The sequence below is a fragment of the Magnolia sinica genome, chromosome 1 (genome assembly GCF_029962835.1).
Source record: "Magnolia sinica isolate HGM2019 chromosome 1, MsV1, whole genome shotgun sequence".
In the NCBI taxonomy this organism is placed as follows: domain Eukaryota; kingdom Viridiplantae; phylum Streptophyta; class Magnoliopsida; order Magnoliales; family Magnoliaceae; genus Magnolia; species Magnolia sinica.
The window spans coordinates 84,842,233-84,914,321 of NC_080573.1; the positions used below are offsets into that span (position 1 = coordinate 84,842,233).

General features: G+C 40.5%; 1 protein-coding gene across 3 annotated transcripts; it reads left to right on the plus strand.

The window, feature by feature from the left end:
• The first annotated feature begins 4,406 nt into the window (after nucleotides 1-4,406).
• On the plus strand, nucleotides 4,407-22,529 carry LOC131251329 (oxysterol-binding protein-related protein 1B-like). Of its 3 annotated transcripts, none has more exons than XR_009173749.1 (5): nucleotides 4,407-4,508; nucleotides 6,517-6,740; nucleotides 9,035-9,106; nucleotides 21,840-22,171; nucleotides 22,334-22,529. XR_009173749.1 is itself a non-coding variant. In XM_058252007.1 (3 exons), exons 1-3 carry the CDS (start codon nucleotides 21,855-21,857, stop codon nucleotides 22,412-22,414), a joined length of 309 nt encoding a protein of 102 aa, XP_058107990.1. In that variant the 5' UTR covers nucleotides 21,624-21,854; the 3' UTR covers nucleotides 22,415-22,529. The 3 variants fall into 3 exon arrangements, 1 of the variants encoding a protein (XP_058107990.1); XR_009173751.1 differs by lacking the exon at nucleotides 22,334-22,529 and having other exon boundaries at nucleotides 21,840-22,007; nucleotides 22,097-22,193; XM_058252007.1 differs by lacking the exons at nucleotides 4,407-4,508; nucleotides 6,517-6,740; nucleotides 9,035-9,106 and having other exon boundaries at nucleotides 21,624-22,007; nucleotides 22,097-22,171.
• The last annotated feature ends 49,560 nt before the right edge of the window (nucleotides 22,530-72,089 follow it).

Consider the following 72,089-nt stretch of genomic DNA (forward strand, 5'->3'; position numbering starts at 1 on the left):
GTAACTCGACAAACATCCTCTTCGCCGAAGCATTCGACAAGATGGGGCTCAGAAGGTCTCACCTCTGACCTATTAGAACACCTCTACTCGGGTTTGCAGGGGACAAAATCACCTTAGAAAGTTTGATTTAGCTTCTGGTCTTTGCAGGAGAAGGGCAAAACCAAATGACGACTATGATTGACTTCCAGGTGGTCGACTGCCCCTTTGTCTATAACGTTATCCTCGAGTGGCCTTCCCTCAACATTCTCTAAGCAGTTGTGTCAACATATCACCTAGGGATAAAGTTCCCAACTAAGCACAACACCGGGCATATTAAAGGTGATCAACATGAACCTTGACAATGCTACTCCTTGGCGTTGGGATCGTAAAACTGAACAATGACCATCACTTCCTTCAATCACCGAGAAGATTATGTCGAGAGAGGGTGCTCAATGGAAGAACTCATACCCATTCCACTCAACGAATTCGACCCAACCTGTACTGTCCAGGTCGGGTCATCACTAACACCAACATTAAAAGATGAGATGATGAACCTCCTCCAATGACATTCTGATGCGTTTGCCTGGTCACATTAGAACATGCCCGGAATCGACCTAAAGGTGATGGTTCATAGATTAAATGTCTATCCCAATCACTGACCGGTTTGGTAAAAATCAAGAGCATTCAAAGCCGAATGATATGCCATCTTTGGGGAAGAGGTTGGGAAACTCCTCGAAGCAGGTTTCATGGAAGAAATATATAACCCGGACTGGATAGCTAACGTCGTCCTGGTGAAAAAATCTAATGAAAAGTGGCAAGTTTGTGTAGACTACATCGACTTGAACAAAGCCTACTCCAAGGATAGCTTCCCTCTCCCTAGGATCGACCAGCACATCGACAACACGGCCGAGCATTAGCTCTTAAGCTTCATAGATGCCTATTCAGGCTACAATCAAATCGCAATGCACCCTCATGACTAACAGAAGATGACCTTCATCATCGATAAAGGCCTCTACTGTTATAAAGTCATGCCCTTTAGGTTGAAAAATGCTAAGTCATGCCCTTTAGGTTGAAAAATGCTAGCGCCACATACTAGTGACTTGTCAATAAGATGTTTGCCCAGCAGATTGGGTGCTTCATGGAAGTCTACGTCGACTATATGCTAGTTAAGAGCATCAGAGCTACGAACCACCTCTCCGACCTTGAGGAGATGTTCGTGATCCTTAGGAAATATCAGATGAAATTAAATCCAAGCAAATGTTCTTTTGGCGTCAGTTCGAGAAAATTACTTAGGTTCTTGGTCAGCCATAGGGGGATAGAGGTGAATCGCGATAAGATCTATGCCCTGCTCGACATGAGCTCACCAAGGGCGATGATAGAGATCCAGTGCCTCATAGAAGAATAGTCGCGCTTAGTCATTTTGTCTCCCGAGCTACGTACAAATGCCTTCCCTTCTTCAAACAATTGAAAGGAAATAGAAAAGTAGAGTGGACAGAAGAATGCAAGCTTGCCTTACAAAAGCTCAAGCAATACATGGGGTCTCCACGATTGCTTTCGAAGCCTGAGCAGGGTGAGTCACTTCTACCATATCTAGTAGTCTCATCAGCCATAGTTAGCTCAGCCCTCATCAAGGTGCAGGAAGGGAAACAATTACCCATGTACTGCATCATTAAGATCTTGGTCCTAGCAGAAACCAAGTACCTAAACATCGGGAAGCTCGCCCTAGCCTTATTTATTTCAGCATAGCATCTGCGACCATACTTCCAAGCCCACATCATCGTGGTCCCAACAGACCAACCCCTCCGCCATGTGCTTCAGAAACCTAAAGTATCAAGAAGATTCATGAAATGAGTGGTCAAACTTAGCAAGTTCGATATCAACTACAGACTCTGAACAGCCATTAAAGGCCAAGCAATGGTTAACTTTATTGTCGAACTCATGTCCAAAGATGATCTGAAAGCTAGCTCCAACATACAGAACAACCAATCTGAAGATCAGACTCCCAAATTGGATTTACAGGCATAAACGTTGCACGTTGATGGTGTCACGCCCCAGACTCAAAAATCGGGCTCAAAAAATTCCTGATCGTCGAATCCGGTGCTGACAGCCTCCTTAGTACCCCATTCTCGGCTCTTGGCACCGATATACCAGGTTCTGATCCTGAGATCCTACAAGGAGGATTTTCAATCATAAATTTATTTCATAAGAAGCATAACCCACATGCCATAACTAAAAAATCACTAAATATCCACTATGATAAAAAAACTTTTGAGTACAAGGTACAAAAGGAAATACAATATATAGATATCAAAAGGAAACTCTGTAAGCTCAACCGCACACTCCTGCCTCTACTCAGCTATGACTGCATTCTGGTGTCACCTGCATGTATCTATTATGCATAAGCTTATAGAAAGCTTAAAGGGTGGTGTAAGTGTGTGCGCAATATAAGCGTGCTCAGAATGCAATATCAGAGTAATGCGGAAACATACTGGTAAATCCATGAATGCTATGCGAAAATGCTGGTAAGTGCATGAATGCGATCAGCCATACTAAGGTTATGTGATGCAAGGCCTACCTAGCCAAATATCAATGCAAGATGCAACACAAGCATGCCAATCCTCATCTGAATCCACATAACAATTCAGCTTATCTGTGGAATATCATATATCAGTATAGTTCTCCCTCTGAATAATTACCAGGGTCTAGTACACTCTACACTAGCTTGCCACCCCATCTAACCGCGCAACTGGGTAAGTGAAAAAGACCTCATTATCCAGCTGCCAATATTGGGCCCGACTCAACGATAGTAGACCCATTCCTCCAGCTGGTCAAACTCAACCTAACATTGCCCCCTCACTCAGGCGGGTAAGGTCACACCCCCTTCCAACCAACCACAACACAGTGGGAGACATGGCCTACTGGTATACCGCCCTCGTACGCTCGTGTATCCACTTAGTCTCGGCGTTGGAGCATCCTCCTGGTACCATAAGTGTTCAGGGACTTTCAACCAAAGACATCATTGCGCCCTAGTGCTTAGAACCAAGTATTTTCAGTTTCTAATCCTGCCATCCATGATATGCCTATGGAGGTCATAACCCTAATGTCACTAGGGTACTCGGTAACCATATCTCACAATGCAACATGCATGAGTCATACAATCCAGTCATGCATTAATCTTGTGAGTACCGTGCGCTCATGTGGGACAACTTTGCCTATCAGGGAGTCTCATAAACAACCTGCCCAATGGCATAATGTTATGATCAATCACTCCTCATAACAAGCATACAGATGATGAGTATGGGCATGTATCATGATGCTATGTTAACACATACTCATAGTCGCAATCGATAATCGGCCTGTATATAAGGCGGGGTCTATAGAAGGACAGCGGATCTGATCTATAACATGAAGATCAGTCCTCAACAGTGGATATACCAAATCTGATACTACGAATTCTCTCATCTATGGTAAGGGGTGATGATGTATCCTTCCCCTATCATGGATGGGCCTAAATGGCCTACCTATATCATGAATGGGCCTAAGAATGAAGAGTGGGCTTCCTCGCCCGCTCCATCATGTAGTAAACTAGGCTTCCTAAGGGGCCCAATAAACATAACATGAACTCAATAGCTAGGACAATCTATAAGGCGTGATGGAAGCATAAGAATAATGGGGGCCCAATGGTTTGGGGTAAGCCCAAAGAGGTAGATCATGCTAATGTCAATGGGGGCCTAAAGAATTAGGATAACCCAACTAGGTGAGATGGATCATACTAATAATAGTGGGGGCCCATCAATTTGGGTTAGCCCACTAACGGGGGAATGAGAATGGGCCTAATCAATGGGCCCTAGGGAGGATCATAAGGTGGACATTTACACTACCAAAAAAATGAGCAAAGGCTACGAACTATAGAGGCATATGGCTATGGCTTTAATCTCTAGCTATATAGCTACGAATTTAATCCGTAGCTAAAACATACCTCCCCATACGACCTTATTAAAGACTGACAATACTTAAGGGGCTCCATGGGGCCCATTGCAATATATTTGTTTTATCTAATCGGTCCATCAATTTTGAAATATTATTTCAGTGCATGAGCCCAAAAATTAGAATGATCAAAAGTCTAAGTGGACCACACCATGAGAAAGAATGAAAAATAAATTTATATCGTTAATATGTGGTGTGGTCCGCCTAAATCTTAGATCTGACTCATTTTTTAGATAAACCCAAAAAATGAGCCGTTAAAATAAATGGACGGAGTGGATAATTAACATACACAATGGTGGGCCCCACAAGTCCTAAAATAAATCACTCCTAAAATCCCGTCCGCACACCTCTCCCGCGGACCCTATTTCACAAAAGCAAATCCTTCTCTCTCTCTCTCTCACTCAGCCCTCTCTCAATCTCTCGTGCTCCCTCACCCTCTCTCTGTCTCTCAGCTCCATTTCCTTCTCTGTTTCCCAACCTCTCTATCTCTCTCGCTAGGGTTTTCAAAACCCCCTTTCACTGCAAGAAGGAGAAGAAGAACGGTTAGTCTCTCTCTCTCTCTCTCTCTCTCTCTCTCTCTGTTTAGGATCTTTTGACGGATGGTTGATACTGATGGATAAGATAACTAATGGGTGTTTTCTATTGAATATAACATCCAATGAATGTATCAGTCTCCCCTGTCAAGCTTATGTTTGGAACTCGAACAATCATTGAGATTTTGTTTGGAACATTTTTGGGAGAGCCACCTCAGAATAGATGCTAAAGCCATTTTATCTTCTGACCCTACTTCAGGTGATTGTATGATTGTGATTACCTGTTCAAGGAATACATTTTCCTTTTGTAAAGTGGGAGATGCAGCATGGACAGCCTTGGAAAGAAATCCTAAAAGAAATCTCGATGAATTTCACTACATATCTGATATCACATTCTGTAATGGGCGCTTACTTATAACAAGATATATCTCTGTACTCAGTATTTATGAATTGGATCTCGGTCCTAACTCTACAAAATGGAAGCCGCTTCTCCTCCCTGAAATAGAATTTCCTCGCAATGTTGTTTTGAGGCATGTGCATGGAATCTATCTAGTGGAATCATGCAGGGACTTGTTAATGGTTTTAAGGTTATACTACTATTTTCTTGAATATATGCATCATACTAGATATATGACAACATTCCGCCTTTTTAAGATGGACACAAATGTTCTGTTTGGATCGAGGTAGAAAGTTTGGGTGATCAAATGCTTTTCTTAGGCTACACTAACTCTATTCCAACTACAGGATTGTCGGGCTTCGAATGGAATTGTATTTATTTTATGAAGGATATTTTTATTTGTAATCATGAATTGGGTGTGTTTGACTTAGAGGATGGTAGTATCTGGCCATTTCCTTCAAGCATTCCTTCAGGCATTTACTACCCAACTCGGTTTAAGCCAATTTAGGTAACACCATATCCACCAATGGAATAGTTTTTATGTATATTTTTACTTTTTCTTTTAATGATAGTTGTTTTTGCATTTAAATAATTTATTTATATATTAGATAAACATAACAGATTATATTCAATTGTTAATAGCTTGATTTGAAGATTTTCATTAATCAAGGTTCTCATAATATATTATTATGTTAGGGAACGAGCATAAGCATTTGAATGTATGTGAGTTCTATACATGTTCATTGTATGGGACCCACCATTATATGCCTATGTCATCACCTGTTAAACTCACAGCAAATGATAGTGAGGAGATCCTGCACAAGAGGAATTATATGATACATGGGCCACATATTTTCATCAACTCTTCAATTCTCATACTGTCATACATCAATTGTTTGGTAGTTAGGACCATTGGTCCTAGTGTGGATGGAGTGCCCCAAAAAGGAAAAAAATGTCATGAATTGGAAGATCCCAAGCAATCAATATTGGGAAGCTTTTCAAGTTGAATGCAGACCATTGTTGTGTTTCTCTTCCGAACTACATGTCTTAATACCATAAATAAAAGATGTTAAGATGTTCTATTTAGGAGATATTTGATGCATGATCAATACATGGTGGGACACAATATATCAATGGCCTGCATTATCAAAGTGGGCATCCCTGACCTGATATCTAAATTGATAATAGTTTGGATAATCTCAATCAAAGCAGTTTCAATTTGGATAATCTCAATTAGAGCTCTCTCTCTCTCTCTCTCTCTCTCTCTCTCTCTCTGAGATGGATCAAAATATGGTTTCAATCTTTTCTATAGATTTGTTGTCTCTTGTTCTGAGTTAAATTTTCTGCTTTTCACCTTTCTTTCGACGACATTGTATTGTCACGGGATTCAACGCATATGGCACGGGGCCAGTAAATTCTGAATCCTTGTCGGGTTAGGATGCTTGCACAATGTGAATCTAATGGCTTATAGACACCATCTTTTATGTGTATTCTTCGTCTCTCAAGTTCCAATATGCTCATGAGCAGGACATGTATAATTCTTCATCTGAAAATGCACATCATTTTAAGTTGGTTTGGTTACATTTCGTTTCCATATGTGAATCCATCCATGTTTTATAGGTGAAGAGCGATTTGTAAAAAGAACCTCGGCTGCAAGGATAGTGAAGTTGTCCGTCACCACTTATATCATTTTTGTTATCTTTATGTTTCTCCATCTTTTGCTTGTTTTTTGGCGTATTTTAGTTGAATGTCTTTCTTCCTTTAGAGAATGTTGGATCAGGTTGAAGTTGTGGAGAAATCTTCAACATTAACACTACACAAATCTGTCACTGGAGATCCAATATGTACATTATGTCTATGTCTTTTCTTTAATGCTAGTCCAAATCCCCTTCAAAATCAATTGTTCTTAATGGAACTTTTGTTTTTGTTTCTCTATCCTCAAGCCTTTACTTATCTAGGTCAGGTTGTTTTACAATGGTTGTGCTGTGAAGCGTACCTTGCTTGTCAATAAAAAGGTACAAGTATTTTCATTTTCATTTTTAATTTTTTTCCATTAATTTTTATGTGAAACTTCTAAAGATAATGTGAGATTTTGGTTAAGACCATTATTAACACTTGCCTGATTGGTGTGGTGCTTCTCATTTAGTAGTACTAACTTTGTTTACAAATGTGTTATGGAGATTTTAGATTTTTATTTATTTGACTTTCAACATGAGTCCATGCCTGTTTGATTGGTGGGGAAAAAAAGGAAATAGAAAATAGAATGTAAAAGTTATCCAATAATGATTTCCATGACTACAATTGAAAATGTATTCCCATGGATTCCATTAATGCCACCGCATTTATGGGCACCTTAACATGCACCATATGTATGGCCATTGCTTCTTTTTTTTTTTTGTTTTTTTTCCTTCTCAGCATGCACCTCATTTCAAGTGATTTCTCACACCATGTATATTTTCAAGTTTGTCGCTTAATTTATGGCTCATTCTCTGGTGGTAGACACTAGTGTGTTCAAGTCAGAATTCACAATGATATGCATCTAATGGTCCAGTAAACAAGTCATACTTTGTATGCTATTAAGAAAATGAGTTATATGATTGATTTTCATGAAGGCAGACACTTGTGCATTCAAGTCGTAATTCACAATGATATGCATTTAATGGTCCACCGAACATGTCATGCTTATGTTGTGCTTTGTATGCTATTAATAATGTGGCAAGAGGAAAATTTAGGCGACTACTCTCGTCAATCACCTGAGAAAATAAATAATTCACAAAAAGACAGACTGCAGAAGTCTAACTTCTGTCATTCCACACCCAATCAATAACCCAAATTCCACCACCACTGGTCTCCACCATCCATGTCACCATCATGAATAATCATCATCATACATCATCAAGCACATTCTTGGTATGAACACATCACCATCTATGTCATGCCTCATGAAACAACATCAACATCTCAATGCTCCCTTACCTCTTACTCCCCTACAAACAACAAAATCACCCTTCTCACCATCCCTCATTCCATTCCATTAGCTTACATCCAACCATTCAATTCATGTGGCTAACCTAAAACCCATTTTTCATTGATTTCTCGTAGCAGTCCAACTCACCCAAATCTCTCTTCTTCAAATGAAATTGTGAAAATTCCTAAGGTGGGTAGAAGACTAGTTCTCCCTTCCATGTGAACTCCTTTCCCTCATTACTTTCCATTAATGCTTTGCACTTTCAGCTTCTCATTCTTTCTTCTTTTCTTTTTTACTTCTTGATTAACTTTTTGTATGAATGCTTGAAAAGGAAGGGTTGTGGGTTTATATTCCTCTGTCTGATTCTTTTTATTTTTGATTTTTTAAACTACTTCTGAAGGATTCCTCATGTCTCCTAATCAACCTGGTTTTGCACTTTGCTATCTAGGAATTTGATCTATCTTGCCACTGTTACCATTATGTAAAGGCTGTTATGGCACACCATGCCTGTAGCTAAAGCTAATGTGGTTGTCATTAGCTGAAGGATAACTGGGTTTCTACCTACCAATAATTTGTATGTTGGAATCAACTACCCTTGGTAAGGTACCTAACAATAGAGGCTGCTCTATGCAGTGGCCTTTTGGAGTGGTTACATAAACTCATAGGTAACCAATTAATTGAAGAGAAAATGTTCATCACTGGTGTTGTACTTCTGAAATAAGCTTACTGAGATTGGTCGAAGTAGCAGCAACCTTTGTGGAGGGATTGTGGGTTTTGTGTATTTTCCAAAAAGCTTGCATTTTGTTAGTCTATTATCTTTCCTTGAGGTGAAGGTAGATGTAGGGAAGAGAGAGATGTTCTCGACTGAACAAGGAATTACAGGCATCATGTTGAATACAGTTGCGCACGTTAAGAGTTCTAGTTTGCAGCTATATCTACCTCATTCTTCATTAAGCTGTTAAAATTCTGTGGGAATGTAAGAAGAGAAAGAGGGTTTCTTTCCTTTTTATTTTTCCAAAGGAAGGGAAGACTCTCTCATTCTCTCTCTCCCTTAAATCATAGCTAAAGGAAATGAAAGGTGGGGCTTTAAATCCTTATCCCATATCAGAGATTTTATTTTTATCTTTTGCTTCTTGATGGAACTTCTGTTTTTGTTTCTCTATCCTCTAGCCTTTACTTATCCAGGTCAGGTTGTTCTACAATGGTTGTGCTGTGAATGGTACCTTGCTTGTCAATAAAAAGGTACAAGTATTTTCATTTTCATTTTCATTTTTTTCCATCGATTTTTTTCCATATTGCTAAATCCGGCGCGACCTCCGTAGAACCCCATTCTCGGACCCGGCACCCATTCACCAGGTTCCGATCCTGTGAGACTACAAGGAGGGTTTCAAATCATCGGTCGATTCATAATGAGCATAACAAAAGCATAACCCACCAACAATAACCACAGAACACCACCACAAAATCCACTATGATCAAAAACATTTTGAGTACAATGCGATGAAAGGGAAAATACAATGTAACAAAAGAAACAAAACTCCGAAGCTCGCCGCACGCTCCAACTACGAGACTATGGCCGCAATGCGTCTGGTGTCACCGCACGCATCAATCGTGCATAAGCTTATAAAAAGCTTAGAGGGAGGTGTAAGTATGTGCGCAATATAAGCGTGCTCACAATGCAAGGTCGAGTAATGCGGAATCATAGTGATGAGCACATGAATGCAATCAGCGTACTAAGGCTATGCGGTGCAAGATATGAATGCTATCGGCCATAACACGCCATACGATGTGAGATGCAACTCAAGCATGCCAAACCTCATCATATATCGGTACAGTTCTCATTCTGGATAATCACCAGGGTTCAATACACTCCAAATGGCACTGTCGCTCTCCTAGCCGCAGTCCAAGTGAGCGTAAGAAACCTCACTATCCGCCTGGCCAATAGTACGCCAATACCTATCCAGCACGTCGATAGTGGACCCATTCGCGAGCTGGTCAAACTCGGCCTAGTATTGCCCCCACCCTAGGGTGAGTAAGGCCACACTCCTTTTCAACCGACCACGACACGGTGGGAGACGCGGTCTCCTGGTATTCGACCCTCATGCCCTCATATATCCACTCGGTCTCGATGTTGGAGTCATCCTCTGGTACCATCGGGTTTAAGGATTTTCACCCAGGGACGTCTATGGCGCCCGTATGATAGAACCAAATATTTTCGGTTTCCAATCCTGCCATCCACGATGTGTCTGTGGAGGACATGGCCCTGATGTGGCTAGGGCATACAGTAACTACAATCACACAAATGCAAGTGCATGAATCACACTATCAGTCATGCAATGGTCATGCGTGTGCCATGCACTTATATGGGGCGACTCTGCCTATCAGGGAGCCCATAAACAGTCTATCCAAAGGTATATGCTATGATCGGTCACTCCTCACATCAGGCATACATATGGTGCGAATGATCATGAATCATGGATCTATACTAAACATGTATAAAGAGATGGGCTCTAGGTATAATGGAGATGGCCCTAGACAGCCTACTTACCACAATTATGGGCCTATCAGTGGGCCTTAGGGAGAGTTATAATGCGGACATTTAACCAACATTATCCATTCAATGTGGACATCAAACCAACATTGCTCCCAAGGGATGGCCTTCCATGAATTACACATTGTAATGGGCCTTTTGTACATCTAATTGGGCCTTGACCCAAGGACCCAAATACATCAAATGGGCTACATAACATGAGCCCCATATCTATATCAAGGTGGGCCTCAATGGGCCTCATAATATGGGCCTAATACAAATCAAGGTGGGCCTCAACAAGGACCACTAATGCATGAAGATGGGCCTCCATAATGGGCCTTAAATTATCTCCAAAACAGTTGGACAGTTGGATGAAACACATACATTATGATGGAGCCCACACTAATAGAGGGTGTGGTTTACAATACTTACATAAGTGGGGCCCACCAAAGTGCTCATTTTCTACCCAGCTTAAAGCCCAATATAATGTTTATTTTCCAAACAATCTATTCATTTTCCATACTTATATATATATATATATTTATTTATTTTAAAAAATGCATTGGGCCATCCAAACAATGGATGGTGTGGATCATCACCTGCAATAGAGTGGGCCACACCGTCTGATGTAGATGGACGGGATAGATGTAACACATATTGGTGGGATCCACACTATTACAAAGGAAGAGAGAGAGATAGAGAGAGATATACGGTGAGATAGAGGGACCCCGCCACTATGGGCCCTCTTGATTAAATCACATACATCCAAATGGGTCCCACCAACAAGTGGGCCCTAAAATTTGAAATAATGGCAAATCACCCACCTTATCTTCCTTCTTCTTGGTCCCTTAGACTCCAATGCTCCTTAGCTTCAACTTTGATGGAGGTTGATGGGGTTTAGATGGTTGAGATGGAAGATGAGAAGGTGTAGATGGAAGATGGAAGGTGGGCCACACTTGAGAGGGAGAGGAAGCTTGGACGTTTGAGGCTTGGGGTTGCTTGGAGATTTTGAGAAATGAGGGAGAGAAAGAAGATATGGATGGGTGAGGTGAGGTGATGGAGTGATGGGTTGGGTTGAAAAATTGTAAAAGGTGTATGGTTGTTGTTGAAATTTGGAAAAGAGGAGTGGTGAGGTGGAAAGAAGGTGGACTTTTGAAAAAAAGAGGGAATGGGTTGATGTACTTGAGGTATGGTTGCATTTATGGTTGATTGATGGGACTAATTGTGTAGAGATTCCCTCGAAATCCACAACGCGCTGTGTTTATTTGGAATAAACGCTGATCGGCATCTTCTTGCCTGGGTATCGGTTCAGTGCGCAAGTCATGGCGTTGGAACCACGGCGACGACGCGATCGCCAAGACATAAGTTTTGGATCGAGCCGACGTCGGTGTGTGGGACCTGGCTTAGGATCGTGCGCAAATGCCAAATACGGTGTGAAGGTTGCCGGAATTTGACCGGAAGGACTGCGGAAGCCAACGGAATAGAATGGATTAGGACACGGGTCTTACAGCTCTCCCCTCCAAATAAAAATTTCGTCCTCGAAATTTACACAATCAAAGCAAGGAATCATAACTCATAATAAAGAGAAAACAAGGCATCATCGAATAAATATTAGAGACAACATGCAACATATAACATACAATCAATCATCAAAGAGATGAGGATAGCGCTCTCGAATCTCAGCCTCGCGCTCCCAAGACGCCTCATCAACAGAATGGTGACCCCACTGAACCTTCACCAAGGGAATGACCTTGGTTCGGAGGACCTGCTCCTTCCGATCAAGGATACGTACTGGCTGCTCAATGTAAGAAGCATCCTCACGAACCTCCAACGGCCGCCAGTCGATAATGGAATGATGTTCGACCCACACTTCCTTAACATAGAGACGTGAAAACGTTGTGGACGCTCTAAACAACCGAGATGGTAAGGCAAGCCGATAGGCCACGCCAATGTGCTCGGTGATCTCGAAAGGTCCTATGAATCTCGGGGCAAGCTTGCCCTTCGCTCCAAATCTAACTACGCTCTTCATGGGCGAGACCTTGAGATACACATGGTCCCCTACATCAAACTCCAAGGGACGACGCAGACGATCAGCAAAACTTCCGGCTCTGAGTTATGCGCATCCTCTGCTGATGATATCAATAACCTCGATGTCTCCTGCACAAGCTCGGGACCCAGGAGACGCCGCTCTCCAACCTCCGGTCCAACAACTCGGAGATCTCCACGGTCTGCAATATAATGCCTCAAAAGGAGCCATGCTAATGGTCCCCTACTTGTTGTTGTATGCGAACTCGGCTAATCGCAAATGCTCATCCCAGCTACCACCGAAGTCAATCGTGCAAGCCCGAAGCATATCCTCAAGGATCGGTCTGGCCATCTCGGTCTGGCCATCGATCTGCGAATGATATGCGGTGCTGCAAATCGGTGCCCATAGCTCTCTGAAAGCTTCCAGAACCGAGACGTGAACCTTGGGTCTCGGTCGAAATGATCGAGACAGGAACGCCGTGCCGTCTCACAATCTCCTCAATGAACAACCTCGCAAGCCGGTCCAAGGGCCAAGTCGCACGAATCGTAAGAAAATGTGCCGACTTCGTCGACGGTCCACGACAACCCAAATGGCGTCATGACCGCGCCGAGTCCTCGGCAAACCCATAATGAAATCGTAGATATGTGCTCCCACTTCCACATCGGGACGCTCAACGGCTGTAATAGACAGGGGGTCTCCGATGATCGGCCTTGACACGCCGGCATGTGTCACACTCGGCCACAAAACGGCGATTCTGGCGCTTCATTCTCGCCCAAAAATACTGTCGCCTCATATCACAGTACATCTTTCGTCGAGCCGGGGTGGATAGAAAACCGCGATCGATGCGCCTCGGTCATAAGATCTCTATGCAACTCGGGAATATCCGGGACACACAATCGGCCTCTAAAGCAAAGTCCACCATCGGAACCAATCTGCCAGCCTGACTCTCAGATGCTGCGTCTGCTCGGTAATCCTGTAACGACTCATCTACCTGCCGAGCCTTGATCACCCTTGCGACAAGAGAGGGTTGAATCGGCAGACTTGATAACTGCATATTTTAAGACTGAGACCAAAATTAAAGTCATACTCTGCTATATCCTCGAGCATCTTCCACTCTGAATCATCATATGTGCCACCAGCCTCGTGCTGACGGCTAAGAGCATCCGCCACTACATTCGCCTTACTTGGGTGGTTGGAGGTCAAAATCATAATCCTTGAAGCTCCATCCAGTGTCTCTATCTCATGTTCAGCTCAGTTGAGAAAATAGATACTTCAAGCTCTTATGGTCGGAGAAGAGCTCGAACCTAACCCCATAAAGATAGTGTCTCCACACCTTCGGTGCGAAGACACTGCTGCCAACTCTAAGTCATGCGTGGGGTAGTTCGGCTCATGAACCTTGAACTAACGAAACACAAATGCTACAGTCGCCATGCTTGCATCGGACAACACCCAATCTAATACGCGAAGCATCAATAAATACCACGAATCCATCACTCCCGGAGGAAGAGTGAGGATAGGAGCGGACGTCAGACGGTCCTTTCACTCCATAAATGCTCGCTCACAGTGTCACTCCAAATAAACTCTGCGCCCTTCCGAGTCAACCTGGTTAACGGGGATGCAATACGGAGAAGCCCTCAATGAAACGTCGATAATATCCCTCTAAACCAAGGAAACTACGGATCTCGAATGTAGTCGTGGGTTGGCCCCACCGACGCACTCGCCTCAACCTTCGAGGGGTCCATGCGACACCCTCCTCGTCACCACGTGACCGAGGAATCTCACCTCCTCTTGCCAGAACTCACACTTCTCCAGCTTCGCATATAGGTGGTGGGCACGGAGGGTCTGCAAGCGATCTCCAAATGCCGCATATGGTCCTCATGGGTCCTCGAATATATCGGATGTCGTCGATAAAAACCACAACAAACCTGATCGAGATATGGACGAAAGACCTCGTTCATCAATGGCGCATGAAGACCGCGGGTGCATTGGTCGGTCCGAAAGGACATGACCCGAAACTCAAAATGACCATAATGCGTCATGAAAGCTGTCTTCGGATGTCCTCCTCTTGACACGAATCGATGATAACCGACGCAGTTAATCTTCGAAAAGAAGCTGTGCACCCTGCGTGATCAAATAAATCATCTATCCTTGGGAGCGGGTACTTGTTCTTAATCGTGACCGGTTGAGCTCGGATAATCCACGCAGAGCCTCAACAAGCCATCCTTCTTCTGACGAAAATCGGCGCTCCCAAGGTGAAGCTGCTCGGACAAATAAATCCCAACTCACGTAACTCGTCCAAGTGCTTTGTGGCTCACGCAACTCCATCGGTGCCATACGATACGGGGCCTTCGAGATAGGCGCGTCGGGCATAAGATCAATCTGAAACTCAATATGACGGCGCGGCGGCAATCCAGAATCTCCTGGAACACGTCGGGAAGTCGCAGACACCGGCAACCGATCAATACACATGGCAATAGGCTCCTCGACTACAGGACATCAAGCAAGACAACGGCTCTCCTCAGGGCTCGGCGATAACTGGAACTGCGGCAAGCCTGGTATGCAGAATGTGATTGTCCGAGCAGTTCAAGATAGCGTGGTACTTGGCAAGCCAATCCATGTCCAAGATAATGTCAAAATCTGTCATCGGCAGCACAAACAAGATCAGGAGGCAAAAAGATATCACCAACAAGAATCGGGCAAGATGGACAGAAACGCCAATACTGTGGTCCTTCCCAAGGGCGTCGATACGGTCAATCCCTCACTACTAGACTCTGTCGGAATCCAGTCGATCGGCAAAAACCCTCGGACGTGAATGAGTGAGAAGCGCTAGAATCAAATAATACTCGGGCGATGCATGAAGAGACAGGAAGTATACCCTCGACAACTCCTCCGGATGATGCGGGTCATCTGAGCGCGTAGAACCTAGCTTTGAGTGGTGGGAGGTGCTGTCCCCTCGAGGTCCTTGGTCTGCTGCTGCCTCTGCGGCGGCCTATCCTGCTGCTGCTGCTGCTGAGGTCTCGGGTGAGGTGGCGTGTCTTCGATGGGGTCTCTTGTGCTTGGAGTCTGTCTTGAGGTCTTTCTTGTGGTGCTCTCGGTGGATGTAAGTGAGGCTGTTGTGATCCTCTCGATTGCTGCAGATGAGGGCGAGGCACTCAGACAAGCGATGCCCTGTCCCACCACATCCAAAACAAGTCCTTGCAAATGGTGCCTGGGTGATGGGTGCTGCTGGGGCTGGTGCTCTAGCAGGTGGGTGGCTCTGTACCTCTGTGGTCGTCGCTGCTTTGGGAGCTCGGAGAGGTCTGCATCTTCTGTCCCCTCCTCTGATCTTTGTCGGCCTGCGCGTCAGCCCACTGTCTCATAAATCTAAGCCCTCCGCACTACAGCCTGAAAGGTCGGAAGCTCGTGCCCAACCACACGGCCTCGAAGCCCGTAACGTAAGCAGCTCTCGAAACGGCGGGCCTTCCGCCCCTCATCATCAACCATATAAGGCGCAAACCTCGATAGCGCCACGAAACGAGCCGCGTACTGTGCCACGGTCATATCCCCCTGCACCAGAGTCTCGAACTCCAGTGCCCTCTGGCGTCGAATATGGTCAGGGAAATACTGCTCCTCGAATCGATCTATAAAATCATCCCATGTCCAGACGTAGTCAGGCCCTGCGACGCGGGTAACCGAGGTCCACCAGTGCTCGGCCTCGCCCTGAAAAAGAAACACTGCCAACCGAACTCGCTGCTCGGTCGTGCATGACATGGTATCAAAAATCTTCTCCACATCGGAGCGCCACCTCTCAGCTGCTGTCGGATCTGGCTCACCCTGGAAACGTGGAGGATCAAACTGTCGGAACTCTCGAAGTAGGGCACTCGCGCGCTCCTGCTCTGCCTGGGCCGGTGAAACAACCGGGTGTCTGCTCTGCCCCTGAAGTGCGGCCGTCACAGCCTGCAGCATCTGCTGTAACTGGGAAGCACTCACGGATACGGTCGGATCTGCACCGGTCTCTGGTGGAGGAGCAGCATCCTCAGGATGGGCGGTATGAATCTCTGGTAGAGGAGCGACATCCTCAGGCTGGGCAGTAGGAATCTCTGGTGGTGGAGCAGGGGTCGTAGGTGGTAATGCGGGAGCCGCAGGTGGTGGAGCTGGAGTCTCAGGTGGTGGTGCGGGAGTTGATCGGGTCACTCTCCTACGCGGCATGTCCTATAAGAAAGAGCGAAGGTGCCTATCAACTTAAAAGCTCGCGAAGGCACGCACGTTAAGGGTCTGTAATAAAAGATCGCTAGGCTATCCGAACTTAGGACTTAAATCATTCATAGCAGACATGTAATGTTGTTCTTGGTTATTCTCGAGTTATGCTCTAATACCAACTTCTGTCACTCCCCAAACTCGGAAACCGGGCTCATAAAATTTTCAATCGTCGAATCCGGCGTCGACAGCCTCCGTAGAACCCCATTCTCGGACCCGGCACCCATTCACCAGGTTCCGATCTGTGAGACTACAAGGAGGGTTTCAAATCATCGGTCGATTCATAATGAGCATAACAAAAGCATAACCCACAAACAATAACCACAGAACACCACCACAAAATCCACTATGATCAAAACATTTTGAGTACAATGCGATGAAAGAGAAAATACAATGTAACAAAAGAAGCAAAACTCCAGAAGCTCAGCCGCTCTAACTACAGCGAGACTATGGCTGCGACTACGTCCTGGCGTCACCTGCACGCATCAATCGTGCATAAGCTTATAGAAAGCTTAGAGGGTGGTGTAAGTATGTGCGCAATATAAGCGTGCTCAAAATGCAAGGTCAGAGTAATGCGGAATCATGGTGATGAGCACATGAATGCAATCAGCCGTACTAAGGCTATGCGGTGCAAGATATGAATGCTATCGGCCATAACACGGCCATGCGATGCGAGATGCAACTCAAACATGCCAAACCTCATCATATATCAGTACAGTTCTCATTTTGGATAATCACTGGGGTTCAATACACTCCAAATGGCACTGTCGCTCTCCTAGCTGCACAGTCCAAGTGAGCGTAAGAAATGTCACTATCCGCCTAGCCAATAGTCTGCCAATACCTATCCGGCACGTCGATAGCGGACCCATTCGCGAGCTGGTCAAACTCAGCCTAGTATTGCCCCCTACCCTCGGGCGAGTAAGGCCACACTCCTTTCCAACCGACCACGACACAGTGGGAGACGCGGCCTCCTGGTATTCGGCCCTCATGCGCTCATATATCCACTCGGTCTTGCGTTGGAGTCATCCTCTGGTACCATCGGGTTTAGGGATTTTCACCCGGGGGACGTCTATGGCGCCCGTATGCTAGAACCAAATATTTTCGGTTTCCAATCCAGCCATCCACGATGTGTCGGTGGAGGCCATGGCCCTGATGTGGCTAGGGCATACGGTAACTACAATCACACAAATGCAAGTGCATGAATCACACTATCACCATGCAATAGCCCCGTATATATCATGCACTTATATGAGGCGACTCCGCCTATCGGGAGCCCATAAACAGTCTATCCAAAGGTATATGCTATGATCGGTCACTCCTCACATCGAGGCATACATATGGTGCGAATGATCATGAATCATGGATCTATACTAAACATGTATAAAGAGATGGGCTCTAGGTATAATGGAGATGGCCCTGGACGGCCTACTTACCATAATTATGGGCCTATCGGTGGGCCTTAGGGAGAGTTATAATGCGGACATTTAACCAACATTATCCATTCAATGTGGACATCAAACCAACATTGCTCCCAAGGGATGGCCTTCCATGAATTACACATTGTAATGGGCCTTTTGTACATCTAATTGGGCCTTGACCCAAGGACCCAAATTCATCAAATGGGCTACATAACATGAGCCCCATATCTATATCAAGGTGGGCCTCCATGGGCCTCATAATATGGGCCTATTCCCAATCAAGGTGGGCCTCAACAAGGACCACTAATGCATGAAGATGGGCCTCCATAATGGGCCTTACAGTATCTCCAAAACAGTTGGACGATGAAACACATACATTATGATGGAGCCCACACTAATAGAGGGTGTGGTTTTCCACCCAACTTAAGGCCCAATATAATGCTTATTTTCCACCCAACTTAAGGCCCAATATAATGTTTATTTTCCACCCAACTTAAGGCCCAACATAATGTTTATTTTCCACCCAACTATTCATAGGGTCATGTGGACCAGGTTAGAGCCATTGTATATATATCTATATAGAGATATATATAGATATATATATATATATATATATATATATATATATATTTTATCATCCAATCTATCCATAAGGTCACGTGGGCCTGGATACGGCCCACTGTGCTATTCATTTGACATCCAAACTATTCATAAGATGGCTTGGTCCCGGATAGGGCCCACTGTAATATTTATTTCCCATACAACTGTGATGGAGTTATGTGGGCCAAGGCCCACTTTGAAATGTTTATGTCTCTGTTCACAGGCCATACGGCCAGGAGGGGCCCACCGCAATGCTTATTTGCCATCTAACCTGCGTGTGCAGGGCCCATTGTGATGTTCGTTGACGTCCAACTGTTTATAAGGTCACCAGGACTGGGGTGAATGTGGGACCCACCGAAATGTGGTTCACAAATCCGGCCCATCCATTATGTGGGTCCCATCTGGCTGACGGTCCAGAAAAAATCATAACCATCCAAAACTCAGGTAGGCCCCACCAAGTGATTTTATATGTTTTGGTATGTCTTCACATGATTTTAAATGGTATGGCCCACAGGAGTTCCGTATAAGGCTGATTTTTGGGCTAGACGGCTAGTCCGTAGGGACCCATCAAATACATGGTGCTGATGGTCGAATGCATCAAAGTGGGGCCCACAGCTGGGGCCGTGAGCCCGCTCGTCCGTCGATCGTGATCGGTGGGCGTGGCGGCGGCGTCGGCCTTCTTGCCTCCCTTGTCTACTTATTTTTTTGAAAAAATAGTTTTTCTGCGGATTTTCTATGGTAGGGCCCGCTTCAGTCCGATCCGTCCCAGCCATAGGATTCTACGACTCATGATCGACGAAATGAGACCAATATGCAATGTGTTGTTGGCGAATGGAAGGGTCAAAGTGGGTTTCAATGGTGATACGTCTATTTCTTACGGTATGGCCCGCTCGAGAACCGTATTGGTTCCAAATTTTTGCTCAACGCCTAAAATAATCCAAGAAAGAGGATAGACGGCTTGGATTAAATACCTGAATCAAGGTGGGGCTTGCATGAGAGGCTCACCATTTCTTTCCCTCTCTCCTTTATTTTTATCTTTTTCCTTAAAGTACCCACCCTTGCCCTTACACTTCACTTGCCAACGTCCAGCGTCCCCTGGACGCTGGACGACATATCTGATCACATTGCTATGGTGGGTCCCACGTAGATGTGGCCCACCATCATATGTGCATATAATATATATTATATTATATATATTATATATATTATATAAAATATAACATATATATATATATATATATATTTTTAAAAGCATTGGGCCACCCAAACAATGGATGGTGTGGATCATCACCTGCAATAGAGTGGGCCACACCGTCTGATGTAGATGGACGGGATAGATGTAACACATATTGGTGGGATCCACACCATTACAAAGGAAGAGAGAGAGATAGAGAGAGATGTACGGTGAGATAGAGGGACCCCGCCACTATGGGCCCTCTTGATTAAATCACATACATCCAAATGGGTCCCACCAACAAGTGGGCCCTAAAATTTGAAATAATGGCAAATCACCCACCTTATCTTCCTTCTTCTTGGTCCCTTAGACTCCAATGCTCCTTAGCTTCAACTTTGATGGAGGTTGATGGACTCTTGATGGTGGGGATGAGAGATGAGAGGGTGTAGATGGAAGATGGAAGGTGGGCCACACTTGAGAGGGAGAGGAAGCTTGGACGTTTGAGGCTTGGGGTTGCTTGGAGATTTTGAGAAATGAGGGAGAGAAAGAAGATATGGATGGGTGAGGTGAGGTGATGGAGTGATGGGTTGGGTTGAAAAATTGTAAAAGGTGTATGGTTGTTGTTGAAATTTGAAAAAGAGGAGTGGTGAGGTGGAAAGAAGGTGAACTTTTGAAAAAAGAGGGAATGGGTTAATGTACTTGAGGTATGGTTACATTTATGGTTGATTGATGGGACTAATTGTGTAGAGATTCTCTCGAAATCCGCAACGCGCGGTGTTTCTTCAGAATAAACGCTGATCGGCATCTTCTTGCCTGGGTATCGGTTCGGTGCGTAAGTCACGGCATTGGAACCGCGGCGACGATGCGATCGCCAAGACATAAGTTTCCGATCGAGCCGACGTTGGTGTGCGGGACCTGGCTTAGGATCGTACGCAAACGCCGGATACGGTGCGAAGGTTGCCGAAATTTTACCGGAAGGACCGTGGAAGCCAACGGAATAGTATTGTCAATAAAAAGGTACAAGTATTTTCATTTTCATTTTCATTTTTTTCCATCGATTTTTAAGTGAAACTTCTAAAGATAATGTGAGATTTTGGTTAAGACCATTATTAACACTTGCTTGATTGGTGTGGTGCTTCTCATTTAGTAGTACTAACTTTGTTGGCAAATGTGTTATGGAGATTTTAGATTTTTATTTATTTGACTTTCAACATGAATCCATGCCTGTTTGATTGGTGGGAAAAAAAGGAAATAGAAAATAGAATGTAATAGTTATCCAATAATGATTTCCATGACTGCAATTGAAAATGTATTCCCATGGATTCCATTAATGCCACCACATATATGGGCACTTCAACATGCACCATACGTATGGCCATTATTTTATTTTTTTCCTTCTCTGCATGCACCTCATTTTTCGGCTTTCTGGTTTACGGTTTAAGATACTATGTGTGTTGAATATAATTTAATGAATGGTATCAACTATATAAATCCTTGAATTGGTGCAATTTGGTAATGGATCCATGCAAATTAGCGGCCCACCTCTTGAATGATATCTGGCCCAAAAATTACGCTGATTAGAAGCTCATAACCATTTGTCCATCGCTTGTTTTGAAATGTTGAGAAAACTTTAGAGAAACCATCTACAAAATTGGTCTATAGATCAAATGGCTGAAAATATCCAATCACTAGAACTTTTGACCATTGGCCATCACGAGGTGGCCATTAGGATTGATCAACATATTTGCTAATCTCATAGATAGTAACGTTGATCTGAACGTCATCCAGTCTCATATCTTTTGTTTGTTCACTGATCAATTGATGCTTTCCTTTATTTCATTTATAGTTTTAAATTTTCGTAGTTTGCCAATCTTGATTAGATAGTCTGATTCTCATGCTTTGGTTTGACGAGTTTTATAATTTGATAAGACTTCACATTATTGATTTGGTTTTGAGTCAAGGAGGTAACTTGATATTTTACTTTGAGACAGGTCGGTCATCATCCAATGATTGTTGCATGCCACCGTGAAGGTAGAGGATGGAAATTTTGGGGAGACAGTAATTTGAAAAGTAAATTTTGGGGTCGTTCAATCCAGCTTGATCCTGTTGGTTTTCTAACTCTCGAGTTTGATGATGGTGAAGTTTTTCAGTGGAGCAAGGTATGAAAATCATGAATGAAAATAGTAACATTTGTTTCCTCATGGGGTTCAAGATGAAATGTGTATTTCTTTTTTATTTTTTCCTTCAGGTCACAACTTTTGTATTTTACCAATCATCAATCACCAAAACTTGGATTGTTCCCTTTCAGGAGATAATTGATATGGTGAGACCATTCCTTTTGTGTCGATTTCATTCCTCTTTGAGTTTTTATTAATTCATTAAGAAAAAAAGAAGAGAAAACGGTCATACATGATGCACTTCTTTCACTTTGTCTTTTTTTCCCCCAATGGTCATTCTGATTTCTGAATGTCATGACTATTTGTAGGATGATGGAATATATGAAGCCGTTGCAGGAAGTGACTTTGTCATTACTAGAGTTGCATTTCGAGACAACTCTTCAAAGTAATACATAAATGACCGTGGAAGTAATTTTATAGAGGTCACTAAGAAATTGAAAGGAAAAGGAGTGGACTTGGACAATTGTAATTTCAGCATTATTGTAATTGTAATTGTAATTGAATGAATGAACGATTGTAATTGAATGAATGAGTGATTGTAATTGATTGTAATTGAATAAATGAATGATTATGCAGGTAGTAATTGAATGAATAAATGATTATAATTTTTTATTAAATGTAGGTAATAGCTATGGATGTTAACCATAGCTAGTAATCTGAAAACCGTATGTGTTATTAAATTCGGCATATAACTGCTATGGATTATATCTGTAGCTATTGTAATCTATGGCTACAGATTAAATCTGTAGCCATAGATATAACTGCTACAGATTATATCTATATGTACTTTTCGCTACGAATATAACTGTTATGGATTATATCTATAGTTATTGTAATCTATGGGTACGGATTATAACCTAGTAATCTGACAACCGCATGTGTTATTAAATTCGGCATATAACTGCTATGGATTATATCTGTAGCTATTGTAGTCTATGGCTACGGATTAAATCCGTAGCCATAGATAAACCTGTTACAGATTATATCTATATGTACTTTTCGCTACAAATATAACTGCTATGGATTATTTCTGTAGTTATAGTAATCTATGGCTACGGATTATAACCGTAGCCATAGGTTTAAGACCTATTGTTATGGCACTTATGACTACGGTCGTGCTACGAACTAAAGCCGTAGCCATAGGTCTATGGCTATGGCTTTTATCCATAACCCTTGCCCAGTTTGCTGGTAGTGTTAACCATCATTACTCCCAAGGCATAGCCCACTAGAATCTATCCTATGATGGGGGCCCAAGGTCCTTATGCTAGCTAGGAGATGGATGGGCATCATAGACATTATATCACGGTGGAATCACACATCATAGTTGGGCCTTATCTCATGGGCCTCATATGCACCAGAATGGGCCTCATATACACCATATGGGCCTCACACAAAGGCCTCATGTACATCATATTGGGCCTCACACAAGGGCCTCATGTACACCATATTGGGCCTCAAACAGGGGCCCATGAGCTAGGAATAATGGATGGATAATGTATGTAACACATACAATATAGTGGGCCTGATGGGGCAGCCCATATAGTCCAGAAAATGGACGGACAACATGAATATACAATAAGGTGGGCCTCACAGGTCAGCCCTATGGTCCAAAAAAAATAGATGGACAGTGTGCTACAACACACACACATCAAGGTAGGCTTGAACAGTTTAGGTGGACCCAGATCATACAGTAGGTGGGCCCTATGTTTACACCGCAGGTGGGCCCACTGTCCATGGTCAGACGGTGAGGATATACAACACATACATCATGCTGATCCCACCGTCCAACAGGCTGGATGGTGGAATACATAAATCATGGTGGGGTCCACATCCCATGTGGATGGCCTGGATAAGACACGTACATCATGTGGGTCCCATGGTTGGACATACGGGGTGGAAGTAAAGTACATAAATTGAGGTGGGTCCCACCTCCAGAGGATGGATGGTGCTGATACAACGCATGCATCATGTCAGGGCGCACCGTCCAGCCTGGGTACACACGTGTAGGGTGGGCCCTATAGATGGATGGTGTGGGAGGCATATACATCGAGTGGGACCACATGTGTGGCCCACCAAAGCTTTGAATAAAGCTAATATTTGTATTTTCACTCTGTCCAAGGGTGCTAGACGGTACCAATAGTGCTGGACGTCAGCAAGGTGGGACCCACGGGCAGTCGGCATGGATGAAACATATACATTATGCAAGGGGTCCATGTGGGTGGGCCACCCATCCAGAAAATCATGCTGATCCTTGAGTTTTCCCCCATCCAGATTGGCCCGAAAATGGGCAGTAAGGTGACCCCAAAAATCTGAATGTGCGGGGGTTCCATGTTTGGATAGCAACATGCATCAGGTGGGCCATCATGCAAGGGATCAAGAGAGGGAGAAAGGGAAAAACATGTGATGGACGAGCCCCACCACTATGGGTCCCTAAATGCATGTATCTACATACACCATACATTCATAGATCAAGATGAGTCCATGCATTGCATGGCCCTACAAAAAATCTAAAATCAAGGTCTAGGTGACCCATCAAATCTATGGATTAAATCAAAACATCATGATGGGGTCCATGGAGAATGACCCCATCATGGATCATGCATGCATCAAGGATGGGCCATTGGCCACATTCAAGGGACCAAGTAAGATCTCCACCATTGATTGGTGGGTCCTACATGCTCCCATGCAATAAAAACCAAAGATCTAAGAAATGAAAGAAAGATCTAGTCCTAAACATCCACCCACCTTGGATCTTTAACTTCTTCTTCCAACTTAGGGTCCTAGAGCTCCAAAGGAATGAGTTTCAATGGTTGAGATGGCTTTGGAATGGTTGGATTAGGAGGAAAGGAGGGTGAAGATGGCTGGATTTTGGAGATGGGTTAGGACGTCCAAGGGCTTGCAATGGAGGAGAAATGAAGAGAAAGAGGGAGGGAGAGAGATAAGAGAGAGAGAGAGAGAGCTATCCTCTCTCTTAGGTAGGCAATCATGAGATGGAAGGTAATAATAACAAGCATGGCTAGCTAGCCATGATTGCTTTGTAAGAAGCATGAGGCTAGGGGCTAGGGAAGGGTGATGTCACCCCTAGGGTGACATCATCCTAATGATGGGTTTTTCTAGGAAAAAGCAACAACTGGGATAGGTGAGTCTTGCAATCAAGCGATCAATGGTCAGGATAATGCGCGGGCCAGATCTCACAATCTAAGCATTGGATTGGTGCATAAGACAGCGTCAGAACTATGGTGACGACATAGTTGCAATGGCATAGCTCTCTTGTCAAGCTGACTCGAGTTGACAGGTAGTAACTTAGGGCCGTGTGCAAATGCTAACTATAGGTCATGGGTTGCCGGAATTCGACCCGGAGGACCACAAGATCCAATGAAATGAAATGGTCACTAGGACACAGGTCTGACAGATGGTTCATCTGATTCTAAATGCAGCGGGGCCGGGATAATGCTGGAGGCTCCTGACCAGACCTGCATATAGTATGCCATAATATTTGGATTTTAAGAGTCGAACAACGTAGCAGAATATAAAGCCCTGTTGGCCAAACTCAAGCTAGCAGCAGCAATCGGAGCCCAACACCTAGAAGTCCATAGTGACTCACAACTCGTTGTTAATCAAATAGCTAGTGAGTACCAAGCCAAAAAGGAAAGGATTAAAGCCTACTTATAGAAAGCCTAAGAACTAATCGACAAATTCTCAAAGTGCAATATCGGCATAATCCCCAGGTCGAAAAACTCCAAGGAAGACATGCTAGCAAAGCTCACCGCAGCAATAGAGGATGATATCCCGAAGTCAACCCTAATTGAGCTCCTAACCGAGCCGAGCATCAGCGAGACTGACCCAACCACAGTCCTTCTAATAAATCCAGGACCAACTTGGATGGACCCAATAATCAACTATCTCAAAGAAGAAAAATTGCCCAAATATCAACTGGAGGTGCGTAGACTTTGGTCCAGGGCAGCTCGGTACACTATGGTTGAAGACATTTTGTACAAAAAAGTATACTTCCTCCCTTACCTCAGATGCCTCTGACCTAATGAAGTCGAATACATCTTGAGAGAAACCCATGAAGTCATTTGTGGTAACCACTACAGCAATCGGGCCTTGCTCACAAATTTATCCAACAGGGATATTTCTGATCGACCATCCAGATAGACGTCAGGCAATATACTAAGAAACGTGATAAGTACAGTAATTTGCAACGATACCCCGTTAACCACCCGAGCAGCTAATATCTATGACCAGACCGTGTCCCTTCGCTCAATGGGGGATCGACATCATCGGCCCCCTACCAACTGACAAGGAGTAGACCAAATTTATAGTTGTCACGGTCAACTATTTCATTAAATGGGCCAAGGCTGAGCCCCTAGCAAAGATTACCGAGAAGAAGATTACCGACTTCATCTAGAAAAACATTATATGCCGGTACAGAATCCCCCACACGATCATCTTAGAAAATGGGAAACAGTTCAACAACAACCGATTCTAAGACATGTGTGACAACGTCAAAATTTGAAATGTCTGCTCATCACCCTGGCACCCCCAGGCCAATGGATCGGTTGAGGCAGTTAATAAGATCATCAAGGGTCACCTCCGAACTAAACTCGAAAAAGCTAAAGGAGCTTGGGCAAAAGAACTCTCCCCATTCTCTAGGCATACTGAACCACTACTCGGATGGCCACAGGAGAAACTCCTTTTTTCCCAATCCTTTGGCACTGTAGCAGTTGTCCCTATTGAAATCAAAGTCGTAACTGCTCAAACCTGCTCCTACAACAAACAATAGAACGTCGAGTAGATAATGTTGTACCTAGACCTAGTCGAAGAAGGGAGTAAGCCCAACTTAGAGTTGCAGCTTGGCAACAGCAGGTCGCTCATTTCTACAACTCTAGGTTAAAGATGAGGAGGTTCCAAGCCAGGGACCTAGTCCTCCGTAGGACCTTCTATAATACCAAGGAGCTCGGCTCAGGGTCCGAAATGGCAAAGCCCCTATGCAGTGACGGGCATGAGCCGACTAGGAACATACCGACTCGAGGATATGGAGGGATGAAAATACAAGCTATAGAAGTCCTAGAGGGAGATGAATAAGATAATGCCAAATATTTTGATATAATGTGGAATAATAAATCAATGTAATACAATTTTGCAAAGTATTGAATTCTTGATATCAAATAGTTCGTAGGACAACCTTACACCTAAAAGATTTAGGTAGGACAATCTTATATCACAACGTCTTTGAAATTAAAATATCAAACTAATTGCAAAGAATAAGAAAAGCACAATAACACAAATAATAAAATCCAATCACCATAATGCACAAAAGAATTATAGTGGTTTGTTGCCTCAATGCAACCTACTCCACTCTCAAAATTACTACCCTCACAATTTTGGCTTTCACTATTTCATGATTTTTCAGTGTCACCTTATAACCTTATACAGTTATTGAGATTTTCATAGGCTATCATAAACAAACCCACTTTGTGATTTTATGGGGTCACCATAATCAAACCCGCTGAGATTTCTCGGCTATCTTAGAAAAATAAAAACTGAAATAAAATAAAAGACAGTACTTATCTTCAATTTGGCGAGTCGAAGTCATAGCTGTAGCTTGAATGCACGTTCATCTTCTTGGGATATTGATGAATTCGTTGTATGAATTCAACCCAAAAAGATACAAAGGGATCTAATAGATTTTCAATGAAATGAATGAAACTCTATTGCTGCAGATTCGATTCTCCATTTTCTCAAAGTAGAGTATGGATTACTCTATAAAAAATAATTTAATCTAACTTTGAAAAGGAGAATAGAATAAGATAATAATAAAATATGAATTACAACATAAATAGCTTAAGGAGGCTTGAAGGATCTCTCTTTACAACACAATATATGACTATGAATTTTCATGGTTTAAAGAGTAAAAGAAAGTCTCTATATATAGCCAAGGATTTATATAGTTCGGCTAGCCCAAGTTTTAGTTCAGCTGGCCAAACTTCAAAGATTACGTTCTAATCAGAATCTAAAAATCGTGGGATAAAATTTTTCAAAACTTTGGCTGGCCTAAGCCTAGGTTCGGCTAGCCTAAGCTCAGGCTCGGCTAGCCTAACTGGTCTAGATTTTAAAATTGTTCCATTACTGGAAACTTGACCGAACCACCTTGGGCTGGCTGAAGTAAAGTTCGGCGGGCAGAACCTCACCTTGGGCTGACCAAACTTACCGTAAAAAAAAGATATTTTGAGATTTGAATTTTGTCCAAATCTTGTAGGGTTGGTCCAAGTACTTAGGCTGGCCTAACTAGAGTGTATTTAACATTAAATATGATTCAAATTATGTATGAGTGAAATACACCTAACCTATGGTCAAATTAGGTTTATACCACATGTATGTTGACTCATATGAAGTGTTCTGAACCTCGAATCATTAAAGTTTTGCTTTGAGATGTTGAGCCTTCCTTCTAAATGCTTGATCGAGTTGATAGCTTGTTTTCAGTCGAGCTTGTGATTGTAACCGGACTACAAAATTTGACAAACTAAGATGCACTTTAAGTATAAGCACTTGTAATCTCCCCCTTTGTCAATTTCGTGACAAAACTCACTTAAATAACAATACAACTCAGCACAATATATTACAACATCTCAAACAACACAAATCTTTTGAGTCGACACTATTAATCTTATTACTCCCCCTAAGATGATGCATCTGTATCACTCCCCCTAAGCACTTAGTCATATCTGCAAAAATATTGTTCATAGAGTGCATGCAAATATGTGTGCTCATAAATGAGAGAAATAATGATATTGATCCCATATCCATATCACAAAAATATATGATATTTCTCCCCCCTTTTGTCAGAAGTTAACAAAGCGAGAAGCAATAAATGAAGCACAATGGATATAAGGAGCAAATAATATAGGGATTAACTAGTATAAAATAAGCATAACATAGTGTCATATCCAGGTGTATGTCAGTAAGAGTAAAAATATAGCAAGTTATTACAAACTAAGAGTATTTAATCAATCAGAATTAGAGGAGGATGATGCCGGCATGTCAAGGTCATTAATCCACAGACTCCTGTTGAAATGATGAAAGTACTTTTTCATGTACTTCATCTGTTGTTTCTGAGAAACGTGTAGGTTATCCACATTCTTCTCTAAATTATCCAACCTATCTGAGAACTGAGAGGGCTGGAAGTCAGAGTCATTGGTATCATCAGATTCTTTGAGATCTGCAAAGATATTATCCATATTGACATCTTCTTCAAGAACACCTTCCTGATCTCCTTACTACTCAAGCCTTAGTTTAAGTTACATCATGTTGAGATTAACATTACCAAATGGGAGCACAGACTCCGGTGCTTCAATTGCAGGGATTTGAACATTATACCGCAATACAATGCAAATCACAAGATATGCCAAAGGAATATAGCCATGATGAGGATGAAGATGGTACTCGATGATCTGATAGGTGATTAAAGATGAAAGACAGATAAGGATACCAGAAATGACTGAATGAAGGATACACATCATATAGGGAGTAAGGTCTGTCTTATTCCCACGACGAGGATAAACATTCTGTATTTTGGAATAAGATTGTAGGTGGGGAGTGAGTTATGGTTACACCAGGTTGCATTAAAACCGCATAACTTCCTAGTGAGAGACTCTCTTTCCATTTGGTACATATCTTCAAAGATTGGTGGAATAGAGATTCCTTCCTCCGCCATATCAATATCTAAGATTGATGATATGATGGAGGGGTTAATTGAAACCGTGTCTTCCACAAACTAAATGGATAATGTTAATTGATCTAAAGACGTAGTCATTATAGATGGATATAACCCTCTTGTGATAGACCAATAAGATTAAAGTGCTTTTGTTTGTCAATAATGTGAAGGTTGAGTCAGTCAGTACAGTAAGCCCCATATGAAAAGACTATAAGAAGCAGACTCAATAAAATGGATGGATCAAGAGCTTCAAAGGTAAATTAAACCTCACATCCCATGACCAAAACACCTCAGGTATGGGAAAAACACCTCAAGTATATAATACCTATTAAAAAACACTCTAATCTATTTAAAAACTAACAAGAAAAATATGTTTTATAGATTTGGTAATAGAAAACTAAGTTGGAAAGTTATATGAAAATTATATCAATTTTCTACCTTCTTCGAGTCATCGAACATTATTCGATGACATTGAACATTCATGTTTGATGACATCGAATCTGACTCGATGACTCGAAAAAGCGCCTTTAGATGTCCAGCAAGCTTAATCAAAAAATCATCTGAAAACTTGATGAATCGAGACAACGTTTGATGTCATCAAAATTCAAATTTTGATGACATTGAATCACGTTCGATGACATTGAACAAAGGAATAAAAATGTCCAGAAAGCTCTGAAGAAAAATCACTTAAAAGGTCGAGGAATCGAACTTGATTCGATAACATCGAAATTTAAATTTCGATGACATCGAATCACGTTCGATAACATCGAATTTAGTCAAGAAATTGTCCAGCTAGATTTAACATATTTTTATCAAAAATCTTGAGTCATCGAACTAAAACTCGATGACATCGAAGGTATCTTTTGATGACATCGAACCTGATTCGATGACATCGAATGCAGAAAGATTTTGCCCATTTTATTTCCGTTGGGATTTTTATCTATATATCTGGAAGTTTACTTTCTGAGTTTATATTGAGAAAAAGAGAGAGTTCTAGGAGGGTAACTTCTTACCTACCACCATTAATCCTTTTTCTCATGGAAGTTCATCCCCCATCCCCTTCTTAATCATTGAATACCAATAGATTGGATTGAAGAATGAACTTCACCATTCAAGGATTTTCCAACAACTTACTTAATGACAAATCATCATGCTGGAATCCCTTGAATGCACAACCTTGGAATCACTGTCTCTTAATGATACACATTCATTAGAGGAGATTCCACCAAATATGTTGACCCAAACCTAGTTACTATTGGAGCATCTACAAGTGTTGAAGTTCAAGAGAGCTGAAGATCCTTCGCCATCAAGGGAGATCTTCTTCATCATGTACTGAATGGGGCTCACCTACTTACAAGTAAGTCTTTAAGAGTCCATCGAATCTGAGGATCCTTCCTTGTGTAGGATTGGTCTTCAGGTTGTGTTTCACAATCTTACCAAGACCTTTTATAGGCCTCCGACGGGAGAATATGTATAGAGTCCTTGTGTAGGATCTATTGTGCCTTGTGTAGGCATGTTTGGTTGCCTTGTGTAGGCATGTTTGGTTGCCTTGTGTAGGCATTAGTTGCCTTGTGCAGGCACGATTAGTTGACTTGTGTAGGCATGATTGGTTACCTTGTGTAGGCATAACCGGTTGCCTTGTGTAGGCATGAATGCCTTTGGTAGGCAATTCCGTGTGTAGGATATATTTGTATTATGTAGAAAATACCTTGTATAGGTTGTGAAGGTTTGTGGTTAACCTAATTTAAAACCATCAGATAGTGAAATCTGACACACTCTAGGGTGGAGTGCATCAGCCGGGAGTGGAGTAGGCACGTAGCTGAACCACTATACATCAATGTGTTTGTAATGATTCTTGCATATTTGGATTGATGGCTTGATATGATTAAATATGCAGTATTTGTCTTTTGATTAATTTGGATCTTTAATATGCTTTATAGCCATGAATGTGAATGATTCTATGATAATCTTACTTAACTAATTTGGATTAGTAAATATTACAAGTCAATAAGATTAGAATTTTTGAAACGTCCTATTCACCCCCCTCTAGGACACTTTGACTAATTCCATACTTCTACTATAGCGGTTCCTCTTGAAGGGTTTAATCACTTAGAGGAAGATCATGACTGAAGTTTGAATTATGGGCAAAGGAGATGGACCATCAGTCTCACGTCCTCCCATCTTTAATGGCTACTTCTTACAGACTTCAGATCATGATGTTTGGGAGATAGTTGAGAATGGATATGTTGCACCCACTGAACAGGTGGTACTCAAAAATGGTACAACAATCTCTAAACCCAAACCAAAAGAAAAGTGGACTCAATTTGACAAAGAAATGAGAATGTGCGAAGCCAAATCTATGAATGCAATTTACTATGGAGTTTCACTAATGTGTTTAGTCAGATAAGTATGTGTGTAAACTCAAAGGCAGGATGGGAATTATTAGAAACTACCCATGAAGGAACTAACACAGTAAAAATGTCAAGGCTGCAACTTCTGACATCTCAATTTGAGCACATAAAGATGGAAGAACATAAGACATTCATGGAGTTTTTCACTAGGTTGAATGGTATATGTAACTTCATTTGGAGGGGGGGGGGGGGACTTGGGGAGAGAATTTCGGTATCCAAAGTTTGTAGGAAAATTCTGAGATCCTTGCCAGAACGATTTAACCACAAGGTCCCCACCATAGAAGAATGTAGGAACATTGAGGAAATGAAAGTAGAAGAACTAGTATGTTCCCTACAAACCTTTAAACTGTACCTCAAACCACACACAAAGTCCAAAAGTAAGGCTCTCATGACCTCTAAAAATATGACTGGGTTAGAGGAAGATGAAAGTGAAAATGAAGGTAGTGATGAGGAAGTAGCTCTCTTAGTGCAACGATTCAAAAAAAATTTCAACAAGAATCGTGGGAAAACAATTGAACAACAAACGCTAAATAGGTAAACCTTTTAGAAAGTCCAAAGAACCCCAATGTTATAACTACAGGAAATATGGTCATTTATCCACTAATTGTCCTACCAAAAAATTGAAAGGAAAGGCTATGGCAGCCACATGGGATGACACAGATGAATCAAATTCTGAAAGCAGTGATTCTGAAAGTGATGGAGACCAAAAGTCCTTAAAAATACTTATGGTCTTCACCATGTTATTCCCAGCTCAAAGGATAATGAGGAAAGAGATGAATTACAAGCCAAAGAGACACACCCCTTAGATGATGAGGAAGAAGTAGAAGAAGAAGAAAAGGACAACATCCATGATGCTTATGATCAACTTTGTATCCACAACATTAGTGTCCTTAAGAAACTTGGTGTTGCTGAAAATAAAAACAAACAGTTAGAAGATGATTTGAACAAAACTTTAGAGATCAATACCCATTTGATAAATGATCTTCAGTAATACCATGTGGAAAATGACAAGCTTAAAAGGAAAACATCATTCCTTAAATCTGAAACACAAAAATTAAACAAGCAGATTGGACTCTTAGAATCAGAGAATATGCACCTTTAGAATGAAAATCATAAACTTATCTTTGATATAGAAAAATCAAAACAATCCGTTGAACTTGGTCATAGGTTTTCCCAAAGTAGTGAAAAACTGGAAAAACTTTTAGGGATGGGAAGAACACAGAGGGATAGGAGAGTCTTAGGCTATGAAATTTGTAAATCAAATTCCTTTCCTGCAGCACAGGTGACTAAGAAAGTAGTTGCATCTAGAAGAAACACAAAGAATACTCCTATTTGTCATTCTTGTGGAGACTTGGGACATTACAATTTTGAATGTCTTACATTTGGTAAGTCTCACTCCACTTCCGGGTTAAACTATTCTGGCAAATTTAAACCAACCGGAAGAACATTGCAAAAATCAAAGAGTCCTTCAAAACGCACACCGTATGAAGGAAGAAAATATCCTACTCCACCCAAGATGACAAAAAGGATGGAGGAGCTACTAAATCAGGTAGCTCAACTAAATTAAAAAACCAAAGAATTGATGAGACATGGGAAACTAGTTCAGTTGCCCGAGAAATCCAAACATCCCTAAGGTGAAGACAGTGCCATCTTTGAAGAAAATTGTCACCAAATGGGTAATAAAGAATAAGAACAACTGTCTTGTAATCATATTGCTCTCAAAGCAGGAAGTAGTTCTAAGTGGTATCTTGATAGCGGTTGCAGTAGACACATGACCGGTGGCCGGACTCATTTATATAATTATTCAGAATTTGATGGTGGGTCAGTTACAATTAGAGATGGGAGCTCTTCTAAGATAATTGGGCAAGGAACAATAGTTGGCCTGGGATTACCCACAATTGAAAACGTTCTTTGTGTAGAAGGATTGAAACATAATCTCCTAAGTATTTCCCAAATTTGTGACAAAGAACACATGGTCACTTTCTCCAAAGATGTGTGCAAGATCTCAGACCTTATAGGAAAATTCATTATGAAAGGTCTTTGCATAAGTGACAACTGCCATGTAATTGAAAGTAGTGGGGAAAATGACATATCTACAAGATGCCACATGGCAGTAAATAACGAATCAAGTTATGACACCAAAGACTTGGACATGCCCACTACTGGAACTTGGCAAAGCTAAGCTTAAAAAATTTGGTGAGAGGTCTACCCAAGATTCGAAAGGAAGAGAAGATTGTTTGCGGTGATTGTCTCAAAGGCAAACAGATAAAGGTTAGACATAAAAATACAACCATTGTAGCAACTTCCAAACCAATTGACTTGTTGTACATAGATCTTGTGGGTCCCACCAAAGTTGAGAGCCATAGTAGAAAAAGATATTTTCTTGTAGTGGTAGATGATTTCTACAGATTCACATGGGTCACTTTTCTTAGGGAAAAATCTGATGCATTTGATGAATTCCAGATTATGGCAAAACGACTCCAAAATGAGAAAGGATATTGCATAAATCGTATAAGGAGTGATCACGGTGGGGAATTTGAAAATGATCAATTCTAAAAGTATTGTGATGTGAATAGAATACGACATGAATTTTTAGCCCCAAAAACACCACAACAAAACGAAGTAGTTGAAAGAAAGAACCGGGTGTTTTAGGAAATGGGCTCGGTTATGCTAAATAGCAAGAACATGGTTAAAAGCTTCTGGGCCGAAGCTATTAATTCCGACTGCTACACAATCAATAGGGTGTATCCGAGAGTAGGATTGAATAAAACACCTTTTGAATTGTGGGATGGAAAGAAACCTAGTGTGAAATACTTTCGTGTCTTCGATAGAAAATGTTACATTCTTAAAGATAGAGAGCAACTAAGTAAATTTGACTCTAAAAGTGACGATGGTATTTTCCTCGGATATTCCCTAAATAGTCGTGCTTATAGAGTGTATAATTTAAGGACTCTTACTATACAAGAATCTCTCAATGTGGTTGTTGGTGACCAACCTTATGACGAAAATAATCCTTCAATTAATATAGAGGATGATGTGGATTCATGCATAATAGGTAAATCTGATAACAAATCTGTCTCCCCTAATGAACCTTAGCCATTGTACAACACTCCATTCATTAAGGATCATCCTCATCATTGGAGATCCTAATGACATTGTGAAAACTCGACGTCAACTTGAGGGTATTAATAGTCATCTTTGCTTCACCTCAAAGATTGAGCCCAAAAATGTTATAGAAGCTCTCCAAGATGAATACTGGATTACGACTATGTAAGATGAGCTACAACAATTTATAAGAAATGAGGTATGGCAACTAGTTCCCAGACCACTTGATACAAATATCATCGGAACCAAATGGATCTTCAAGAACAAATCCGATGAATCTAGGAATGTGGTAAGAAATAAGGCAAGACTGGTGGTGCAAGGATATTCACAAATAGAGGACATCGATTTTGATGAAACTTTTGCCCCAGTAGTGCGTCTTGAGTTTATAAGGATTCTCATGTCTATTGCTTGCGCTTTACGATTCAAATTGTTTCAAATGGACATGAAAAGTACCTTTCTCAATGGTGTACTTGAGCAAGATGTATATGTTGAACAACCGAAGGGATTCTTAGATCCTAAGTATCCTTATCATGTATATCTATTAAGCAAAGCCCTTTATGGTCTTAAACAAGCACCCGGTGCATGGTATGATTGCTTGATGCAATTTTTGCTTGACCACCATTTTTGTCAGGGAAGTGTTGATAAAACACTATTTACACAAAAGATAGAGAACTCCTTACTCATTGCCTAGATTTATGTGGATGACATAGTCTTTGGATCCACTTGTGAAGATGTTGCTCATAATGTTTCCAACTTAATGAAATCTGAATTCGAAATGAGCATGGTTGGTGAGCTGAATTTCTTTCCTAGGCCTACAAGTGAAGCAAATGCATAATGAGATATTTGTATGCCAGTCCAAATATTCAAAAGATCTAGTCAAAATATTTGGAGTTAAATTTGAACGTACTCATCATACTCCCATGAGCACCACACTCAAACTTTCCAAAGATGTGAATGGCAAGAGTGTGGATCAACACTTGTACCGTAGCACGATAGGTAGCTTACTATACCTAACCGCGAGTCGGCCGAATATAGCTTTTAGTGTTGGTGCATGCATACGATTTCAGGCCAATCCAAAAGAATCTCATCTATCCATGGTTAAAAGTATTATCAAGTATGTGGCTAGAACTACCACTTTCGGCTGATGGTACCTGTTCAATACATCTACTATCATTACTGGGTATTTCAATGCCAATTTGGCTGGAAATATAGACAATCACAAATCAACTAGTGGTGGTTGTTTTTATATCAACAACTGTCTTGTATCATGGCAAAGTAAAAAAATAAAACTCAATATCTTTGTCCACTGCTAAGGTCGAATACATAGCAACCGGTAATTGTTGCACACAACTTCTTTGGATGAAACAAATGTTGAGGGATTATGGGATTGAACATCCACAATGACACTTTTTTGTGATAATACAAGTGCCATTAATATTTCTAAAAATCTAGTCTAACATTCAAGAACAAAGCACATTGACATTCGACACCATTTTATACAAGAACTTGTCGACGACAAAATTATTGTGTTGGATCATGTGCCTACTAAGCGCCAAGTTGTTGATATCTTAACAAAGCCCCTGGATGCCAATAGATTTGGAGACCTCCAAAATTCTATTCGAATATGTGCAATCTGATATAGTTTATGGTCCATGAACGTCTAATGCTATATTTGAGGACTTTGGGCCTCCAAAATTATTTTTGATCATTAACATAGGACCATGTTTATAATTTTATTTTATATTGTTTTTGTATAAATTTTGTTGAGTGTACAAGTTGATAAGTAGCTATATTCTTTTGTACATCTCCTTGATCAAATCGAAGCTGTTAGACAAATCCTAAACTTCTTGCTTCGATGAAACATTCGATGAATCGAAAGCCACCTCGATGACATCGAATTAATTTCGATGGCATCGAAGGCATATCGGGAACTGAACTGTTCGACATTTCTTGTTGTCATCGACCGACTCTTCGATGACTCCAACATCTGGACATTCAATGACATCGAATCAGTTTTGATGCCATCGAAGAACCTCGACCTATAAAAGTGCGAGCGAGTGCGAAAACCCCATTTTGGGTTTCTTTTTGGGTGGTTGTTCATCCTCCTCACGCCTTCCGTTTGATGGTGTCATGATACGTGTCTTAAGCTCCAATCAGCTCTAATCTTGGTAAATCTTTCATCTTTCCATCTCATTTTTATCAATCGGTGGGTTTTTGGTTGTCTTCTTCTTGAACAACGGTTAAAGATAAGGGTCCAATTTCTACTCACGGTGAGTCATCAAATGCAAGAAAACATAGAAACACACGCCTATCTCCATCTCCTCTTCTTCTACAGATTCATCTTCGGACATAGAACCAGCGATTGAGCGGATTATCCTTAGTACATGTATCGAACCCTTTGGGGTTGAACTTCTTCTAGGGATAAATGGATGGTACAATATCGTAAATCTAGGTGGCGAGTTTCAATATGATCTCATATATCAGTTTCTAAACTCTTATCACACTGTTCACGATGATCCCCCATCCATCAATATCATGTTCATGAACTAGACCAAGCTCGTCACTCCTATGTTGTAGGTCATCTCTTGGGTCTGGAAGTTACTTGTATTTAAGGCCCATATCTTAGTCTATACCATTACTTAGACTTCTGTAATCATTCACATCGAATTTCGGTGACCTGCGACCTATTGACGGCATTTGCACAAAACCCTAATTCGTATCCCATAGATCTGAGTTGACTTGACTCAAAACTTATACCCTAGTGACCGCACCGTTGCCGCTATTCCAACGCTGCATCTTACACACTAATGTCATACCCGGGCTAGGAGTTGTGGGCCTGCGTATATTTCGAGAAAATGCCATGCATTGTAAATCCTGAGAGAATCTCTACCCAACCTATAACATCAATCAATCAAGAACAACCCATCACTCCACCCATCACACCCATCCATCTCTTACACAAGCCATCCCCAAAGCCAACTCTCTCTTACACGCACCTACACCTCTCATGTCACTCCTCTTACACACCCATTCCTCTCATCCCATCCCTCTTACACAACACCACTCCTCTCTCATTTCACTCCATCCCATCTCATTTCTCTACCCAAAAAATTCCAAGCAACCAAGAGAGAAGATCCTAAGGAGAGAAAAGAACCCAAGTATGTGGCCCACTTCCTACCCCTAATCTCTCATCTTAACCCTTCAATTCCATCATCCTCCATCAAAGAAGAAGCCAAGGAGCTTAGCATTCTAAGGAACCAAGAAGAAGTGAAATCAGTGGGTGTTTATAGGACTAGGTTTGTGATTTTGATGATGGTCCAAGTGGGGCCTACCGATTGATGGTATGGATCTCACTTTGGACCCTAGGTGTGGCCAATGGACCACCATGATTATATATATATATATATATATATATATATATATATATATCCATATTGGGGCCATTCTCCATGGACCCCACCGTGATGTTTATTTGATGATCATCATGTAGTGGTCATCTAGACCATAAGTTTGTGGTGGGGATGGCATCCCCACCTTGATTTCCATTTTTGAGAGCCCACATGTTTTGGGACCCATCTTGATGTATGCATTGTATCATAGAAGGGAGCTGATAGTGGCGAAGCTCCCTCTATCACCACACGTCTCTCTCTCTCTCTCTCTCTCTCTCTCTCTCTCTCTCTCTCTCGTTCTTATATGATGGCCCCCTTGATGATGAATTCGCTTTATCCACGTGGTCCATTTCGCGGACAGCATCCACTGTCCAAACCGGGGGCCCACCTTATTGTCGTATCCAGCTGACCGAACCCAGGTGTCCGTTTGGACAGACCCTGATGAAGGGAAAATACAAATTTAGCCTTCTCTAAGGCTTGTGGGCCACGCTGATGTGGACCTCACTTGATGTATCTATTTTACCCACGCTGTCTGTTAGTTGCTGTTGGACCAGCGGCCCACCATGATGTGTTGTACCCACACCGTCCTAGGGCATGGGACCCACCCTGCTCACATGTGGTGTCTACACCGTCCAGCTAGGACAGAGGGACCCACCGTGATATATGTGTTTTATCCATGATGTACATGTTTCGTCCACGTCGTCCAGTGTGTCTAGATGGTGGGACCCACCCTGCACGTGTTGCATGTGTGGTGGGACTCGCATGTGTTTCATCCAGACCATCTAGATCATGGGGCTTGCCATGATGTATGTGTTGTATCCACACCATCCAGGGTGGACGGTGTAACCCAACTGATGTATCTGTTGTATCCACACCGTCTAGATAGGCTGGATGGTGGGGCCTGCTGTGATGTAGGTGTTGCACCCACGCCGTCTAGTGGCAGTAGGACACATGTGATATATGTTTTGTACATCCACACCGTCCAGTTGTTTGGGACGGTGCTGGAAGCACCATGATGTAAGTGTTTTATCCACGCTATCTAACCCTTGGATGTGGGACCCACCTACTGTACATGTGGGGGTGCACCATGATGTATTTGATCCAAGCCGTCCAGTGGCTATGGACCCCACCGTGATGTATTTGATCCTCACCGTCCAGCAACCTAGGACGGTGGGATCCATCATATGTATGCGTTGAATATCCACGCTGGCCATCAGTTGGTGGGGCCCATTGGTGATGTGTGAGGCCCACCATGAGCTATATATTCGCATCTATCCAGGCCATCTGTCAATGGGCTGACAAGCAAGACCCACATGTTGTACATGTGGGAACCACCATGATGTATGTTAATCCAAACCGTCCATTTGTTAGATGCCCGAATAGGGCCAACAACTGCAGGGCCCATCTGACTCGTGCAGGGCCCACCTGCTACACATGCAGGCCCACCTCTGTATTTGAGGCCCATTATGATGTATGAGGCCCATGAGATGAGGCCCATTATGGTGTATAAGGCCCTTGTGCGAGGCCCATTGTGATTGCATGTAAGCCCCATTGGGAATGTATGAGGCTCACCATCATGTATGTGTTATATACACACAGTTTATCCATTTTTAGGCCGTGGGCCCCACCGCCTTATACAGGCCCACCATGTTGTATGAGGCCCACCATGATGTGTGTGTTATATACACACAGTTAATCCATTTTTAGGCTGTGGGCCCCACCACCTTATGCAGCCCACCATGTATGGGTGATGGGCTCATGTTGTGGGCCTCATTATGATTTTGATTCCAAATGGATTGCACCTTAGCACAATGGTGATTAAATGTCCACTATTGTAAACTATCCTAGGGCCCGTTGTTAAGCCCACTTCCACCCTTACCCTAGTGGGCTAACCCAAATCCTTGGGCCCCCACTGTTATTATTATCACCCATCTCACTTTATTAGGCTAACCCCAAACCGTTGGGTCCCCATTATGGATTATGCTATTACCATGCCTTGTAGACTTGTCTAAGGCCCACCTTATGCTTATTAGGCCCCTTAGGAAGCCCGGTTTACTTCAGAATGGGATGGGTAAGAAAGCCCATTCCCTGTTCTTAGGCCCATTCTTGACATGGGTAGGCAATCTAAGCCCATCTTTGATGTGAGGAGAGTACATCATCAACGTATGACATGCTTAGTATAACTTCATGATTCATTCCCATGCACATTATATGTATGCTTAGTTGAGGAGTGATTAATCATAGCATATGCCATTGGGCAGACTGTTTATGGGACTTCCTGAGTGACGGAGTAGCCCCACATGAGCGTGCAATACTCGCAGGATTGGTGAATGACAGGATTGTATGACTCATGCATCTCGCATTGTGTGACATGGTCACTGTACGCCCTAGCGATATTAGGGTTGTGTCCTCCACAGGCATATCGTGGATGGTCAGATTAGATACTGGAAATATTGGTTCTAACACTGGGGTGCTATGGATGTCCCTCGGTGAAAGTCCCTAAACCCTTATGGTACCAAGAGGTTCCTCCAACGTCGAGATCAAGTGGATACATGAGCGCTTGAGTGCCAAATATCAGTAGGTCGCGTCTCCCACTATGTCATGGTCAGCTAGAAAATGGTGTGGCCTTATCCGCCTGAGGCATAGGGGGTAAAGCTAGGCTAAGTTTGACCAGCTCAGAAATGGGTCTGCTACTGACAAGCCAGGTAGATATTGTCTGACTACTGGCTAGGCGGGTAGTGAGGTCTCTTATGCTCCCTTAATTGTGCGCCTAGGGGAGGGGCAGTCCATGTGGAGTGCACTAGACCCTGGTGATATTCCAGAGAGAAACTGTACTATTATGTGAATTTTGATGAGCACTGTCATGCTTGAGATGCATCTTACATATGACATTTGGCCACGTAGGCCTTGCATCGTATAGCCTTGGTACGGCTAATAGTATTCATGGACATTCCATGATTTTTCGCATTTCTCTGATATTACATACTTAGCACATATATTGCGCACACATGTACACCACCCTCTAAGCTTTCTATAAGCTTATGCGTGACCGTTGTGTGTAAGTGATGCAAGGACGTAATTGTGCTGTGAAAGGAGCGTACCACAGATTCTTTTAGAGTTTTCATTATTCTTGTATTTTTCTTTCTGTATTGTACTCAATGTTTTATTATAGTGGATATGTGATGATGTTGTTTGTGACTTGGTTATGCTCGTGGTTATGCTCCTTTATAAGAAAATTCACACTGAAAATCCTCCTTGTAGGATCCCAGGATCAGAATCTAACGTACGGGTGCTGGGAGCCGAGAATGGGGTACTATAGAGGCTTTCGGTAATCGGTAATTTTATGAGCCCGGTTTCCAAGTTTAGGGCGTGACATGTATCCCGGTGACTGAACACATTCTGAACTCACTAAGAGTTTGGGGAGTAGTGACTTGAGCTCTGTGCAATGGATTGACGATATCCAGAAATGAGAGAAACTTTCTCCATGTTAGGTATCTAGATCCCACATTCAAAGTACTTCACAACATCTTTAGTACAAATGTCTATCCTTGTGAAGTTACTGGCAATGAGCTCTCTCCCTATGTCCTCAACATTCTATATGATGTCCATCAAGGGATTCAAGTGTGTCTACCTACTCTTCTCCTACAGCAGTAAATCCGTGTTGTCAAAGGAGAGCATCTTGCAAGACTTCCATTCCCATGTCTTATGTCCAAGATGTAACACCCCATACTTTCTAGTACTCGGGTATTATGATGAAGACCTAGTTTAGTATAAACACAAACCTGATGTATCTGAACATTTATCCTCATTTTAGCTTGATTTGATAGTTGGGAGAATCTTCATACATAGACCAACACATCCTTCCGCTAATTCTCGAGATGAGCCATCACATCACTCTAGAACTAAACCGCATGCCATGAGTCTGGGATCGTAAGTCGCACAACCTACTGTTCATTGAATCCTCAATAGCTTAAGGGATGATCCACACCTAAACTATATGATTGAGCTTAAATCTATCCATTTAAAGAATGTACACCCATAGATCAAACCATACGTCTCCATTTTCAGGACCCAAATCAATAGATCCACTAATCATCGGGTCCACATAATTCTATTGGGCAAGTTAGCCATTGGATTACACTGTTAGGACATTTACTTGTAAATCCAACTAATGGGTTTCAGTCAGACAGTCTTTAGGACCCTTTTGGGGTCAGGCTTAATCGTATTTGAAAGGGATCCGACCGTTGGATGATTGGACAATGCCTTTTATGGTACGTAAAAAGAGTTGTATGGCCCACCTAAGTTGGCGATTTAACTCATCTTCATCCTACGGTCATGATAAAACCTAACAAAGAGAGTGGATGGAGTAGATTTCATAGAACATCACGGTGGACCCCAATTTTTGACTTGTGAGTGCACCAGGGGGCATGCACACGATGTGCACCAGACCTGTCAACATGGTTAAACCATGTTGACCCAAAAATTTTTAAAAAATAGAGACTTCTCTCTCTTTCTCTTGTTGTTCCTACCTGCGGGCATTTTTAAATGGATGGTGTTCATTTACTACGAATGTGGCCTACCATCGGCCACCGTCCCGTTGATCTGAACCGTCCATCCGATGGAGCATTCACGGAAGACTAAAACCCGATACTTTTGCACACTGGAAACCAACGAATGTGCTCGCGGTCCCCGGTTAAATCAAGCTAGTGTATGGGCGGAGTTGTGTTTCTAGCCCTCCCAAGATCACCCTACTATGATTAATGTGGGCCACCTTGATCTAATCCAAACTGTTCACATGATCCAGGAGGTCTGGCTGACCAAATCCACGCCATCTGTACACACTCATGCACACGTGCATGCACTCAAACCCGAGCCCAAATAAAGCAGCGTGTGGCATTTTCGAAAATAGAAATTTACAGCAGGAAAGATTCTTTCCTCCCCACGATCCGTGTGAACCAACGAGGGCTATCTAGACCATCCTAAATGAAGTAATCTCAACCATCCATTCACTGTTCATGTGAAGCAGGGTTTTCCACTAGAAAACTGATGCTAAAACCGTGTTCCATTAGTGGTTTTTAGAATCCGAACACCTAAACCAAATCCTGACCATCCACTATCCATCTGACGGTCTCAAGAAGCTTAGGGCTTCAATAAAAGAGAATATAAACGATGAAGGTTTGTTGGTCTGTTCTTGGCAACCATACCTCTGAAACTCGGTTGCCAGCCTCCACCTTCGAACCCATAGAGAAAACGTCGTTAGAGGTCCACTCCGATCATTCTCCAAGCTCCTCTGAGCCTATACACACCATGTAAAATAGTCGGCTCAAAGAAATACCCACCGATTCGTGATCCGCCATTGAAGCTGGGTTGTCTTCCCCGTCGAACTTGCACCATTGCTGGTGCTTATGAGGCAATAAATTTTAGATTCAAAACCATCAAGGTGTGGCCCATTAATTAAATGAGAATAGGGAAAAAAATAGAGGAGGCGAAGAAAGAAAATAGGAGAGAGGAATGGAAGAACGAGAGGGAGTGAGCTCGAGTTCAGGAACTCGACTCGCTGCCCAAGCCTTGGACCGCTGACTCACTAGTGCGAGTTGTTGATACGGGCATTGGCCCAGCGTTCTTGCTGAGGTAAGAAAATAAGAAAAGAGTGAGGAGATAGAGAGAGATTTTGAGATGAGAGAGAGAGAGAGAGAGAGAGAGAGAGTGTGTGTGTGTGTGTGTGTGTGTGTGTGTTTGTGTGCATGTTGCACCAAAGTCGGCCCAACCGAGTCACTAGTGCAACTGCCCAAGTTGCTGGGTCAAGCCAGTCAAGTTGAGCTTGGTTTGGGTCTGCACCAGTCCTTGCAGGAGTTCCAGCAAAAGAAAAGGGAATAAAAGGAAAGCAAGAAGAAAGATGAAGAAAAAGAAAACATAGAGGAAAAGTCGAGTGCAAGACTCGAACTCGGGTTGCACCAAGTGAAAAGGTCGAGCTATATGTCCTAGAGGGGGGGGGGGGGGGTGAATAGGACTATGCCAAATTAAAAAATAAACGTGGAATTTAAAGAATGATAGCTCAATCAAATAATAAAGAAGCATAAGTAAATAGAAACCTCAAATGTAATAGTCTTGAGAGGTTGACACAAACTTAGTTCTAAAGACAACTTAACATCAAAAACCAAAGGCTTATGATAGGACAACCTTACTAGAACATTTATAAGTATTAAAAACCCAAACCAATAAAGAGGCAAAGGAAATAGAAAATAAAATAAACTAAGTATTACAACATTCCCACAAGTGCATAAAATAAATTACACCATTCATCACAAATGCTTAAAATAAATTACAACATTCACACACATAGGCACATTCAATCATCCACCACAACTCCATAAATTATAGTGGTTCGCTTGTGTGTACACCAACTATTAGAAAATAGCCACACAACTACTCCACTCCTAATATCCACTCCCTCAGGATATTAGCGTTCACTATGAAAAAGTTTTTTCAAGGTTCACCTTAAAACCTTCACAATTGTGCGTTTGATTGGGCTTACACAATCACAAAAACCCCACTCTCTGAGATTTTCTAGATCACCTTAGACAAAACCAAATAGATATTTTTCTGGCACAACCTTAAAAACCAAAAAAGAATATACAAAATGTAAATGTACTTATCTGGAAATTCTCCTTTGAAGAAGCCCGGTAGAACCGATCCATTGTAGACGAAGATGTTCAATGTCCAGTCTCACAGATGAAAAGGTTCTAGTTCTAAATGATTTTTAAATTAAATCAACTTGGGCTAACTTGATTTGATTTTAATCTCAAGAAAGGGGAAAACACAAATCCCTTCTTAAAGTAAGATATGAATAAAGATCTTAAAATCAAATAACAAAAGCTAATTAAAGAGAATATTAAATGAGCATGATATAGCTTAAAAATATCACAAACTTATCTCTTAGAGTGGTGTCTTGATTTTGCTTTAATGAATGAATAAACTCTGAAATTTGTGCTCTATTTATAGGTGAAAATACTATTCACTCGATTGGTCTAAGGGTCGGTTCGACTGGTTGAAGGACCAACAAAATTTGAAATTTTCTGGCGCAATAAGATAAGATTGTTACTTGACTGGTCGAGTGGCTTGCTTGAGTGGTAAAGTGGCCTGCTTGACTGGTCGAGCAATGCATTAGACTAGTTGAGTGGGACCAGAAAAGCTTGCTAGACTTTGAGTTGAGCCATCATGACCAGTCGAGCACTGTTCACTCAACTAGTTGAGCAGTCTCCATGACTGGTCGAGGGTCCAACAGAAAATTCTAAAAATTAGTAACAAACCTTAGACTGGTCGAGAAAACTCTTATACTGGTCGAGCCAGTACTTGGACTAGTCGAACAAAGTCCAAGACTAGTCAATAAAATGACCTAGAAACATATAAAATGACCCACATAAAATATGCTATGAATATGACACAACCTAAGGTGAATCTAGGGTCATCCAAACCTGTTTGTGAGTAGGAACAAATGAAACACCATTCACTTCTGAATCTTGATATCTTGTGATACTTGAAGCTTGAGTTCGATCACTTGAACTTGATCTTGAGTTACGCTTGAGTTCTTGAGTCATTAGCGTATAAGAGTTGAAATTCAAACTTGAACTTCAGTTCCTGAATTTTAGCTTGAAACCATGAACTTCAACACTCTTCACTTCAACTTGAAGATGTAGGCAAGTTCGATGGAGATCCAGAGAACTTTTAAATATATGAACTTGATCGCTTTAACTCAAAGCATGATACAAATACAAAATGGTTTGGCACAACAAAATTTAACAACACTACGGTTGCTAGATTTGCATAATAGCATTTACAATCTCCCCCTTTGTCAAATTTGTGACAAAACCAAAAGAATCATGCACGAGTTATATAAGAACAATAAAGAATCATGTACCATATGAGTAATAAATGATCAATAGACACAACTCCCCCTTATTCCATTACTCCCCCTTAATCTATGGGAGGTGATTTACAGAACCTGTAAAAAAAATTTCATACATACTACACTTCATTCGACAATCACTTCATTCCACAATCACACATCTCTACAATTTCTCTTGGCACAATATGACAAATGAAAGATATATAAAGAAAAGAGAATTAAAGGAAATAAGATAGGAAATAGCATCACCTGGATAATCAAAATATAAACAAAAGGCATAATAGCATGTCCACATACTAAAAAGAAAAAGTATGTCCAAGAAATATCCCAACACATAAAGAGTAAAAAGTATTAATACATGTCCAGAACGAAATAGACAACTAATCAGATCCGGATGAAGGAGCAGGAATAAAAGGATCTATCTGTTGCAGTCCCTTGTTAATGCGCCTAAGATATTTGCGCATGTATTTGAATTCATTTTCTTAGGACACATTCATATCTTCTACCTTCTCCTCAAGGGATCGCAAACCTCATCAAAGTTAAAAGGCTGAAAGTCTGGATCAGCTATAGAATCTGACTCAATATCATTAAATAAGTCATGCATATTGACATCATCTAGAGGCAAAGCATCCTCCTCTTCAGTTGCTTCAATAGCTCCTCTAGCACCAATATCAACTTGACCAGGAGCCAACCTCAAATTCATCTTATTTATGTTCGAGTTGTTGAAGGGAAGATGGTTAATGGGAGCTTCTCCAACAAGCATAGCTACAAGACTATGGGTGGCTAAGATAGTCATAAGATAGGCAAATGCAATATCACTATGACCTGGATGGAGATAAAACTAAATCATGATATAACAGATAAGAGATGGAAGACATACAGAGACACCAGTAACAATAGAGTGAAGGATGCGAGCCATGAAAGTAGTGAGCTCAGTCTTGTTACTAGACCTAGGATAGACATTATAGATGAAAATTCGATGGAGAATCTTATATCTAGGTAACATAAATTTAAAACTAAGCGCATTCCTGGAACTCCATTCCGCATTCATGTTGCATAACACTCTAGTGATCATTCTTTTCTCAGACTCAGAAGGTCTTGCTATAAGAGTAGAAATAGAAATTTCATCATCATTAACTAGAAGATCCATTAATCTAGATATTAAGTGATAGTCTACATTAATAGGACCTTCTCTGGTTGTAATTGTAAAAGTTAAATTCTTAGAAGAGAAGTTAGTTATGCAAGCAAACATGGCCTGCGCAATGGAATGGTATGTCGGACCGCCCCAATTTAAAATCTTATCACATCCTACAGTTTGAAGGAGGGAAACAATGCCAAATCATTCCAAATGATTAGAGTTGACCATTCGTTCAACAATCACATTGCAAAGACGTATATCCCACACATATTCGGGGTTTTCTTCTGGTGACTGAAGATGGCGCACTGTGATTGGAGCGGAACGAGAAGAAGAGGGACCACGAGTGGGTCTCTTCTTATTTCAACCTTCCATAGCAACGAGAAACACAATAAATATAAGCAATGAAAGAAAGGAAGAAAGGGTTTCAAGGAAATCATATTTTTAGCAAGAAAACCCAACAAACCACCATAAAACTTGAAGTAAACTACAAAAACAAGGAAATGGAAGTGCAAAGAACATAAATCCATAAGGAAATCGAAAATGATGCACTAACCATAAAGGAATTGAAGGTAGGTTCGACCACTCATGCTAGGGCTGGTTAGGGAAGATGAAACAAATGAAGAAAAAGTGCTTTTGCACAATAAAAACCCCCAAACCCAAGCGACTCGACTGATCATGCTCTTAAAAAATTCTGCAATTTTCACTATTTTTGAAATTTAAAAATTTACAAAAATAAAATAAAAACATGCAATATATTACAAATAAATACAAACATTTCAGTTCATATTGCACATACCCATATTTAATTTCAACTTAGCAAACTTGTTTCTGTCAAGCGGTTTTGTAAATATGTCTGCAAGTTGATTTTTAGTCTAGATATAATCCATAGAAATAATCTTATCTTTTACTAATTCATGAATATAATGATATCTAATGTCAATATGCTTAGTTCGTAAATGCTGAATTGAATTTTTAGAAATGTTAATTGTGCTAGAATTGTCACAATACAATACCATTAAATCTTACATAAATCCGTAATCACTTAACATCCTCTTCATCCACATAAGCTAGGTGCATGCATTACCAGCTACAATATACTCAACCTCAGCTGTGGAAGGTGATACGGAACTCTATTTCTTACTATGCCATGAAACTAGACAATTCCCGACATAAAAACATCCACCACTGGTAGACTTGCAGTCATCCATATTACCAGCCCAATCAGCATCCGAATAACCGGTTAATTGAACATTACTATCATGAGGATACCAAAGGCCAAGTTTGGCCAAACTTGCGACATATCTTAAAATGTGCTTTACAGCAATCAGGTGGGACTCTTTAAGGTCCGATTAATATCTAGCATAGATTCCTACGCCGAATGCAATATCTGGTCGACTTATAGTTAAATATAATAAACTACCTATCATACTGCGATATAACTTAGGATCTACACTTTTACCTGTCGAATCCTTAGAGAGTTTAAGTGTCGTACTCATAGGAGTATCAAAATTTTTACCACTCTCAAAACTAAACTTTTTAACCAAATTTAGAGTGTATTTAGTTTAAGAGATAAAGAACCCATCAATAATCTGTTTTACATGTAAACCTGAGAAATAGTTTGAAATTACGGTAATGACCGCTTTAGATGAAGTAGGAATATGCCAATATGTCCTAGAGGGGGGGTGAATAGGACTTTTTAATATTTTATGATTATTTAAAATCCTAACAATCTAATCCTGAGAAAATATGAGTGTATCAGGATTTCTTCAGAGTAACTCCAATGGCTTCCAAGCCAAATAGAGGATCCAATCATAAAACTAATTGAAAGATAAATAAGACGCAAATCATAGTTTATGATGGATGTGACTGTGTGTGAGGTGTGATCTCAGATAATCAAATATGAAAGCATTTAAGGAAATCAGATAAGTAATGGAAGATAAATATCAATCTCAAACATAATCATTTTTATAGTGGTTCGACTACTTGTCTACTCCACTTCCGACGGATGCACTCAACCCTTGAGTGTACCAGATCCCACTAAAGGAGGTTTCACAATACGTTCACCTCAAACTGGAGGTTTTAAATCAAGTTCACCTCTAACCAGTACAACCTACACTTAGGCTGACACAACGTGTCTGCATGATACAGTTTATGCTCCCATGAGCAAGGGTCAACACACAACACCTGACTTTTAGGCCCCACTGGCCAAGGGTCCACACAAGGAGCCTAACAGAGGTTTCACAACAGGTTCACCTCTAACTATTTTATGCTCTCCACAGAGCAAGGGTCAACATAAAGCACCCCCATGTACACTCCCACCAGAGGCCTCCTATGAGGACTTGCAAGGGGTGAGAAATACCTTAAACCCAATCCTACAGAAGGAATGATCACAAGAGTCCTCTGGATTCTAATGACTTATAGAAAAGTAGATGAGCCCCATTCAACGTATTGTCGAAGATCTCCTCCTTTGTTGACAAAGAATCTTCTGCTTCCTTGAACCACAACTAAGATGATGTACCGATACATGGCGACGGGTTGGGTCAAGGTTATGATAGATTCCTACTCTATTAAATATTTTCCTATAAGAGAGATAGAGCCATTCTAATCATCTATGCATTTAAGGCATCCCATGTGAGACCCGTATCCTAGCCTGTACCATTCTGTATGCCTCTGCGGTCCTCCCAATCGAATTTCGGTGACCCGCAATCTATTATCAGTGTTTGCACGTGATCCTGAGTTATGTCCTATATATCAAAGTTGGCTCGACCCGAGACTTGTACCCTTGCGACCACATCATCGCTGTGGTTCCAACGCCGCGTCTCACTCATCGAGGTGATACTCAGGCCAGGAGATGTGGGCCCACGTTCAATTCGAGGAAAATACTGCATGTTGCAATTATGAGAGAATCTCTATGAAACGTCACATCAATCCATCAATCAAGTACAAGCAACCCAACCCATCCCTCTCTTACACAACCTTACCTAAAGTTAACTCTCTCCCTTACACAAGTACACATCCATCACCCATCACCCATCACCCATCTCTCACCCATCACACCTCATCACTCACCCCATCCTTCTCTCCCATCACCCCTCTCTCTCTCTCATTCTCCCTCTCCATTTTCAAGAAACTCCATGAGAGTCCAATGCTCATGGCTCCCATGAGAGAGCTAGTGTGGCCCACCTTCCTACCTCCCATCTCTACCATTCGATGATCATCTCCACCATTGAAATGCATCTCTCAGAGCTCTAGGATGCGTTGATGGAAGAAGAGGTCCAAGAAGATCAAAGGTGGGTGATTTATGATTTAATTTTGATTATTTGAGGGCCCACTTATTGTGAGACCCACCTTGATGTATGTATTATATAGGGAGGGCCCATAGTGGCGAGGCCCCTCCGTCATCGCCGATCTATCTCCTTTCCTCTTTCTCTCCCTCTCTTTCTTTCTCTATGATTAATGCCCACCTATGATGTGTGTATTTTATCCACGACGTCCAACAAGTGGGCCACCTTGATCCCGGTTGGGGCCTACATGACCAAATGGTCACATAAGCCCGGATGAAGGGAAAAATAAATATAAGCTTGATCCAAATCTCGTGGCCCACTATGTGGGACCACCATAATGTATGTGCATCATCCAGCACCATCCAGCTTGTTGGATGGTGGCTGGATGCTGGACACATGTTTTATATAAATATATATATATATATATATATATGTATAGATATATATAATATGTATATGTTATAGTATTATATTATATTATAATATTATATTATGTATATGTTTATATGGTGTATGTATGTATATATATATAATGGCATATCAGTACATGTGGGCCCATGTGGGACCCACCTATTTTGGATAAGGATTGGATGGTGTACGTTACAGCAGCTATATAGCTGCTGTATTGACGTCACCCAGTAGCCTGGGCCCCACCTTATGCATGTTGTATATCCTCACCATCCATAGGCTGGGATGATGGGTCTGACCATGTAGTATGTATGATACACACACCATCCATCAACTTTAAATCCACACCACCCATCTGTCAAATGGTGGGACCCATCAGCCATTTGACGTCAGCAAGGTCTGTGGGCACCCACCGTGAAGTGTGTTTTGTATCCAACCGTCCATCATCTGTTGGACGTAGGTTGGACGCTGGTGGGCCACCCACATGGCACCACCCCATGATGTATGGTTTATATTCACACCATCCATTTCATGGTGGACCTCACCATGAAGTACGTGTGGATCCTCACCGTCCATTGCTTGGACGGTGGGCCACACCAATGTATGTATTCTATCCAGCGGTCCATTTATCTGGACGCTGGTTAATCTTCAAAATAAATAAATAATAAATATAATATAGTATATTATATTATATTATATTATATTATATAAGCATATATACATATATGTAGGTGGTGGGCCCCATGTGGGACCCACCTGCTAAGACTTCATGGAGCAAATTCAACTATCTGGTGAGCCACGTATTGGACCCCACCCCTGATAGATATGTTCTATCCAAACTGTCCATCTTTTTTGGCAAGCTCATTTAAGGCTTGGGACTATAAATGAGGCAGAGCTGATGATCAGGTGGGCCACACCGTAGAAAACAGTGTTGAGTGGATGTCCACCATTGAAACCCTTTTGGGGTCTCGAAAGTTTGGAACAACATGAAATTTATTTGTTTTTCCCTCTTAAATTAGGTCCTTGTAACCTTACGAACAGATTGGATGGAACATAAATATTATGGTGGCCCCATGGGGTTTTAATGGTGGAAATCATTATCACCACTGTTACTTGGTGTGCGGTACAGATAATCTTTTGATATGTTTTATTTTTTTTTGGTTTTATGAAATGCTCTAAAATGATCTTTAACATATAGTTGAATGGCATAGATGGTGAGGCCCATTGGTGCGGCCCATATAATACAACCCATGTGATGTGGCCCACTTGACATATAAGGCCCATGGGCGAAGCCCTTTTAATGTATTCAAGGCCTAGACACGTGGCCCATTTGATGCAGATGAGGCCCAAGTAGTGCGGCCCACTTATTGTATATAAGGCCCACATATGAGTCCTATGGTGATGCATTTACAGCCCATTTGATGAGGCCCATTACGATAGCTTGGAGGCCCATGAGACATGGCCCATTGTGATATATCTAAGGCCCATGGGCGCGGCCCATTGAAATGTATCTGAGGCCCATGGGTGTGGCTCATTGTGATACATTTGAGGCCCTTGTATGAAGCTCGATGCAATGTATGGGAGGCCTATGAGTGGGCCCGATGTGACGTATGCGTGGTTGTTATGTTGTGTATGAATCTCTTATGTGGGCCACTCCTTGGAAGCAATGTTGGTTAAATGTCCACATTAATGGGCAATGATGGTTGAATGTCCACATTGTGACCTTCCCTTGGGCCTTGTTAGGCCCATTCTCAATCAATTCTAATTGTCATGGCCGATTGTCGATTAGCGATCGAGGCTGATTATCGTGACCGATTGCCGATTCCGATCATCGAGGCCGATTATTGATCGATTCCGATTGTTGTGGCCGATTGCCGATTTCGATTGTTGTGGCCAATTATCATCGATTCCGATTGTCGCGGCTAATTTTTGATTAGCGATCGAGGCTGATCATCGTGACCGATTGCCGATTTTGATTGTCATGATCGATTGCCAATTAGCGATTGAGGCTGATTATCATGACTGATTGCCGATTCTAATCATCGAGGCCGATTATTGATTGATTCCGATTGTTGTGGCTGATTGTCGATTCCGATTATTGAGGCCGATTATAGATCAATTCCAATTGTCGTGGCCAATTCTCGATTAGCGATCGAGGCTGATTATCGTGACCAATTGCCGATTCTGATTGTCATGGCCGATTGCCGATTCCGATCATCAAGGCTGATTATTGATCGATTCTGATTGTTATGGCCGATTGCCAATTCTGATTATCAAGGTCGATTATTGATCAATTCTAATTGTCATGGCTGATTGCTGATTAGTGATCGAAGCTGATTATCGTGACTAATTACCGATTTCGATTATCATGGCCGATTGCCAATTCCAATCACTGAGGCCGATTATTGATTGATTTTGATTGTTGAGGCCGATTGTGTAGGTCAATTGTCAAGGTCAATTATTGAGGCTAATTTCGATTGCCAATTCCGATTGTCGAGGCCAGATATCGAGGTCGATTGTCAAGACCCAATGTGATATGTATGAGGCCCATATTTAAGAACCATTGTGATGTACATTCGGCCCGTGTTTGAGGCCCAATGTGATGTATATGCGGCCCATATTTAAGGCCCATTTTGATGTGTATTCAGCCCGTATTTAAGGCCCAATGTGATGTATATGAGGACTATACGATGAGGCCCATTGTAATGTATTAAGGACCAGGCGATGGAGCCAATTGTGATGTATATTAGGCCCATGTGAGAGAGCCATCATGATGTTTATTAAGCTCTTGAGTAAAGCCTATGGTGTTGTATATTAGGCCCTTGTGTGAGGCCATGGGTCCACTATATATTAGGCTCTATGTAGGCCATTCCTTGGGGGCAATGTTGGTTAAATGTCCATATTGTCGAGGCCGATTGTTGATGCCGGTTATTGATACTGATTATGAGTATGAGAAAGCATAACATCATGATACATGCCCATACGCATCATCTGCATGTTTATTATGAGATGTGATTGACCACTGCATATGTCATAGTACAGATGGTTTATGGGACTCCCTGATATGTGGAGTTATCCCACACGAGCGCATGGTATGCGCAGGATTGATACATGATTGGACTACATGACTCATGCATCTTGCATCGTGTGATTGTGATTACCGTACGCCCTAGTGACATCAAGGCTGTTACCTCCATAGGCATGTCGTGGATGGATACATGGGACACCGAAAATGTTTGGTTCAAGCATCTGGGCACTTTGGATGTCCGTGGGTGAAAGTTCCTAAACCTCCGAGGCCAGGAGATACCCCAACGTTAAGACTGAGTGGATACATGAGTGCCCGAGTGCCGAATACCAGGAGGTCGCGTCTCCCATTGTGTCGTGGTTGGTTGGGAGGGAGTGTGGCCTTACTCACCCGAGCGTAGGGGTTATAGCTAGGCTGAGTTTGACCAGCTCGTGAATGGGTCCACTATCGATGTGTCGGGTAGATATTGGATGACTACTAGCCAGGCAGATAGTGACGTCTCTTCCACTTGCATGGTCGCGCGTCAGTGGGCGGCGATTTGCATGTAGAGTGTAATAGACCCCGATGATGATCCCAGAGATGAACAGTACTGATATGTGGACTTATTGGGCAGGAGTTGCATACTCATTCATTTATTCATTCACTATCCACTCGGGCTAGTGGTGCACAACTATTTGTTACATGTACGTTCGTAATGGCCAGGATTTCAGTTGGGGCGCATGACTAACCTGAGATCAGGAGTTTACCACATTGAGTCTGACTATCTAAATTTAGGTATGAGACTAGTTTGGATAGAAGTCCTTTGTGGTGGACCCCGTAGCCTGTGATACTACGTACTATCATCCCTACTTCACACTCCAGCATGGTCATTTCATTTACATCGCCTATTGCATTACATTCGCACGCATATGGCAATTTGGGATTTGTTATGTTTTTGCACTTATATGGCCTAGATGGACTCATCAGGATTTACATATTACATTGCACCCTCAACATCTGATATTTGGCTCTCTTAAACTCCTCATTTGCATAGCTGATTTATATTGCGTACTCTGATATTATATGACTCATTGACTTGTCAGTATTTCTGCCTACTCTAATATTGTATGGTTCGTGGACTTATCAGTACCTCCGTTTACTCTGATATTACATTTTGAGCATGCATATACTGCTCACACACTTACACCACCCTCTAAGCTTTCTATAAGCTTATGCACGATAGATGTATGCAGGTGATGTTAGGTTGCAACAGTGTGGAGCTTGGAGCATGTAGTTGGCTTCTGGAGCTTTGATTTTTGTCATATGTATTTCCCTTTTAGCATTGTATCCAAATGTTTATATTAGTGGATATGTGATGATGATGTTTCCTTTGTGATTTGGGTATACTTGTGGTTATGCTTCCTACGAGATAAATGTATGTTGGAAAATCCTCCTTTTAGGATCCCAGAATCGGAATCTGGTGTATGTGTGCTAGGAGTTGACAATGAGGTACTACGGAGGCTGTCGGCACCGGATTCGACGATCAGAAATTTTTTTAGCCTAGTTTCTGAGTCTAGGGCGTGACATCCCAGTTTAATGATTTTCCATTAAGGTGGTATCTGAAGGATCCTTGAATGTGAAAGTTCATTCCCCAATCCACTCTATTGAATGTCAATGATGAGGGTGGATTGGAGGATGAACTTCCATGAGAGAAAAGGCTTTAGGGTATATGATCTAAGGTTAAACACTCGAAAGCACTCTCTATTTTCTCTATCCAACAACCAAGGGCAAGCTCTCATTAAATAGGCAAAAGGTTCTAACAGATATAAAATAGTCACATTTTTTACAGAGTTCGATATCATCGAGTGTATACTCTTGATAGCATCGACTGGCCGCTCGATGACACGAACTCAAAATGTCAAACGCTTTTGAAACCTTTTGCCAGCTGGTCGAGGAAATCAAACGTGCGTCGATGTCATTGAATTTCGAACTCTGATTTCATCAACGCAAGTTCGATTCCTCGACATTTGAAAATGTGAGAGCAATTGCCTTTGAAATATTTCAGGTATAAGATATGATCGAGCATCACTCGATATCATCGAAATTTGAATATCAATGATATTTAGGACAATGTCGATTCATCAATAATTCCAAGGAATTTTCCTATAAGCTTGCTGGACAGATTGTGTCCACATTCGATGATACCATGCCTCGATATGATCGATATTTGAATATCAATTTTATCAAGTGACCCTCGATCTAAGAAAAACAACCTGAAAATTTTGCTGGATAAATGTGTGTCCAATCTGATATCACCGAAGGGCTTTGGATATCATCGAAATTTGAATTCCGACAATATCGAGGGGCTCTTCGATATATCAAAGATTACATGATTTGCCTTAGTAGAACTTTGGACACAACAAACCTAATGTCGATTTTATCGAGTCTACTCGATGGACTCGAGATTCAAATTTCGATGATATCGACTCATCTATCGATTCATTGATAATTTCGTCTAGAGATCTTTGTCGTTGCTAGACATCTTATGTCCTCATTTCGATAATATCGAGTGGGCTTTCAAGGACATCGATAACTATGTTCGATTTCATCAAACCATGTATCGATAAATCGACAAAGGTAGAAAAGTTAAAGATTTTTCCTAAAGTTTGGGAAAGATTTCCACCCACGAAAACTTATGGTGTTCTATTCAATTTTAAGGGATTTAAGTACCTAGTGTTTTGGGACATGGGATATGAGGCTAAGATTTACCTGTGGCGAGTTCTGGCACACATCCAGTTGAGGCAAACGCTTGATCAATCTTCCTATGGGGCTCATTTGTCTAGCTAATTTAACTCTCATGCTAATTGACAAACCAGGGCACTTTCAATCTCCCCATTTGTCAATTACGTGACAAAACACCAAAACACCCTAAAACAACTTCTAGACAAACACCCTAAATTGTGTGTACATGAACTTTACACAATTTTATAAAGTTATCTAGTTTGCACACAAATAGCTGCTCCCCCTAATAGCAATCTTCCCCTGTCGTCTTGTAGCTGCTCCCCCTAACACCCGCACCACCATCCACAAACAGATACACACAATTTTCCTTTGAGGTGGATTTGTTCTCCCCATTTTTGTCAGTCATTGGCAAAGGATAACATAACAGTTGATATTGACTGAAGTTAGAGAATATGTGAGAACCAAAATGCAGGGCATAAGTAGAGTAGATATAAAGGAATATCCTTAAAAAAACATTTGTTCAAAAACAAGCTAAGTTGTGATGACTAATAGTATGAGCATAAAGATCAAGCATCATAGACCATAGTAGATATAAACCAGATAAAGCAGAAAAATAGGGATAAGATTCACAGTTGATAGCATCATTCAAGGCAGACCAAATCAAAATGGCAGTAAGATATATGAGATGTAAGTAGCCATAGCCCAAAATATCCAAAAGTATATACTACCCAAGATTGGCGGTAATATAATATTCATCCCCCATATATATATATATATATATATATATATATATATATATATATATATATATCAAGCCCATCCATGGGCACCTAAAAACAAAGTATATTCCTCACTCAGAGGATATTAAAAAAAAAAAAAAAACTTGTCAATGTCTGCAAGTTAGTACTTCATCACACACACATATATGAGCGTAGGGCATTTAAAAAGATATTTATGCCCTAAGCATTCCAGGGAGACTCCAGGGAAGTGATGAAGGGAAGGACGCACTACAGATAACGAAAGCCTGGGTATGCTTATTGCGCAGGTAGAGAATCCTAAATTTGTTTTGTAGCACGTTGCAGAGCCACCAACATGTGTTTGATCTCTGAAAGATAGGCTTCACAGTCATCAAGTCGTTTCATCATGTGAGATTGTCCGTCCAAAAGGTTTTGTACAATGTCTTGTTCTGTGAAAGCCTCAATGAGATTAACAGAGTCGGGGCTGTGCACAGGATTGCCCTTGCCTGAGGTTAGGTAAGTTTTTCCACCACGAAACACGTTGTCAATGGTATTAAGGTTACAAATGTCTTCGTAGTTGAACCAGGCACACGGGTGCGGGAGATCATTAGTCGGAGGCAGCCCAATTTGTCAGGAAAGTTTGGACATAAGACACGGGAATGGACATGTAGTGATGTATTCTTTTGTAGACACACGAATTAAATGTTGTAGAAGAAGAGTGGGTAGATACACTTGAATACCTTGATGAACATCATACAGAATATTAAGAATATATGGAGAAAGTTTGTTGCTCGAAACTTCATAGGGATAGACATTTGTGCTGAAGATGCTGTGAAGAATTTTATAGGTAGGATTGAGATGCTTAACATGAAGAACATTTTTAGCATTTCTGGGAATTGTAGCACTGTTACATAATGCTCGAGGAACTTCATCCCATACTCCAAGTCCGTTCATATTTTGTTCCGATACAGGTATCCTAGTGACTTCAACACCAACCAGATGACTTATCAATCTAAGGGTGATGTGCTCGGTCCGATTTATGACAATGACTAAAATGAGTGGAGGATTATTTTCAACGTTGTAGAATAAGTTCAGAAACTGATGCACAAGATCAAACTGAAATCCTCCTCCAAAAATCACAATATTGCCACACCCAATCAATTTTAAGAGATTGATGATCCCAAAGGATTCAATGCACTTCCTATGAACGGCTCATTCTGCCACAATTTTTAAGTCTAAAAATGAAGATGAGGCAATTGCATTCTTCTTACCTTTCTTACTTTCAGTTGAGGCACTTTGTGGAAGAACTAGACCTTTGTCTTTAGACATTGCTGCTTAGGATGAAAGAAGACTTGGATTTGAAAAACTGTTCTAAGAAATGTAATGCCAAAATGAGATCGACAAGTGAAACTCTTTTTCTGTTCTTCCGACTTTTATTGAGCAGTAACCTTCGATATCATCGAACATAGGTTCGATGATATCGATATACCCTAATTGATATTTTTAATGAAGACTTTGAGGGAAGACCAACCGACCCAACGTTTCATCTACTTGAGAGGTCGTCGATGATATCGATTCTCAGTCAATGTAATCGAACAGTCCACAAGATGTATCGACAGACATGTCGAAGGTGAATATTTTTCATTTTTCAGCATTTCGACAAACTTTAGTGTATAATTTAGTATATCTTTGAATCAATCAATATACACAGCAAAAATTTGTACAAGCATTGTACTGATCAAAATTATAAACATCAAGATGTTTATATACAAAAAAGATTGAGGTGAGGGACCCCAGTTGTATCATTACAAGTTCAGCAAAGCAACTATCCAGATCTAGATGCATGACTTGGACTTGCTTTCCTTGCTTAATTGTTACTGGACACATGAATCAACCATTTCATTGCCAGTGATAACATAATAGTGGTTACTAGTGCGAAGACCTTCCATAATCGATTTTCCAAATAGATCCAGGATCTTGCACTTTTGTTTGTCAAAGGTAACCACATGTTTGTTGTAGCATATTTGAGAGGTGCTTAAAAGATTATGGGTCAATGAAATGGCCAAGCTATATGTCCTAGAGGGGTGGTGAATAGGACTGTGCCAAAATTAAATTTAAATACAGCAGAATATGAAACAAAGAATAGATAGCACTATACACCAATCACAGAATAGGAATGGAAAGCAACCTAAAATAGAGAAATAGAAACACAAATTGTTCTAAGGACAACCTTACACCAAAAACCAAAGTTTATGATAGGACAACCTTATTTCTAGAACAAATAGAGAAATAGAAGCTCAACGTAATAAATAGATAGTAAAAATATAATGCTGAAATGTAAATCTAAATTATTACAACATTCCCCACTGTGCTTGAAATGTAAAATTTACAACATTCACATCCACACATACATTCCACAATTCTGAATGATAAAAGATAGGAAATATAAATCACACATCCACAACACAAAGAATTATAGTGGTCGCCTGTGTGTTCACCAACTGTTAAACAACAGCTACACAGAATGCTACTCCACTCCTAATATCCTCACATAGGGGATATTAGTGTTCACTATCAAATAGGTTTTCACAGGTTCACTCAAAACCTTCACAATTGTGTCTTTTTCAAAGGGCTTACATAATTAAAAAACCCTCATTTCTGAGTTTTCTAGCTCTCCTCAAATAACCAACAACTTTGAGATTTTTCCTGGCTTAACCTCAAATAAAACTAAACAAAGTAAATTATATAAATTGTAAAATACCTAATTTTCTCCTTCGTTGTAGCAGCCCAGAAGAACCAAGTCGGAGTAGAGATTTGAATGTCAAAGTTCAATGTCCAATACTCACTTTATAATGGTTCTAGGTTCTAATAGATTTTAAATTAAAACAAAAAGGGCTAGCTCTAATTGATTTTGATTCCAGAAAAAGGAAAACAACAATTCCTCTTTTCAGATTAGATTGGAATGCAAGAAACAAAATCAATTAATAACGCTAAAGAAAGAGAATATTAAATATGCACATTTAGCTTAAATGGAGCACCGACTTATCTCTCAGAAGACCAAATTAATTTAGCTTGAAGTTCTTGTTTTATTCTGAGATTCGTGTTCTATTTATAGGTGAGCAAATCACACCTTCAACTGGTCTAAGGACCTCTACGACTGGTCGTAGAACTAACAAATATTTGAAAAATTCGGGCGCGATAAGATTTGGCAGTTTTATGACTGGTCGTAGGTGGTCTACGACTGGTCGTGAGTCTCTTACAACTGGTCGTAGGTTTCACACGACTAGTCGAAGCAAATCGAATTTTAGCATTATATATTGAGTCATAGCTCTACGACAGGTCGAAGATGCATTTGACATTGTACCTACGACTGGTCGAACAATCCCCAGGACTAGTCGAAGCCTAATAGAAAATTTTTTATTTTTGTAACAAACTTACGACTGATCCACGAATTTCTTAGATAGGTCGAAACAGTGCTAGGACTAGTCGAACAAAGTCCAAGACTAGTCATAGAACAGACCAAACTCACTTTTAGAAAACATATGAATTATGTATCTAGAATGACCTACTCTAAAGGTCAACCTAAGGTCAGTCATACCTTAGGAGTGAAGTAAGGACATTAAACATAGGAGACAAGTGACCTTTAAAAGTAGTGAAGCTTGAAGTCATAATGGAGCTCAAACTTGAAAGCTTCTTGAGATCTTGAGGTAGAACTTGAAAGTTTCTTGAGATTCTTGACTTGTGAACAGTGCTTGTCAACCTAAGTTGATCTTGAGTAGAGCATTGTTCTTCACATATGCATGCTTCATAACAGTGTCTTTGGCACCACAAATTTGACAACACAAAGGGCTATAAACTATAGCACTTACAATCTCCCCCTTTGTCAAATTAGTGACAAAACACACTTTCAAGATATGTTTCATAACACAGAATATCTGATTAAAGAATCATACACCAGTCATCATCGACCGGCATCCTTAAGAGTTGTAAATCAATATTCAGTCCACCTCTTCACATACTCCCCCTGAGTAACATACTCATAAAACACCATACAATACAATCTCCCTCCTCATGACAACATCCATATCCATAACATATTCATTTCATAACATATCCATACTCCCCCTTTTTGTCACAATAGGACAAAGGAAGCACAAAAATAGATGGCTGAGGAGAAATAATCAATGAGAAATATGAGAGGTAACTAGTCAAGATATAAGAACATAGCATAAGCAACACACATAATTCAAAGACTGAGCTAAGTTAAAGAGAGTGACAAACTCAAAAACTAGTTAGGAGTAATAAAGTTATTATAGACCAGTAAACTTAAAAATACTAATCTGACCCAGATGAAGGAGCAGGAATGGAAGGATCAAGTTGATGCATGCCTTTGTTCAAGCGCCTAAGATATTTGCACATATATTTGAACTGTAAATCATGGGCAACAGACATGTTTTCCATCTTAACATTTAGATTCTCAACTTTATCTTCCAATGCACTCAGACATGCATCAAATGAAGAAGGCTCATAATCTAGATCATTTGCAGAGTCAGACTTAAGCTCTTCAAAAATATCATCCATGTTAATATCATCAGGAGGAAGATCACCAGCTTCTTCCTCATGTTCAGCTTCAGCACCACCAACACCATCACCTTGGCTAGGAAGGTAATCCAGTTTCATCTTATTGATATTGGAATTGTTAAATATCAGATGATGGATAGGGGCCTCTCCAACCGGCATGTCGACTGACATATGTGTAGCCAACACAGTCATCAAATATCCAAAATGAATGTCACTATGACCAGGATGGAGACGAAACTGAATGATGAAGTGACAAATCAAGGATGGTAAATAAATGTTAACACCTCTAACAACAGAATGAAGAATACGAACCATAAAGGACGACAATTCAAATTTGTTACTCAACCAAGGATACAAATTAGACACAAAGATTTGGTGAAGAATTCTATATTTGGGTAACAAATACCATGAGGGAAGCGCATTCCCTTTATGCATCCATTGTACATCCAAATTGCATAATTCATTAGTCAGCATAGTTTTTCAGTGACAGAGGGTTTATCATATAAAGTATGGATAGGGATACCCTCATCATTCACTGGAATATCCATAAGTGCTGAAATCAAATGTCGATCAACTTCAAATGGCCCTTCTCTTGTGGAGATAGAAAAAGTTAAATTTTCCAGAGAGAAAGCACATATGCATGCAAACATGGATTGGGCAATGGACCGGTATGCTGGCCCACCCCAAAGCAATAAGTTATTCCAACCTACAGATTGAAGCATAGGAAAAATATCAAAAGGAGCAACATGATTAATATCAACTGGATGCTCAACAATAATATTACGCAATCGGATGTCCTGAACATAAGATGGATCGTCCTCAAGAGCCCTAAGATGATGCTTAATGATAGGGGCTGATCTGGAAGAAGAAGACGGACCGTGGGACATTGATTTTCTTCCTCTAGAAGCCATATGCAACAATGATTTCAAGAATATAAAGAGTTGCAATGGATTGAGAAATAGGTTTTCTCAAATCAGATTTTTTAAAAGAAAATCCCCAAATCTCAACTAAATTCGAAATAGATAACTCTAAGAGAGAAATAGAAGCAATCTAGACACAAATCTACAAGAAATATGCAAATGGAGCACTAACCTTAAAGATTTTGGAAGATGGGTTCGACTAGTCGTGTGTCGGTTCATTGGAGAGAGAGAAGTTGAAATGAAGAAGAAGATGTTTTCCCTAAATTTTAAGTGAATCCACGTGATTCACAACTGGTTGTGGATATACACGACCGGTCGTAGTACGACTGGTCGTGGATACTCACGACTGGTCGAGTACAGGCAAAAAAATCTGATTTTTGCATATTTTTCAAGATTTGAAAATTAAACTAGCAAATATATACAATAAGATACAAATAGGCATAATTAATCATTTTAAAATGCACATGCCGAGATCAAATTTTATTTTGTTAAACTTGCTTTTATCGAGCACTTTAGTGAAAATATAAGCACGTTGATTCTCGGTAGGGATACATTCCAAAGATATAACTTTTTTCTTCTACTAATTCTCGAATATAATGAAATCTAATGTTAATGTGCTTAGTATGAGAATGCTGAATTGGATTTTTTAAAATATTTATGGCACTGGAATTATCACAATATAATAACATAGAATCTTGTTTAATTCCATAATCACTTAACATACATTTCATCCAAACAAGCTGTGTACATTGATTACCAGCTGCGATATATTCAGCTTCAGCTATTTAAAGTGATATAGAACTTTGTTTCTTGCTAAACCAAGAAACTAAATAGTTTCTGATATAAAAACAACCACCACTGGTTGATTTTCGCTCATCAAGATTACTAGCCCAGTTAGCATCCGAGTACCCAGCTAATTGAACACTAGTCTCATGTGGATACCAGAGACCAAGATTAACAGTACTTGCGACATATCTTATAATCTGCTTGATAGCAGTCAAGTGCGATTCTTTAGTTTCGGACTGATATCTAGTGCAAATACCAACACTTAGAGCGATATCGGGTTTACTAGCAGTTAAATACAATAGACTACCAATCATACTCCGATATAATTTCGGATCCACATTTGTACCTGCAGAATCTTTTGAGAGTTTTAAGGTTGTACTCATAAGAGTATCAAAGTTTTTACCATTCTCAAATCCAAATCTCTTAATCAAGTTCATAGCACATTTAGATTGAGAAATGAACATTCCATCAGGTTTTTGTTTTACTTGCAACCCGAGGAAATAATTCAATTCCCCAACCAAGCTCATTTTAAACTGAGTTTCATCAAATCTGCAAACTCAATAGTCATGTCAGTGCAGGTAGATCCATAAATAATATCATCGACATAGATTTGTACTAATAAGATGTGATCCTTATGTTTTTTAATAAATAGAGTTTTATCAACACATCCCATTTGAAAATTATAGTTTAATAGAAACTTTGTTAGTTTCTCGTACCATGCCCTAGGAGCTTGTTTTAAATCGTAAAGTGCCTTTTTAAGATGATACACATGATCAACATTTTTAGGGTCTTCAAAACCCACACTACGTGAAAAATGAAAAAAAAATGACAGATTTAGAGATGGTTCTGGACCGTCTCTAAAATTGCTTAGTATAAAGACGCATTAGAGACGGCCATAAACCGTCTCTAAACTTTTAGACGGCCCTTGACTGTCCTTAATATTGTCTTAAAAATTTGAACGTCCACAAATCATTTAAGGTGGTAAAAAACCGTTGTTAACTGCGATAAAAGACGAACATTGACCGTCTGGAATAAGAGATGGTCTCTGACCGTCTTATATGCAGCCATTTGAGATGGTCAAAGACCGTCCATATTAGGGACAGTCATTGGCCATCTCTTACTGGTAATTTGAGACTGTCAAGGACCGTCTCAATTAGAGACGATCATTGGCCGTCTTTTCGTATAATCTGAGACTAAAAAATAGTCTATATTAGGGACGGTTCTTAGCTGTCTCCATTTGAGACTGTTTGACCGTCTCATATGCGGTCATTTGAGACGGTCAAAGACCGTTTGTATTAGATACAGTCATTGGCCATCTTTTATTGGTAATCTGAGACTTTCAAAGACCGTCTCAATTATAGACGGTCATCGGCCGTCTTTTACTGGTTTAATGAGATAGTAAAAAATAGTCTGTATTAGGGACGGTCCTTAGCAGTCTCCATTTGAGACTGTCAAAGACCGTCTTTATTAGAGACGGTCCTTAGCCGTCTTATGGTGGTCATTCGAGACTGTTAAAGACCGTCTGCATTAGAGACGGTCCTAAACCGTCTCTAATGCTCAAGTCAAAAATTAAGAACAAAAAAAATTATGAATTTCGAAAAAAAAAAAGTTAAAAAGCTTAGAAAAATAACTAACAATGTTTAAGAAAAAATTTTAGATTTTGAAAAAAAATGTAATTTTATAAAAAATCTAGATTTTGAAATAAAAATTAAGAACTTTGAATAATGTTCATAATTTTGAAAAAGAAAATTTCGATAAGAAAATGATATTTTGAAAAAGAAAATTTAAAAAATTAAACAAAATTGTGAAAAAATTGACAAATTGTAAAAAAATATATATTTTAAAAAAGCAAACTAGATTTTGTATTTTGAAAAGAAAAATTAAAAAGTTGTATAACAAAAGTGATATTTGAAAAATGATATTTTGAAAAAGAAAATTTAAAAAATTAAACAAAATTGTGAAAAAATTGACAAATTGTAAAAAATATATATTTTAAAAAAAAAGAAAACTAGATTTTGTACTTTGAAAGGAAAAATTAAAAAGTTATATAACAAAAGTGATATTTTAAAAATGATATTTTGAAAAAGAAAATTTAAAAAATTAAACCAAATTGTGAAAAAATTGACGAATTGTAAAAAATATATATTTTTTAAAAAAGAAAACTAGATTTTGTATTTTGAAAAGAAAAATTAAAAAGTTATATAACAAAAGTGATATTTTAAAAATGATATTTTGAAAAAGAAAAATTAAAAAATTAAAAAAAATTGTGAAAAAATTGACAAATTGTAAAAAAATATATATTTTTTAAAGAAGAAAACTAAATTTTGTAAAAAAAAAAAATGTTAAATTTATTTATAATAAAAATGATATTTAGTTAAAAGAGTAAAAAAATATACATTTTGAAAAAAAAAATGTTAAATTTATTTGTGAAAAATAAAATTACTAAATTATTAGGCACATCCACTAATTGAACCTTTAATCGTTATTGGACAATCTAATCAGTTCAGATTGAATAGTAAATAACTTCAGATGTTTAAATCAAATTTCACTGAAATTGTTGATCAATATTGTATGCCCAATATCTTTCTCATATGTAGACATGTAAAATGGGCCAAATATTCTAGTTAAAATTGAGGCGAGTAACTAGTCAAATTGAGAGTATTGATAGTAAAATAGAGTGAATGGACTAGACATGTAAAATGGGCCAAATATTCTGGTTAAAATTGTGATCCAACTTACTGACCTCGTGAGAACCTAAGAATTGATGTTAGTAAGTTTTGTGGGCCCCATCATGATGTTTGTTGAACATCAACACCGTGGATTTGATGTGTCCCCTTTATGTTATGAGATATCTAAAAAATCATCGATAAACGAAACTCAAGTGGGCCATACCATTTAAAACTATGTGAAGACATCCTAAAAAATATAAAAGCACTTGGTGGGGCCCGCATGAGTTTTGGATGCGGTTGAAACTTAGTCTGACCCCTCATCCAAGTGGGACACACATAATGAGTGGGTTGGATATGTGAATCACATTTAGGCAGGCCCAATATATGATTATGAATGTTTTAAGGAAACCTTTCTCCACTACATTTAAGTGAGTTACTCGTTACCTTTACCAGAGTAAACTCTGTGGGGTTCACCATTATTTATTTACTTTATCCACTCCATTCATCCATGTTAACAGATAATTTAAGGTTTAAAAAACAAAAAGGAAGCATATCCAAAGCTCAAGTGGACCACACCATAGGAAATAGTGTGATTGAAACTCTACCATTTAAAATTTCTTGGAGGCCATAGAAGTTTTGGATCAAGCTGATGTTTGTGTTTTCTATTAATTTATATATTTTTGATATTATGAACAACCTTTAACTGTTTTTGAACAATTTGATCAGTCCGGACATGAAGAGTAAATAACTTCAGATGTTTAAATCAAAATTCACTTAAATTGTTGATCAATCTTGTTTGCCCAATATCTTTCTCATATGTAGTATGATCGAGGCGAGTAACTAGTCAAATTGAGGGTAATGATCAGTAAAATAGAGTGAATGGACGGTGTCGATATACATAAAATATATCAAGGTGGGCCCTACATGGTTAGAGTAACACCCATGAAGGAGTTACCTAAATAGTAAAATGGTACTATAAGGTCACCTCATAGGAACTTCCGATGAGGTTAATCTGCGTGCGCCCCACCATGATGTGTGTAGAACATCAACACCATGCATTTGATGTGTCCCCTTTAAGTCTAAAAATCAGTCATATACAAAACTCAGGTGGGCCATAGCATCTAAAACTATGCGAAGACATCCCTAAAATATATAAAAGCATTTGGTGGGGCCTACATGAGTTTTGGATGTGTATGAAACTTGGTCTGACTCCTCATCCAAGTGGGACACACATAATGAATGGGTTGGATCTATGAACCACATCTAGGTGGGCCCAGTAAATGATTATGAATGTTTTAATAGGAGGGTAACCCTCTCAACTATAGTATGTGGTGTGGCCCACCCAAGTCATGGAATGACTTTATTTTTAAGCTCGTGGCCCACCATGGAATGGTGCATCTGACTAACGGGGCAGATCCAAAGTTTAAGTGGACCCACCATAGAAAAGAGTGGGATAGTGAATAAATGAATAAATCATGGTGGGCCCCACAGGATTTACTCAATACGCTTAGGGTACCGAGTTACTCTATACACAATCCGCTTCCATCCAGAAACGTACGTGGTTTGGCTAGTTACGCTACCACTAGCCAGGTTGCTAGTAGTCAATGCAATGTGGACCCCACCACGATGTATGTGTTTTATTCACGCCGTCCATCCATTTTAAAAGATAATTTTATGACTTAATCCCGAAAATGAGATAGATATAAATCTCAGGTGGACCACACCATGGAATTTTTTTTTGATTGAATGTCCACTGTTAAAAACCTCCTAGGGCCCACTGTAATGGTTATTTGACATCTAACTTATTGATATATTAGGTGTAAAAAATTGGATGAAGTGAAAAAATATATATCAGCTTGATCGAAAACTTTTGTGAGCCCTACCATGATGTATATGTTTAATCTATGTCATCTATCTATTTTTAAAGATCATCTTACGGTATGAAACCAAAAATGAGATATATCCAAATCTTAAGTGGACCACATTCCAGGAAACAGTGTTGAATGAGCGTCAACCATTAAAAAACATTTTTAGGCCATAAAAGTTTTGGATCAAACTGATTTTTGTTTTTCCCCTTCATCTGGCCTTGTATGACCTAATCAACATATTGGATGTCAAATAAATAGTACAGTGGGTCTTAGGAGGATTTTTATGTGGTTCACAAATCCAGCCCATCCATTATGTGTCCCACTTGGATCATACTGATTATTTCTATTTCATTTCAACATGCATTATTTGCATCTGATGTATTTTATTTATTAGATTGTTGAAATTTGTTGGGGTATTTTGTGAATCTGTTTAGATTATCTATATACATTAGCATTTTTTGTGTATTTGTTGTTACATTTGGGCCTGCTTTGCATGTTATTGTTGCTGTTTACAACTACTGAGTGTTAGAGAATTTTCACTAACTGAATGTTGACAGTGGTTTCTAGATGGTTAGAGAAAAGATGATGGATGTTCCATATTCAGCGTGAATGTGTGGCCCACCTGATGAATGTATCAGACTGATTTTGGGGTATGATAGACATTATATGGTGATCTACATGAGTGGGCCAGAACTCACATGTGCCATCCTTGAATATCCTTATGTATGTGTTGAGTATGGACCATTGGGCCTCTTTTCTCCAAAATTATATGTTAAAATGGATGGATGGAGTGGATAAAATGAATAAATCATGGTCGGCCCCACAGGATATATAAAAATAGATGGACGACATGAATAAATCATGGGAACGGATTGGCTACTATCCCTTACACCAGCCATTGGCTGGTGGTCAATACTTTGTGGAGCCCACCATAATGTATGTGTATCATCCATGCCGTCCATCTATTTTTATATATCATTTTATTATATGATAAAAAAATGATTATATCTCAATCTCAAGTGGACCACATTATAGGAAATAGTGTTAAATGAATTTTGACCATTAAAAATGTTTTGGGGGCCATAAAAGTTTTGGATCAAGTTGATATTTATTTTTTCCCTTCATCTGGGTCTTTATGACCAAATCAATAGATTGGATGTCAAATAAACAGTACAGTGGGCCTTAGGAGGATTTTAATTGTGAATATCCATTCATTATTTTTGTCTTGTGGTGTGGCCCACCTAGGATTTATATCACTATCAATTTTTATATCAAGCACTAAAATGATCTTTAAAAATGTATGAATGGAATGGATAAAACATGTTCATCATGGTGGGACCCACAATGCACCAACCTAAATGTATCCCAAAATTGGGCACGCGCTCAAAAGAAGCCGCGCCCAATCTCCCTCTCCCAAAATCTGCCCTCCCTCTGCCCTCGCCACCATCCCTCTGCCCTCTCTCTCTCTCTCTCTCTCTCTCTCTCTCTCTCTCTCTCTCTCTCTCTCTCTCTCTCTCTCTCTTCCTAACTGGTGCGGCCAGCAGCCCCTGCCCTTCATCTCTTCCCCGGCCAGGTACTCATTTCTCTATTTACATTTTTAATTGTTAGATATGTAAATCCGCATACAATGGATGTATACCATGTATACAATGGATGCAGAGATAGAATAGTCTTGCCATTCATCATTTGTTGTGAATGTTTAAGGTGTGCACAACATGTGTTTGATGAAATGTCTCTGCTAACGTGATTTGGGTTTCAAGAAGTTTATTCACTCTCTCTCGTTCGCCCTATCACTCTCTCCCTCACCCTTCCTCACCCTCCATTGCCCTCTCTCTCTCTCTCTCTCCCTCCCTCCCTCTCTCTCAACCTCTCTGCCACTCTCCGGAGGATTTCTTCCCCAAATCTAATGACGCATCTTTCTGGCGAGCATAATCTTTCCAGCGAGCATCCCCTAAGTCAACCTCTCGGCGTTGTTGGTATCTCTCTCTCAAACATTGAATGTTCAAGCCATAATATAAAGATTTTCATTTTTTTTTTGTTATTTATTTATTTCCTCATCTGTAGGTCTGGATATTATTATTTTTTCATATATTTTGGATTTTTATTTTTTATTTGTTTGGGATTGGTTTATAGGTGGATGCCCTAAATCTCTTGCTGAATGGTATGATATGCCAAATCCATTTTTAATCCTTTGTTTTTGTTGCTATATTTGTTTCAATTATTTTTGTTTGATTGGGAAGGCAATGGAAAATACATTGTGGACATGCACACCCCCTGTTTGATGGTTGGTGTATGAGAGAGAAATGTGGGGACCAAGAAGGAGAGAGGGAAATCACCCATCTAAGCGAGTCTATCTAAGTAGTCCATGCTGAAGCAACTGATTGTATCTTTGGTGAATGCACTGAACTCTAATCCAACCTCAATGATTGAAAAAAAGATTGTTGGATTGGTAAGCATTTTATGACCTGAGGGAATAGAGAATCCTGATGTCTATTTCTTTGAAAGGGCATTTTTCTCATCATTTATGCTTCTTTAGAATTGATTCTTAGTTACCATTGTATGTATTTCATTTTTAATCGCACAGTTAATGTCCACTAATTCAATGGTCAGATAATCAAAATAATCTTCTTCTTCCTTTTTCTGGTTAATGATACATCTGGACTAGAATATATTATTTGGATAGTTTAATTTTAATTTCTTGTATGGCAGGTATTCAATTTTAACATAGACTAAATCCACTAAATTCTTGTGAGGTTCTTTCTCTTTTTTGTGTGTTGTTGGGTTATGTTAACGGGGTTGCTTTTGTTTTCGCTTGCAAGTTATAACCAACTTGTTGCTTATCATTTTATTCATTTCTGCCTTTAAATATCCTCCTTAATCCTGGCCCCTTGAACCTAGCAGCAGCCTTAGAGAAGAAGAAAAGGAACACATGAGTTTCTATGAACACCATGAATCTAATATCCAGAACTCCCAAGAAGCACCAGATGCCGCCATTTACAGCTCATGTTATTGACAGTAGTAACACAGTACATAGCAGTTGACACAAGTTATAGACTACTCGATAACAAATTAATCAGTCCAACAGCTTGCAAAAAAAAAAAAAAAAGAGGCAAAAAAGAAGAAGAAAATTTTAGATGAACCAGTCTTTGAAATTATGTTAAAACTTAAAGCTGAAAACTCCGTTGGGTAGTGGACATTTATGGTCCAAACATGGAAAGGCTTCAAGTATCCAGCTACAAAACACCAAACTATGGGCTCATAGAACATTGGTAACTATATAATTCATGAATAATATGCTACAGGTAAAAAAATATTACCCTTATAGCACAATGCAAAGTACGCATAAAGCACATTAACCCAAAATAGTAGAAAAACCTATTGAAGACAAAATATGCAGCC

Coding starts and splice junctions, on each gene's coding strand:
- LOC131251329 (XM_058252007.1), top strand. CDS start 21,855: ATGATTGTTGCATGCCACCGTGAAGGTAGAGGATGGAAATTTTGGGGA. Junction 22,008..22,096: donor AAGTTTTTCAGTGGAGCAAG/GTATGAAAATCA, acceptor TTTTTCCTTCAG/GTCACAACTTTTGTATTTTA. Junction 22,172..22,333: donor TTCAGGAGATAATTGATATG/GTGAGACCATTC, acceptor GACTATTTGTAG/GATGATGGAATATATGAAGC.